This window comes from Mustela putorius, unplaced genomic scaffold (assembly GCF_011764305.1).
Source record: "Mustela putorius furo isolate JIRA1106 unplaced genomic scaffold, ASM1176430v1.1 tig00003987_pilon_pilon_pilon, whole genome shotgun sequence".
NCBI lineage: Eukaryota > Metazoa > Chordata > Mammalia > Carnivora > Mustelidae > Mustela > Mustela putorius.
In genome coordinates, this window is record NW_025422126.1 from 13469285 (window position 1) to 13541373 (window position 72089).

At 42.3% G+C, this 72089-nt stretch overlaps 1 long non-coding RNA gene across 1 annotated transcript; it reads left to right on the forward strand.

The window, feature by feature from the left end:
• Window positions 1-597: 597 nt before the first annotated feature.
• LOC101685922 lies at window positions 598-27389 on the forward strand. The gene is made up of 3 exons (XR_200273.2): window positions 598-730; window positions 6428-6545; window positions 26849-27389. It is a non-coding gene; the product is annotated as an uncharacterized LOC101685922 (long non-coding RNA).
• Window positions 27390-72089: the final 44700 nt, after the last annotated feature.

Below are 72089 nucleotides of genomic sequence, written 5' to 3' on the forward strand. Positions count from 1 at the left end.
CTGGAACTTGTTCTGATATGAAAGATGGAGGTGGCTCTTTCTATATAATTTGTGGGGCAGGAGAATAAATTTAGTAACTAGAATTCTAGTATTCTTCAAAGCCCCTGTGGAGAATTCACATTGCAGAAAGCATGAAAACTTGATGAAAATTTAGTAATTCCGAACTGAATGTAGCTGTTCAACAGCTGAAATGCTACAATTTGTGCTTCATTGGAGGAGATGAAAAAAACATATTTTGCAGGCCGCATGTGACCCTCTTGAGTTTTCCTGCACAAAACATTTTGCAAAAACCCTTATTTTATTTTATTTTTATTATTTTTTCACTTAATTAACCAGGGCAAAGAGAACTAGTAAGGAGATAGGGAAGCTTAAATATGAGAAATCTGATCTTGAGAAATCCACTTGCCATTGGTAAGTGTATCTTTATAGAAGGAAAATGAAGTTTTCAACTGATTATTCATGTCAGAGAGAAGCTCCTGTGCGATCTCTCATTAGGAGTGTTTGTGCTGAGAGCTTCCCAGGTCACAGTCATTGGGCATCATAATAGAGGACATGATTGTGAATGATGGTGACAAAGTGGGTGATGGTGGTCTTGGCAGCTGGTCGTCTCTGGAGACATGCCAAGTGCTAGGTAGGCCCTGTGCCAAGTGCTTCCCATGGATTATCTCATGGAATTCTCATCACTACCTGATGGTTCATTATCTTCACTTCACAGATGCAGAAACGGAAGGTGAGTGAGGATGAATTCCCTGCTCCACATCGCCTCTCTAGGGATTGAGCAAAGCCAGGCAGTCTCCACCCAAAACCAGCAACTAAACACACTGTTTCTTAATTTGAATAATTTCTAGCTTCTGCTGTAATCATTACCATAAGTTATGTGAATTAAATCGAAGCCATGTATGGAGATTTCCTTCATTTTAATGCTGCCAGATGGCTGAATTTTAAACCTCCTTGAAGAAAATCTCAGAACTTTAAAGTCAAGGCGTCTTATTGTTCATGACATACCTTACTGATCATTTTTGGAACAATCTCACGAGGTAGGTAGTATTATCACATTTAACAGATGAAGAAACTGAGGCTCAGAAAACTTAAGCCAATATTCTTCAAACTTCAATGTGTACATAAATCGTCTGGGGATCTTGTTAAAATCAGATTTAGGTTCAGTAGGTCTGGTGTGGGGCTTGAAAGTTTACATTTCCAACAACCTCCCACGTCTTGCTGAGGCTGCTTTTCTGGGGGTCACGCTTAGAGGAGCAAGGTAAGTCACCTGCTCAGGATGTCACAGCATGCAAGAAGGACATACTTAAAGCCTAGTGTCTTAACACTGTCTGTGCTTCTCAGGGGTAGTATTGGTGGCTTTGAAAATGCATGGTTGCCCTTTTTCTGGTGGGACGGGTGGCTAGATAGCAATCTAGACTTGAATGTGGCTCTAAGAGCTCTACTTCTGGCCATGCCCCACCCTCTCCCTGAACCTCAGTTTCTCTCTCTAAGCAAAGCTGGGGGTGAATTACATGGCTTCTAAGATCTCTGAATATCAGGATAAATCATGAGGTGGTCCCTCATGCTTAGAGTGGAAATGCTTAGAGTGGTTTCTGTTTTCCTGACCAGACCAGGACAGATACACAGATGGATGGATCTATATGTTTTCTGATTTGTTAGCTGAGAAATGTTGTAGATCCTTTTGTATAAAACTTCTATTCAACCTTCCTGTTATATATCCTCCTGATAAATAACACATGATTCAGTAAATTTTAGAAAGTACAGTTTTTCAGAAAGGCCACATAGTACCTGATCTGAGAAAAACAAAACAAAACAAAACAACAGTAGTAAGTAGGAACTTGGATTCTTTTCCCTTACTGCTCACCTTTGGAATCTGGGACATGCACTCCTTCTAGATAGCTCTATACTTTGTTGCATGTGATGAAAACCCAATTCAAATTAGACTAAGCAAAAAAGACACAATATATTGTCCATGCACTAGAAAATCTACGAGCAGAGCTGGCTTTAGGTACTGTTGGATTCTGAAGTTCAGACATATGAAGACAAAGTCCCTGTATGCCTGGGTTAGATTTCGTCTTTGGCTTAATTCTCAACCAGGGACTTTCTATGTGGTGGTAAAGATGGTTATAGAGTTTGTTCTTTGAGTATTATATCATTCTTAGAGCTTATGACTCCAAAGAAAAGTGAGACTTAATCTCCCATTATCCATTTTTAAACCTCATAAATACTGAGCTCATTTGTTATGGCTGGGCCACATGCCCATTTGTCAACTAATTACTGTGGCCAGAAGGAAAGGATGGGACAATTGGCTGGGTCTGGCTCTATGCCCATCTACCCCTAGGCTGGAGGACCAAGAAATACAGATGGAGAATGGGGTGAATGATGATGATAACAACTACTCTTGTTTATCTCATCTAATACACAAAAATACCCTGCTATGGTCTGAATGTTTGTGTCCACCTAAAATTTATATGTTGAAGCTAAAGGCCAATAGGATATTTGGAAGTGGGGCCTTTGGGAGGTGCTGAAGTCATAACAGTGGAGCCCTCATGAATGAGATGAATCCCTTATAAAAGAGACCCCGGAAATATCCCCAGTCCTTCTACCAGGTGAGGACACAGCAAGAAGGCACCATCTATGAGCCAGGAAGTGGGTTTTCACCAGACACTGAATCTGCTGGTACCTTTATCCTAGACTCTCCAGCCTTTAGAACAATAGGAAGTAAATGTCATAGTTTAAAAGGCACTCAGCTTATGGCATTTCATTGTAGGAGTCTGAACAGACTAAGACACTATCTATGGAGTGGCTATTATTAAATCTGTTTTAATCCATAGCCCCTGCTCTTTTCATTCTGATACACTGCTTATCCTATAAAACCACATTCAAGAGGGTCACATTGAAGAAGTCATATTTGTTTGTAGATCCTACAGGCTTGGCCTTGGACGTGGAAACAGAAGATACAGTCAGATGGAATAGAGAAGTGAGGCATCAAAGTGGGAATGAGATATGGAAGTCCAGATCGTGAGCTGTGCATGTGGCTAGGCTGCCCAGAAGTCTGATCAAAGACTCTTGATGTAAAGGGCTTATTACCTTCCAGGTGATGCTTGCCCAAGAGGTACCAGTGAGCCACTTGGTTTAGGGTGAGCTATTACTTATTGGTTCTAGATGAAGCCACAACTTCATGAAGCTCTGGCTTCATTTTAATCCCAGGATACACCGAACTCTCTTCTTCCACAGAGGCTTTCTTCCATCTGACTCTCCCTGCCCTCATCCTTCATCTGAGCATCAGGATGAACTATAATCCTCTTGGAGAGAATGGATGTGTGCCTTCCTGAGACGTGTACAGGTTAATCATAAGAGAGGTGAACTCCATCTCTCCTGGACAGAGTGGCCTACGTTGGATAGACTCACTTGACCTGATTTTCGACAGTTCACTATAAAGGATTCAGGGATAAGTTTTGATACAAGGAAGCTCTGACTCAGAGAAAGAAACACACAAGAGTAGGTGTAAAGCCTCTTCATCATTTAATCAGCAAGTATCAGTTGAGTCTCTAGCATGTGTCCAATATTGTACCTGCCCTAGGATGGGTGGGGGTAAAGAGAGGAAAGAGCTACCAAAGAAGTAGAAGGCCAGTTCCTGCCAACAAGAGCCTTTCTACCTAGCTGAAGACTTCAGTAGAAGAAAAATTGAGAGAATATTTGAGATTGAGATGATTAAATTTAACAGCAAAGGGGCCCACTCATTGAGCAACTCTTTATTAGCTCCTGTACATGGGGCATTATGCCAGGCATGAGGTAAACCAAACACGCAATTATTTTTTCTCATTTTTAAGGGGTTTAGTTCTAGAAGGAGATGATTACAAACAAAAAGGCCAATGCAAACATTTGTTAGGTATTTGCTAAGTGATGGGCACTGTCTTGGGCTTTGTCTTTTGAACTGAGTACAAAGATAAACAAAGATAAACATCTAATCTTTTAGTAGGATGGCATATTAATGGTGATGACAAGCACATGAAGATACACTGTGTGTATATGAAATGTGATCAATAAAAGTATAAACCAGGTACCATGGGAACTTGGGAGAATGTTACTATGCATAGTACGTGGTGTGGGTGGCAAAGGTGGGCATGATCAGGGAAGAAGGGAAATTTGGGATGTGATAATGGAGGAACAGGCATTTGCCAGATGAACAAGACATTGCTAGTACAGGGAGCAGCATGTGAACTGCCACCATAATATGAAAAATTCACGGAGAGTTTGGCACCTGCAAGTAGCTGTCCAGGTTTGGGGTAAGATTAAGAGGTGGGAGATGAAGCAGGAGAAGTAAACAGGGGCCAGATCATGAGGAGCCTGTAGGTCATGATTTAGGGAGCTTGGGTTTTATCTGGAAAACGATGAAGAATCATCGAAGCATTTTAAGATGGGAAATGAGTGTAGTGGTTTCAAAATGTAAGAGAAGGAAGCAAGAAGACCTATTGGGTAGCCATTTTAATAAATCAGGTAGGAGGCATTTGCTTGGTGGGAGGTACGGGGATGAGGAGGAAGGAGCTAAGTCTAGAAATCTTTGGGACAAAGATAGTGTCAGGTATACGGGGTGAGGGAAGAGAAAGGATCTCAAAGATTTCATGTTTCTTACTTGGCCAGTCATTTGTGAGGTCCTGCCATTTACCAAGATTTGGGAAATGGGAGATGTGATGGTTGATTCTATGTGTCCACTTGGCTGGGCAGTGGTATTCAGTTATTTTGTCAAACACCAGTCTGGATATTGCTGTGAGGGTTTTTTTTTTTTTTTTTTTAGATATGATTAACAGATAAATCAGTAGACTCTGAGTACAGAGGATTGCCCTATAATGAGATGGGCCTCATTCAATCCGTTTAAAGCCTTCAGAGAAAAGACAGGTCCTGTGAAGAAGGAGAAATTCTGCCTCCAGATGGCCTTCACACTCAAGACTGCAACACTATCTCTTCCTTCAGTCTCCAGCCTGCCAGCTTGTCCTGCAGATTTGGGAGTGCCAGCCCCCACAATCGCACCAGCCAATTCCTTAAAATAAATTTTGCTTTCTCTATATGTGCAGTCTATTGGTTCTGTTTCTCTCAAGAACCTTAACTGTTACAGGAGGACGTCTTTTTATTCAAGCTTCTGATTCAGAAATGTTTTGCTGAAGCGAGGGTTCAGAATTTTTAAAAGAGAAAGCCAAGGCTTATTTTTGTTGTTTATGCTGGAGGGTACTGTGGTTCCGTATCAATGCTGTTTATTTATTCCCTTGAGCTATAGGGCAATGTCCTTTCTAGGTTTCTGCTGTTATACCCTGGAGAAAGTGGGACCTATTTGTCAAAGTCTCACCAGTAATAAAATCCACTACACACAATAACTTCTAATTAAGTTATTGAAGCTGAGTTTTTGTCTGGTGGTTTCTTTGGAAGTTATTCAGATGGTTTGTACCTGTAAAGAAGTGTTGGAAATGCTTCTCAAAATGTGCTTCACTTGAGATAAGGGTCTAAAAGGATACAATTTTAAAACTATTATGTTACTCTGATTACATTTATGGGAGGAGAGGTGGGTCCTTCAGTGGGTCATGGGAGGTGACGGGTGGGTTAGATTCTCCTGTACAGCTACAAGGAGAGGGATCCCCAAGAGCGAGACCTTTGTAGGGCTTCTTAAAGCTTTACTATTTCTTAATTCATTTTTTCAGAAGCAAAGCTTTGATATCCAACAAAACAAGTCCCTCACTTATTATCTCTGTGACTTAGGGCAGGTGAACAATTGCTTTGAGCCTCAGCTGCAACATCTAGAAAGCACAGCACTTCACGTTTTTGCAAGGACTCATTGAAAGGTTATTTATCAAGTGTCCCATCTAGGGCCTGGTGCAGAGTGGGCACTCAAGTTCAGAGAAGCTATTTTTATTATTCTTCACATTTATTTGTTCCCAAAGAGGCTTTTAACTTCAAGATTGCCCAGGATACTTACATATACTTGGTCTGGTAGACCCTGAGGAAATTTCTCTCGTCCAAATGGAAATTACACCTTAACACCTAAATTACTCTTAACACCTAAAAATTTCTCAAGAATGAAAGGAATGGTCCAAGAATTCAAGCTGAAGAAAAAACTTTATTTCTTGAAGAACAAAACTGTTCCTTCATGCTTCTCTCCCCTTTTCCTTTCACACGACCAGTTGCTACTCATTGTTCAAAACTCAGGTCAATACCATCTTCTAATGGAGACTTTCTGTCCTTGCCCAGTACCTCCTTGTATTTTAGCAAAACCCTTGACACACTTCTCCGAGGAGCACAGTCAGTTTTATTCTGTGAATAAACAGCAGTCTATTTATTCTATAGAATTGTCCAGGGGGTGGCCCTTGTGTTTATAACAGTACTGATTATAATGCTTATAATAATCTATTCTCTTGTTTATATTCATTTCTAACAGGGAGCACTTTTAAGGGCATGGACCACATTCAACTTCTGAACCTGTGGTGTCTGGAGCAGTGCCTGGAACATTGTCTAAGGAAAGAATGAGTGGATAAACAGAAGAATGAAAATCTGCAGTGAGTTACCATGAGGATATGTGATAGTATTTTCCATCATCCTACTGTTCCTAATCACATCTACATCTTCCCTAAGCACTACTGTGGGCACTGCCATCTGACTGTCAAGTTTATGACATTTAAGAATTCTGCAATTTCATCCTCAGGCTCCACTCATCACAGTCAGATCCAGTGAGGCAGCTTCTGTGTGCAAAAGTAGAATGAGGTGGGGGACTGTGAGTAGAGATTGTGATGAGTTTTTAATGAGGCTAACTGTGCTGAATATCAAGTTGGTTTGCATTCTCATTAGCAATTCTCATAAATTGTTTGAAATGCTCATAACATCAGGAATGCAAACTTAGAGATGAATCAATTATACCTTGGCTTCCTGGTGAGAGGAGATGATTAACTGCATCCCTACTCATCAGAGCTCCCCAAACAACCGCAGCCTTTATTTTTAGCCCTTTCCCTATTGCCAGCTCCTGTCTGAAACAACTCCACTTTAGTCTAACCAGGGCATGTGAGGTTAAAACTAGGGCACCTGGGTGGCTCAGTGGGTTAAGCCTCTGCCTTCGGCTCAGGTCATGATTCCAGGGTCCTGGGATCGAGCCCCACATCGGGCTCTCTGCTCTGCAGGGAGCCTGCTTCCTCCTCTCTCTCTGCCTGCCTCTCTGCCTACTTGTGATCTCTGTCAGATAAATAAAGAAAAAATCTTTAAAAAAAAAAAAAGAAAACTAGGGCGAAGGGAAAGAAAAACTTAGAAAACCATGTCACCAGTTGAGTTAGACATGGGTTCAACACAACAGTTTTGCAAAGAAGCCATTGTAGGAGGACTATAGTAGTCCAGAACTCCATCTCCTACCCCAACTGGCTCTCTTCCTATGCTCTCTCTCACAGGCCCCAAGTGGGGATCCTGCCTGCAGTGACTTCCTCAAGCATTTTTAAAAATATATTATTTATTTATTTATTTATTTATTTATCTGACAGAGAGAGAGAGAGACAGTGAGAGAGACTGAGAGCACAAGCAGGGGGAGCAGCAGAAGGAGAAGGAGAAGCAAGCTCTCCACTGAGCAGGGAGCCTGATGCGGGGCTCCATTCCAGGATCCTGGGACTGTGACCCGAGCTGAAGGCAGACGCCTAACTGACTGAGCCATGCAGGTGCCCCTTCCTGAAACATTTGTGCCAGAATTCTGCCAATGCACCAACTATTCCACCACTTTTAAACTGTGGGTCCCTCCCCCTCACAGAGGAACCCCTATTCAGAATCTGTGTTTATGGCTTCTTTGTTTTTAGTTACAATTTTATTTACTGTTAAAACATGCATATTCCTAAGCCATACAGGGTTAAGTGTGTTAGGATTTGAACTTCAGGAAACACGTATCATACTGAATATTTTGTTCTGTGACTTGGTCCTTTCATTCAGTATGCCTTTGGGATTCAACTGTGTTGATACATAACTCATTCATTTTCATTGCTAGTAGAATCCCATTGTATGAGTATACAGGTCTCAGGCTTTAGTAAAAATCCCTGGGACCAGATATGTTTCTAAATAAATATAGCCTGGCTGCCTGCCTTTCTGCCTTTCCTCTTCTCTCTCACCCCACTCCCTCCTTCCCTCCATATCTTTCTTAAGCTCTACACCCAATGTGGGGCTTGAACTCACAACCCCAAGATCAAGACTTGCATGCTCTACTGACTGAGCCAGCCAGATGTGCCCCAAATAAAGCTTTTTTGGGTTGCTTTTAGAAAGGTAATAAGATATATATTGCATCAATTACATAACTTTCCAAAAAGAGTCTTGACAGACATTTGTAATCAAACACATGAATATTTCTGGTTAAAATGTAGAAAGTATTTACTCTAAGAGGAATGATACAGACACTAAATAGCTTCATGTTATTTCATGTCAGGCTCTGCTGCCAAATAAGTTATGAAGTCACTTTTAGTTTCCGAAGTTTAGGGATTATAGGCCTACTTCTTAATTATTTTTCTATTCTTTAATGCAGACATTTGGTTAGTTTCCAGTTTTTTGTTAACATACATAATGCCCCAAGCCATCTGTAGTTGGCTGCCTCCACCTACCAGGCTCTTTGAAGGCAAAAGCTGGTTCTTACTCATCTTCATGGCTTAACATAGGGCATCAATAAGTGTGTTTTGAATGAATGAATAAGCATTCACTTTGCTCTTCTTGAAAACTATGCAGCTACATTAAAACCACAAAAATGAGACCCAAAGTAGCACTCAATTCACTAATGGCATTAAACAAGGGGCTGGAATAAATAAATAAAATCCTTGAGCAACTTGAGGAGTATTTTCTTCTATTGCTGGCTGGATCCAATGCCCACATGTGGTCTCTATATTATGATATCATTCTGTTACTTTTAAGTATAATCTTGGTACAGTTTACAATGGCACTGCCAATCCACTGCCCTTCTCCCTCTGCATCCAGGGGACATAAAGGCTTAAGGAGTCAAACACAGACCAAAGGATGAGGAAGTGGGAATGTGGCTTCTCTGAATTTATTGGACAAAACTCCATCAATTACTGTGTCTTCTCGTGGTTCATGTGGCTTAAGAGTAACAGGAATGGCAGGAAAGGTGCAGACTGTACCCATGGATTAGTTTGAAGGTCCTTGCTAGATAAATTTCTATTGCCGCTCAGGGCTCTTAAAGAAGGACCAGCTGGAAGAGGATATATATCACCTGGTCTCTGTTTTAGGGATGGTCATGACATATCCTTTCTCATCTCTGGACAGAGGCTCATTTTTGTCTTAATGGGATTTATTCCTAACATTTTTGCCTACAGGTTCAGATTTTCTATCAGTTCCTGAATAGAATACTGCTACTTTATAGAGGGTATTTGCCTGGCTGGCTCTGTTGATTAAGTGTCTGCCTTCGTCTTCAGTCATAATCTCAGGATCCTAGGGTTGAGCACTAGCATGGGCTCCCTGCTCAACAGGAAGTCTGCTTCTCTCTCAAATAAATGAATGAATGAATAAATGAATGAATGAATGATTAAATAAATAAATAAAATCTTTATTTCAAAAAAGGGTATTTTGTAAGTCTACTGATAAGTCCAAAAGAAATGTCTCCGCCATACTACCCTGGATGTTTTAAGTCTCTGAGACAACGAAAATTCTATCGAGACTTTGTTGGCTCTTGAGGATGTCAAAGGCAGAAAAAAAAGTCCCTGAGATAGTTAATTTTCTGAATCAACTTGTCTGGGCCTGAGGCCCAGATATTTGGTTAAAAATTATTCTGGATGTTTCTGTGAGCGTGTTTTTGGATGAGATTTACATCAATCAACTTTGAGTAAAACAGATTGCCATCCCTAATATGGGTGGGCCTCATCCAATGAGTTGAATGCCTTGACTGAGGGAATGGCTGACCTCTTTCCCTGAGCCAGAGAACATCGCCTCTTCCTGGTTCGACGGCAGACTGCAGACTGCCTTTAGACTCAAACTGCAACTCTTTCCTGAGTGTCCAGCCTGTCAACTCCTACCGTACCCCCCATCAGATTTTCAACTTGCCAAGCCTCCACAATAACATAAGCCCATTTCTTCAAATAAATTACTTTCTCTCTATATATACACACATCCTGTTGGTTCTGTTTCTTTGGAGACCTTGACTAATACAGTTCCTGTTCTCCCACACCTCAGCATCTCTTGAAACACATACGCAAACGAGTGATTCTATTCCAGTATGAAGACTACCTTAAAAGTGGGCTGCAGGGATAAGGTATGATGAGAGCACAAAGGAGCATTTGTACTTTTGCGGGGATACTTAGGGAAGGCTTTCCAAGGGTGGTTTTCTAGGAGAGCAGTGTCTCAGGCAGAGAGATTAGTGTCTAAATGTCGAAAGGTGTGGGAAAACAATGTGTTCTGAGGACCATCTGTGCAGGGGGATGTGGTGTAAAATAGAAATTTGATGTGGAAAGTGAACAAGTTGCTCAAAAGTTCAGAAAAAGCAATAATATGCCAGTGCACCCCTCTGGACAGACAACTCTCCTTGGGGACAGAGACTGGAAAGGAGCTCAATATGCAGTCCAGTGCAGAGAATGAGGCAGGAAAACGCTGAGCTACTGCTTCTGTCAAACCCAGTGGAACTAGCCTGCCTTACAGAATCTGAGAGCTGGAGGGAGCTCGGAGTTCATGTAGCGGCCTGCTTGTGAGCACCTAGGCCAAGGATGGCCTCCTGGGTGGGACACCCCAGGGCGAATATTTGCTGAAAAGTACTGACATTTAATACACTTTGCTCATTGTCTCGAATCCACTGGTTCAGGATTTAGAGAAGAAAGGGCTCGTTCTTATAGCGAGGATTACATAATTTAAGTAAATAGGTTTAAAAACAAGAAAAGAGCAGGAGAAGCAGGAGTCCATTAAGATACCGAATCAGTTGAGAATTCTGCCCCATTTCCTGAGAGCAGTTGAAGAGAAAAAGCTAAAAATAGGAAGTGAGAAAGAAAGAAGAAACGTGAATCAAACAGTCCACACATCTATGCTAGAAATTGATTGGGATTGAGAATAGACACACTTAACCTAATTGTGATGAAGTGTCTAGAATTAGACTAAGGGAAACTTAGAGTGTGAACATTTCAAGGATACCTAGACCTTTATCAATTTTCCAAGTAAAGATGTTGAATACAGAGGGAGAACTGCCTTGAGAGTCTTAGTCATCATAAAGATATTTGGGAGCCCAGACTGGAGGCTGGGAGGGAAGTTCCGACTTAGTCTGGTCCCTGCTGAGCCCCTTATCCACCACTCCTGTGTCTGGGAGCCTCCCCACATGCCCTGTCCAAAGCCTCTCGCTGGGCTGCCCTCCCCGCCTTGCCTGGTTTCCCTCCATGGCCTAAAGCAATGATGGCCCATCAGCTGGAGCAACAATCCAACAGACCTTTCTCACTTGCAAGGCCTGTACTCTGATAGAAGCAATTCTTAATGGCATTTCCAAGTAAATTGAATGGGGCTTGTAACAGCAACATCACGTAATTGTACCTCGTGTAGTCATGTTTTCAGAGCCTGTGGCCTATGGAAAGGGATTTGCTTAGAAAACTACATCCTGTGGAAATGTCGGGGAGAAGATTCAGTATGCCTTCAACCATCAGCACCCACAGTATCTGCCATGCCCACAAAACAAAGAGGAAAGTCTAAGCTGAAGAGTCTGTGCTGACCTTAGACTAACTCTGTGCGTACACGTACGTGTGCATATGTGTGTGTGTGTGTGTGTGTGTGCGTCTGAAAATGACTCTGGGTATATGGATACCAACTTCTCACCAAGACATCGTGGGGGAAGATGAAAGTGCTGGCCGGTCATTTTGTCTGTGTGAAGACTGAGACTTGGTGACCAAAAGTTTTGCAACTAACCAACTCTCTGGTCTTAAGCCATTGAATGTCTTGGAGCCCCTGTGTCCTCGTCTGTAAAATGCAGATACAGGAATTGCCTACCTAATGGAGTTCCTGCAAGGATGAAAAGGCAATGCTTTTCACTGCGCCTAGTCTGGCTTTCAAAGTCTGTCGTGAGCTGGCCATCAGTGCCCTCTCTCACCTTGCCTCATGTTGCTCTTTCCAAATGGGGATGCACAGGAAGCTTTCCACACACCAGGCCACGGCTCACCTGCTCTTCCCCTCCTGCAGTGGCAGCTTCAGGTTTTTGTATTTGTCCAAAGAATAGAAAATTTTTAAGCCTGAAACCGAATGGCTTCCGGGAGCCTTCCTGGATTATCTTAACTTTGCTGATTGCTCCCTCCTTGAATTCCTCTGAACTTCAAGCACCTTATCAAGTGTTTCACACAACCTCCTTTGACAACTCACTGCTTTGTCTGTGTCAGAGAGAATATTTTCAAAGCAACTCCTGTTATATTTTTGCCTTTTAAAAATTCTGCTTATTTTCCCATCATGTTTTTTTTTTAATAGGGCAGACCGAAAGGCTGGAATGAGGAGTTGATGACATAAGGAATATCCTTTCCTCGAGGGAAGAGGCAATCAGAAGACCTTTCAGAAGGTGTTGGGTGAAAGAGGGGAGTCAGGAAGGGAGGCGAAGGGCAGATACAAATGACCTTCCCCCGTTTCTCTGGGATCAGATCGGATGGTGGTAGACCAGTAGATGGGATGACAGAAGCTTAAAGACAGAAAACATATGATCTGGCACCTGCTTTCCTCACACATGACCCGAAGACATTGTAAACCCCAGAGAAGTCCAGAATTTCGCATAGCCTCCTTGTCTACAAAGTACTCAGATGGGAGAGTAGAAATTGTTAAAACAAGTGCCCAAGAGTTTGGCCTTAGTTTTCTACGATCCTAGGGGATCAAGAAGTTCTTTGTGCATCTCAGGCAGTGGGATGTCTCAGTCCTTTGGAGATATTGGCTGATGAGCTCCAAAGGCCAAAGGGGTTGTCCGTAACAGAAGCGAAGAGACACCATAGCAAAGGTCAGAGCCAGTCCCCCACAGTCGTGACTTCAAAGCAGTTGTAGATGCCTGAGAGGACCAGTGGTTCCAGTGAGATCCATGGTAGGCCACGTTAGTGAGCAAGACGTCACTCTTTAACTTTAGTGAGAGAAAGGTCCACGGGATGCTAATCACACAACCAATGAACAGCAGGTTCTGGAAGCAGGAACTGGAAGGAGACAAGGGGAAGAAGCACATTTTCCCCGAAGTTTTAAGTTTTCCAACTCCCCCTCACATCCTTCCCCCATCACATGAGTGGGATGAGGGCTTGAGAAAAAGGTGAAAGAAGTTATAGGAAATGAGAGCTACAGGCTCCTTCTCTCTCTCTTCCCTTCCTCCTCTTTTCCTTTGTACATCTGATAAGTAGTGAGCAAGTTCTGGCCTCTGTCTATGTATCTTATCTACTCCAATAGATTAGGTCGCTGAGAGCTGGGATAGAGTTCGAGAGCTGGGCCTGATATTGTGTTCTGAACACCTGTCAACATCTGTTTTGTAGAGTTTGAACAAGGACCTTACACCGTCATCTGAAAATGCGGTGGTGGTGGTAATAATTGCTCCTCTTTTTTGCAAGGGAGATACATAAGGTAGATGAAAAGAAGGTTCTGGATCCAGACTATCTGGGTTTGAATCCTGGGCCTGCAACTGACTAGCTATGGGATCCTGGGGAGAAATTGCTCAACTTCTCTGTACTTAGTTTCTTTGGCTGTAAAATGATGAAAGTTCCTAGGATTGTCCTGAGGGTCAAACATGTTCGTACATATAAACTTAGACGGTGCTTGGATCACATGAAACCATCAGAGACATTTTAGTCTTATGTGCTGGGCAATTTCCGTGCTACTTGGTCTCTGTTTTAGAGATGAAGTACAGAAATATTAAGTGACTTGCACAAGAACACACGCTAGAAAGCCCAGATTACAAGGCAGGCAGACTGAGCTCATACACATGCATTACCGGTAGGATGGAAACCACTCATTTTCCTAGTAGTCCTCAAGGCCCCACTCTGTGAGCACTTTCTCTTCTACTGGCACCATTCTGTTAATGGTTCCTTCCCTTCCATGCTCTCTTAGATAGTAACAACTTACAGCCCTTAAGAACTATCCAACTTGCTGTTTTATGGTTAAGAAAAAGGGAAATACAAGGGCTTTTTTTTTTTTTTTTTTTTTTTTTTTACTGTGCTTATTCTCCTGTCCTTAGAGTTTCTTAAAATTAAAAATTTAGGTCCCTATAATGTTCTCAGGCTATTCATAGTTTTATTAGAGTAAAAATTTTATTTGGGGCCATTTAGGAAATTTAGATTCAAAAGATTAAGCTAAAAATATCAAAACATTAGATGCCATTTATTAGGCACATACTGGTGACAAACACTATATTGTGCCTAGTCTTCACAACAACCTTGAAAGTTTAGTAATTTAAAGGTGAGGAAATCAAGAATCTTTAAAATAGGGGGGTGCCTGATGGCTCAGTCGGTTAAGCATCTCACTCTTCATTTCAGCTCAGGTTACAATCTCAGGGTTGTGAGATCTGGCCCTCTGTCAGGCTCTGCACTCAGCATGGAGTCTGCTTGGGATTCTCTCTCGTTCTCCCTCTGCTTCTGCTCCTCCCCCTGCTCATGCTCTAAATACATATATACATACAATCTTAAAAAAAAAAAAAGAGTAGTGTCCACAAGTATGAATATATGATGACACACTACTAATTTAATATTCTGGAGGCCACATCAATATGCTAATTAAATCTGCATGGAGTTAGCCTGGTTATTTCCTGGAAGGATCATTTGCAGAAACTTGCTGTAAAAGTAAGACAATAAAATTTGGAAGAAAAATGAAATTACAGACCTTGAGCTTAGAAGGTTAGATATCCTAGGTAAGGATTTATTGAGAAAGCTCTATTTGAATTTCCTTTCCTAAAGCTTCATTATGGGCTTCAGTGTCAGATTTAAGCATCATTTCCACACTATTATGTTAAAGGTAGGAGCAGTTGACTTCAAGACTGCTTGGGGCTTCCTCACCTGGTCTAGAAAAGGGGCACAGTCTTGGGAAGATTATGATTTAAGACAGTGTTTCTCAAACTCTGCCTTGTATCAGAAAAACCTGGAGGGCTTGTAAAAACAGACTGCCAGGCTTATGCCCAGAGTTTCTAATATAGGTCTGCTGTGGGGCCCGAGAATTTGCATCTTCAGTAGGTTCCCAGGTGATGCTGGTGCTAATAATTGAGAGACCAGTCTCGGAGAACCAGTGATTTATGAGAAGCTGGAGTGCCTTTATCCATTTTTGGTAAATTTGCTTCCTCCTTCTCCTTATTCTCCTCCTCTTACTCTTTTTAGGGTCTCCTCCCTGTCAGGAATGGAACACCATCGCACTGCCCTCTCTGAAATTACTTGGGCTCTGGTTTTGGTGACATTGTCAAGGTATACTGGAGAGATTACAGATAGTGGAGAAGGAGAGGCGTCGGTATGAGTCTAAGACTTGTCATTTACTAACTGCATGACCCAGGACAAGTTACTGAACTTTTTTGAACTGTAATTTCCTTATTCATGAAACGAGGAAAATGATGAGTGCTCTTTATCTCCTTAATGAGATTGTTGTGAGAGTGAATCAAGGCACAAATATGAAAACATTTTGCAATTTAAAAATATTTATTTATTTATTTATTTGAGAGAGGGGGAGAGGGAAGGAGGAAGGGGGAAAAGGGTAAGGGAGAAGCAGACTTCCCACTGAGTAGGAAGCCCAACACAGGGCTTGAACCCAGAACCCCAAGATCATGGCTTGAGCTAAAGTCAGGCGCTTAACCAACTAAGCAACCCAAGTTGTGAATCATAAAGCTGTTTGCTATGGTATGGCCTCAGACAGACCTATGTCTGAATACTGGGTTAGTTCATTGTGATGTCTTAGACTAATTTATCTTCTCTGTACATAAAATAGTGGGATAAAATATGTATCTCATAAATTTATTGTGAGCATTAAATTAGATAATGTTAATAATAAAACATCTAGCATGAATCTGTCTTAAGAGGGCTCAATAAAGGCTAATTGCCACCCCCAACTCTATGAAACTATACCACTCTCTAGTCAGCTGCTTAAATTCCAAATGTAAGAATCAGTCTTAATTAATCCCTTTCTCTCATATTCCACTGGTTGTGTTTACAGTTATACCTCTAGCAAATAGTAGAATGTGGGCACATAGTGAGAACTTTTATTAGACAAAGAAATAAAATTCTGTTAGTTTTGGCTTGCAAAACATATTATGAATCAGTTAATTTTTCAACAATTCCCTTGAGACCAGTCTTGCCCAACCATCTTTTACCCAGACTACATCATGTTCCCTTAGCTTTTCCTAGTCTTCACTCCTGCCGATCAATTCTCATTTTCTTGCAGGTTTGAATATTTTACTTGAACTTTCATCTTCATAAATTGTACTGGATTATATCTAGTACTATGTTTTTAAAAAATCTTGCTTGGTACTTGAACTTTTAAAATATGAGAACACAGATTTATTGGATTTGCAAAAAATTTCAACCATAATCTTGAAGATTTTTCTCTCTCCATTTATTTTAATTTCTCCTCTTGTATATTCTTTTTTAAAAAAATATTTTATTTATTTGAGAGAGAGTGAGCATGAGCAGGGGGAGGGGCTGAGGCAGAGGGAAAAGCAGACTCCCCACTGAGCAGGGAGCCTGATGTGGATGCAGGGCTCTATGTGGGGCAATCCTAGAACCTTGAGACCATGACCCGAGCCAAAGGCAGTCACCCAACCAAGTGAGCCCCCCAGGCACCCCTCCTTTTGGACATTTTAAGAGATCTATGTTTGACTTTCTTTTGGTATGTATTCTCCATGTTTTCTTAATGTTTCTTTTCTATTACTCATCCTTTTGCTTCTCAGTGCCACATTCCAGGTAATTTTTTAAAAATCTGCCTTCTAATTCACAAAGTCTCTTTTCATCTGTGTCTAAACTACTATTTTTGGTTTTGCTGTTTCTGGTCTAAATTATCTTTTTTAGTTCAAAAAATTTCCATTGGATTTTTTCAAAGAAATTTTCTTCCCAAGATATATGAAATTTGCCATTTTTTTCTTCTTTTGAAGGATAGACTCCATCTTTGTGTTACTGAGTTGTCTAAATATACTGTTACTACATTTCTATCTCCTTGGGGATGAGGATAAATCTATTGATCGTTTTTATAGTCCACTTTAAAATTTTTGTTCAAAAGTTCAACTTGCTTGGGATGTTCTTCCCCTCATGCCCTTCTTTCAGATAGTTGCGTGACCTTCCAAGATGCATAGCTCTCAACTAAGGTTATGTCTGGGGTCAGAAGTTACCATGATGCACAATTTATGTCAAGTTCTTATTTTTCCAGAGCAGACTGGTAGAGGGAAAGGTCATGGATACTGGAACCAAACCAAACTGGTTTTGAATCTTGGCTCTGACCCCTCTTAATTGTGTGGACTTGGCTTCTAAGTTGCTCATCTGAAAAAGGCGGAAAATAGTAATACTTGTCTTCTATCATTCTTTTTGAAATCAAGTAGGAGAATACATTGAATGTCCTTAGATACGCAATAATAGACAAATATTTTTGGTGGAATGGTAATAGTGGCCAACATAAAATAAATCTCCATGGTTAGAATTTCACCTATCACAAATGTTGCATCTTTGGATGTGTGTGGTTTTACATAGTGTTCCTTAAATCATCTTCTCAGGCTCACCAGAGTATAAGATACCGGACAATATGGTAGGAACCCAGGAATCTATGTTTACAATTGAGAATATTTCTGCACACTCAGAAGAGTTTCTTTTCAACTGGCTACATTTACCTGAATACTGTACCTTACCACATAAGTAAGGGAGAGATAAAATTATGCTATAAAATTATGCTGTGAATAGCTCATTTATTCTGAATATAAGGAAGGTCCAGGATCAAGGACGCTTAAGGATTTCACATGGTGGCCGCAATGGTGGTGAAGTGATACAGAACTTGTTCTCATAAACATAAGAGGCAGAGCGGGATGGTGCTGAAGACTTGGGGAAGGAGTGGGGTGGGGGATGGGGGGAAGGAATGGAGGCCAATAAGAGGCTATTCCTGACACTTATGGGAGGGCAGATTCTGATTTTTTTTCTGATATGATTTTGTCCTTTTCTTCTGTTTCCGTATTTAGTTCAGTCAACTCTCATTTCATTTCTCCTATACCCCTTTTTTTATTCTTAAATTTTCTATGTCTGAGCCAAGGTGTTTTCCATAGCCTTAAATCCTTGTTGGAGACTATTTGATTCAACTTGGAGTTTTGTGTTACAGATTTCTTTAGTTTTATGGTTGGTTTTGGAGAAAATTTTCATCAGTGGAAATGCTTTGATTTGTATTTGTATTTGTATTTGTATTTTCTCATTTTCATTTTTATGTTAGTTTTATATGGGCAAAGTTTCTAGCTCAGGAGCACCCTATTGTATCAGTTTTAACCTCTTCTATGCACTTTCTTTTATGGAAAATATTGTCATCTAATGGTGCTCTGAATCAGAGAGATTGCCATATTTTATTTTCTTTTGTTTCTGCAGGAACTTACCCCTTAACTTACCTCTATTATTTCTCTCCTATAACTGATGACCTTGTCTCCAACTAGTGCCACCCCTTTCTTAGTATCTTATACTTCCCTGAAATTAATGCTTCCTGGGGCTGCCAGTTCTGGCCTCAGGCACTTTCAAGCTCCGTCCTTACAGATTTTTTAGGGGAGGCAGAGGGGTTGGGGGTAGTATGGGTAAGTTTCAAAATTAGGTAGTCACCATTGTTCTCCAGACCTGGAAGATCCTGGGAGACAGATTATTCTGATGGAATAATCTTCTGATAGAAAGGTAACCGAAGGAAATAAATTGTTATCTGTATCTATATAAAATATTTGCCCTATCCTCTGAGCTCTGTATTTCTGATTGACTCTCAGTTTATTCTGATGGTCATTGAACTCGGCTGTGTGAGGATGAAGTGTTGGGCTTATGTCTTCAAGTGCTATGTGTTCAACCATCCTGTGTTGCATTTCTACAAAGCAAAGAGTTCCCCACTTTTCATTTACTCATCTTTCTTTTTGTCCTTCTTGAGCTCTCTTCTGGTCCTTCCTGCTTCCCTCCTGATATAATGACACTGTCAAAAGCAGGCCATCCTGTTTGTGCTTTTGGTCACCTGACAGCAATCCTAAAGCTTGTCAATCTCACACCCTTACTGAGGACTGTTTCATGGCTAAAGTTTCTTAATTAACAAATTGTCAGATGGGTCTGGGGACTTAAAGTTAGGGGTCTGCTTTGTGTTTTACTAATATAGATGTATTTGTCTGTCTGACCTAGGAATGAGTTCTGGCCATTTTTGACATTTTCCCAAGGCCAAGGTAAAAATCCCAATTTAGAATGACTGACTTCAAAACACTGTAGACACAAATGGTGGCTCACGGCATTATTTACATTTCAATGCAACCATTGATGTAGGATGTTTAGCACAATTAAGCCTCTGGGGACACATCCAGCCAGTGCATCCTTTGATTTAAGTAAATTGAATCAAGATATGCTGAGTTTCTGTATTAACATGCAGCTTAGGAGGCATTTATGCTCAGCTACAAAATCTAATTAGTGGTTTCCTGTTTGGGGTATAGTGACTGTTTATTTCATTTCCAGTTCACCTGGGCCTGTAATAAGTTCTCATGCTTGATTTCTATTCAGATGGTGACACTTTGCCTTTCATTCCCAGCCTTTTCACAAAAGACCCAGGAACCTAGTGTACCAGAAACAAATGGCAGAGAGGATTAAAAATAAGGACTTTTGACTGAATTGTTTAGGTCCCCACATCATTAATGGAAAGGAACTAGTAAAGCTCATTGTATCAATCAGAAGAGGACTCCTGCTTGTATTCTCTCTCTCTGTCAAATAAATAAATAAATAAATAAATAAAAATAAAATCTTTAAAAATAAACAAAATAAATAAAATAAATAAAATCTTAAAAAAAAAAAAAATTGGCTCCTGACTCCTTTTGCCACAATCTCATTTCAGAGGAACATTCCCTCACCCCGAGCTGTATAGGATTTTAACAGCAAGGCCCGGCTGGAGATGAGCTAAAGATCACAAACTTTAAAATCCATAATGAAGCAATGACAAAAATCAACGAAACAAACAAAAATGAGAGCATTCCAAGAATTTCATAACACAGAATATGAGAGACTATAAGTGTTTTTAAAAGATAAAGAATTACAAAAAAGAAATTGAAATTCTAAGAAAAGAAAGGCACTGTGCAAAAAAACGGGCAGGTGGATTTGAAAAGTACTGGGCAGGATTTACAAAACTAAAACAAAAAGCAAACAGATCATGATTAATGCTCTAGAAAAAGGAGGGCTATGGTAATTTTTTTAAAAAAGCCAGTAGATGGGTGAAACAGATTCTTTAAACTACTTTTAGGAGTGCCTGGGTGGCTCAGTTGGTTAAGGGTCTGCCGTTGGCTCAGGCCATGATCTCAGGGTCCTGGAATGGAGCCTCGCATTGGGCTCCCTGCTCAGCCGGGAGCCTGCTTCTCCTTCTCGATCTCTGCCTCCCTGCTTATGCTCTCTGGCTCTCTCCCTCTGTCAAATAAATAAAATCTTTTTGAAAAAACAACCAACAAACTACTTTTAAAACCATGCATTCAATCTAATTTATGAGCACAGAGAAATGAGCACTGATAGGTAAAAATATTGAAAATACAGTGAAATATTATTAAATTAAATTATTAATAATTATTAAATATTATTAAATATAAATATTTATATTAAATATAAAATTAAACGGGGAGGATGGAAGTTTCATATGTTTAATAGGAGTTTAAGAGACACCTGGGTGGCTCACTTGGTTAAGTGCCTGACTCTTCATCTCAGGGTCTTGATCTCTGGGTCATGAGTTCAAGCTCTGCGTTGGGCTCCACGTTGGGCATGAAGCCCATTTAAAAAAACACTGGAGCTCAAAAAAAAAAAAAAAAGAGAGAGAGAGAGAATAGGTAGGGGCACCTGGGTGACTCAGTCAGTTAAGCATATGACTCTTGGTTCTGGCTCAGGCCATGTTCTCCGGGTCATGGGATTGAGCTCTGCCTTGAGTCCTGCATCAGGCCCTATGTGGAAGCCCATGTGGAGTCCTGCATCGGGATTCCCTCATTTTAAATGCTTAAAATCATAATCTGCTTCTTTCCCTCACTCTTAACCTCTCCCCCCTCCTCTAAAATAAATGAATACCTCTTAAAAAAAACAAAAAGAGAGAGAGAGAATAGGTAACCTTAAAAAATAATGACTGAGAATTTTCTGAAACTTATGTAAGACATCTTCAGATTTAAGAATCCCAATGAGTCCCAAGCAATATTAAAAATACTAAAAATTTAAAAATATATACTATAGCCACGTTATACTGAAAATGCAAAACACCAAAGATAAAGTTTTTAAACAAAAAATCTTAAGTACAGTCAGAAGGAAAAACAGAGAATCCACAGACTTCTCCATGTCAACAATAAAGGCCAGGAGATGGTGGAATAAGTATTTTCTAAATCTTGAGAGAAAAAGTACTTGCCAACTTCAAATTCTACACATAGTTAAATTTTCACTGGAGAGGGAGGGGAAAATTGAACAAGGTTCCCCCTGAACTCAGGGGGCAGGAATAGGGTGTAAGAAGCAATAACTAGAAAAGATAGTTGTACAGAAATTTTAACATTATTAAGTAATTTATGGATTAAATGACAAACCATAATGGAAATAAATATAACAGAATGACTATAAAATTTTTTTGAGGTTTGAATAAATCAGGGATTAGAGAGAAATTAATAATCTGAACTTTTATAACAAGGGAGAACTTAATGAACTAAACTCCTGATTCTTGACTCAAAAAGGAGCAACAGCGAAGAAATAATTGATGTGAAAGCACTTTGTAAAGGGCATGAGGGAGCACTTACTAGTAGCTTCCAGAACTTAAAATACTGTCAAGAAAGAATACTCTGTGAATATGAGTTAATGGAAACTCAGGGATATGGAATAAACGACATTTCAAGATCCCTACAATCCTTAAAGAGAAGCAAAGTCTTGCTTTCTTGACCAGAGTCCTTGTCAACATCCATGACTGAGAGCAGAAAACTGGGTAATCCAGAGGTTTCACCAAACTTGTCAGGACTTGGGGTGAGCAGAGCTTCGATAGAGAAGTTGACCAACTGCTGCTGCTTGTGTTGTACAGGGTCATGGCTGGTGGGTCTTGAAGAAAAGCTTCCACTCAAAAGCCATTCCGTGACTAGGAAAAGGACACCCAGAGAGCCGAGGAGCTGAGAGGTGACAAAGTGGTTCCTATAAAGTCAGTTTCAGCCACCTTCATCCAAGAAGTGTGAGCAGTGACAAATTTGTGGCCTAAGTGTTGGCAGATCTGTCATGAAAAAGAGCTGCTCTAGCGACCAGGAGTCACCTAGAGGTACAGCTTTCAGAATTCTGCTCGTGAGTTATTGCGGGAGCAAAATGGCTGATGGCCCTAGCTGGCAGCTCTTAAAACCCATTTTTGTCATTCTCGTCTCCCCAGTCAACCTACAGAATCTTGCCACTGGCTTCCGACAAGGGGATGGGAAGACAGGGAGAGCTGGTTTCATGGCAGGGAGGGGAGGAGAGGGGAGAGAGGGGCGTAAAGATACACCACGTTTTGTTGATCCATTCATCAGCTGATGGGCTGTTTCCACTCGTGGCTAGTATTAGTCATGCTATTGTGAACATTCATGTATAATTTTTTACAGGAACATGTGTTTTCACTTCTCCTGAGTATATATCTAGGAACAACGGTACATGCTGGGTCATTATGGTAACTTTATATTTACGCTTTTGAGGAAATGCCAGACTGTTTTCCAAAGAAGTTGTATGATTTTATATTCCGGCCAGCAGTGGATGAAAATTCCAGTTTCTCCACACCCTCCCTGACACCTGTCATTTATTCATGTTTTTAGTATAGCCAGCCTAGCGGACGTGAGGGGATGCCCCCTGGTTTTGGTTTGCCTTTCCCTAATGACTAGTGATGTGAGCATCTTCTCCTGCGCTTATCGGCCATTTGTATATCTTTTTCTGGAGATTAGTTTATTCAAGTCCTTTGCCCACTTTTCTTCTCTAAGTTTTTATTCTTTGCAAACACTTTATAGTAACAAACATATGGAAGAAAGTCACCCACAGCCTACCCCAATGTAGCAAATGTTTTTGTGTTTCCAAGTTTCTTGCCTATACACATACTTTCCTTAACCATGTTTTAAAAATACTGACTAAAATATACACAACATAAAACATACACTTTTAGCCAGTTTTAAGTGTATAGGTCAGTGTTGTTAAGTACATTCACATTATTGTACAACCATCCCTACCATCCATCTTCAGAACAACTTCTCCTTCCTAAACTGAAGCTTTATACCCATGAAACTCTCCAGCCTTTGTCTCTATCAATAAGGTCAGAAGGCTGGGAAGTTATGACCTTAGGGCCAAATCTAGCTTGCAGCCTGTTTTTTGTAAAGTTTAATTTGAATACAGTCATGCTCTTTCATTAAGCTATTGTCAATGGCTACTTTCATGTTACAAAGTTAAATACTTGTGATAGACCCATATGTGACCCACAAAGCTTGTCATTTACCAGATAATATTTACTATTATTATTTACACACACACACACACACACACAAAATCAATCATCTGGTCCCCTGAAGAGAAAGTGTGCCACTCCTGCATTAGATATAGCTTTTAGTCACCCATTTACCTCTTCCAGAAAGTTCACAATGGTTGGACATTTTGGTTCTTCTTGTACATTGGAGATGGAGTACAGAGGGGTGAGGAGGGGCAAATAGGAACAGATTATCAACAGGCCATTGCAAGGTGAGAATCAGAGATGTTTCCAAGGTTTAATAGCAAACTGTGTAGAGGATTTTATGACCGCAAGCACAAATGTGGGAATGTTATCTCGCAGAGCTTTGAACCACAGAATTGGAAGGCTCCTTTGACACTGCTGATAGACTTTTTCTTTGAAACGGGACTCTCAGTTCCTATTTCAACTTGCCTTTTTCTCTGGAATGCAGTATGGGGAAGGACACAATCTGAGCTCCAGGAGACAGTGTGAGATAGTTGGAGAGAACACACAGGGTTCCTTCAAACCTGAGCAGATCCAAGTCTGTATCTGGCTCCACTGCAGACCAGCTATAGGACCCTGAACAAGTTAATTTTAAGTTAATTTCTCCACGCCTTAATTTTCCTATCCATAACATGCAGGAATGATAATACTGTTAGGACTGGGCTATTATAAGACTTAGATGAGAAATGCAGAACACCTGGCATGTAGTGAGAACCATTGTTATGATTGTCCTGCAAACAGTCATCTGCTCTGTAGGACATTCAGTGATGAGAAACCACCGAAAAATGCCTCCTATGGCTCCTAGTATCAGGAAGTTAAATATATTCTGCTAAAAGATGCCTGGGTAATTATTTAGATAAGTTATCACTCGGACAATTATTTAGATAAACTGTTTCATCGCGAGGTGGGGAAGCTGGAGTCTTCTTCCAGGCTCTTGTCCCTCATTGGCTGAAGACTGTCCTTGGCTGGTACTTTTGGGCTGCCTTGCAGGTTGAACAAATTTTATGCTCTAGAGAAAGCCTGCAGGTGGAGGACCAGAGAGATGCAGGGTCAAAACTGCAGTGTCCTGGAAACTGTGTATTATCGATGGACTCAGAAGTAGACGAAGGATGTGTGGGCTGGGTCTCAGTGGTGGCTGTGGGAGGGCATGACCCATATGCAAGCCGCCATGCTGGCTATCTCCCTCTTACCCAAGTTACTCCTGGCCGCAGCAGTGGTCATGAGCATGGTTTTCCTGGTATTGGGATAAATATCTGTTAATGTGATACATGTGAGATGGTAGGAGGATAAACTTAATTGTCTCTTTCTTTCTTTTTCTTTCTTTCTTTCTTTCTTTCTTTGACAGAGAGAGATTTATTTATTTGATGGGCAGAGAGGGAGGCAGAGAGAGATGGGGAAGAAGGCTTCCTGCCCAGCAGAGCCTGATGCGGGGCTCGATCCCAGGACCCTGAGATCATGACCTGAGCCGAAGGCAGCGGCTTAACCCACTGAGCCACCCAGGCACCCCTCTCACTTTTTTTTTTTTAAATGAAGAAAAGTCTGCTGAGACTCCAGAGGAGAAAGCTCAATAGGGGAATCTGGTTCCTTTGGATTCAGTGTCTCCCTCAGCTGCCAGGACCAAAACAGGTCCGGCACAGCTGGGATGGTGGGCACCTGCCCCCCCACCCCAACCCACTTTTGACATGGTTGACAGCAATGTGGGCACCATGCTGTCTGTTCAGGCCTCTTATTGTCATTTCCTTGCCTGTCACTCCATCAGTACCAGCATCCAGATCAACTGGACTGATACCCAGATAGGCAGAGGGATGCGCTGTGTGTTCACAGGACAGTACATTGGGCTGGGAGCTGGGGCACCCGGGTTCAAGTCTCTATTTTGCCACTAGTTCTCAAGGCCTCCTGTCCCTGTCCCTGTCCACAAAGCCAGAGAGTTAGACCAGAGAGCTTTGTCTCCTCTCTCCCATCAGGAGGTGACACTGGCTCATTTCATTCTTCCCTGGGAACAGGGATGTGAAATTGAAGTTCCGCTCTGAGAGAAGGCTTTGCCACTTAACTCCAGAGGCTACTAGGGCCTCATGGAGTTTGCTTTCTCATCTATTAAATGGGGTCAATAAAGCCTGCTTTTCCAAACTCACAGAATTTTAGGGAGCAGAGCAAGTGAGATAGTGATTATAAAAATGTTCTAGGGAAGCCTAGGTGGTACAGCTGGTTAAGAATCTGCCTTTTGGGGCACCTGGGTGGCTCAGTGGGTTAAAACCTCTGCCTTTGGCTCAGGTCATGATCCCAGGGTCCTGGGATCGAACCCTACATTGGGCTCTCTGCTCAGCAGGCAGCCTGCTTCCTCCTCTCTCTCTCTGCCTGCCTCTCTGACTACTTATGATCTCGGTCTGTCAAATAAATAAATAAAAACCTTTAAAAAAAAAAGAATCTGCCTTTTGGTTTTGGCTCAGGTTGTGATCTCAGGGTTGGGAGATTGAGTCCCACTTTGGGCTCCACACACAGCATGGAGTCTGCTTGGGATTCGCTCTCACCCTCTCCTTCTGCTGCTCCCACTCATGCTCTCTCTCTCTAAACTAAATAAATGAATCTTTACCAAAAAATTCTATAAACTCTTTCATTTTTTCTTCCTTCCTTCATTCCTTCATCAAATGAGCATGAGCATTTATGTCTGTGTTGGTTTCCGAGATTCCATGAGATCCTGCTCCTGTGGGATTTTCAGTTGGATGCAGGTATCAAGAAGCAAGCACATAATTAAGTGACTGGGACACATCCTAACCCAGCAGTCTAGGTTACCATGCTGTGTGAACATGGAAGACTCAGAGGCTCCCAAGGGCAGGATGACACACACACCTAACAGGAGAGGAACATAGTTACCCAGTCACCACGCATTTGTAGAATTCTGGCTCACTACATGTGTTTCTCTCCTGGTTGCGGCATGAGCTTCCCTGACTTTCATGTCACTATTTATTTGCTCTGTCCTCTGTCACTTGACACGTCTGCTTTTGGCATGCCTCTCTTACCAGGCCACAGGGACAGACCAGGTCTGCTGTGCTTTCTTGGGAAAGCATCCCATAGAGGGAGTGGGGCCAGCTTCCCGGCAAGAGCAGGCTGTTCCTGTATGCACACGGCTTCAGGGACCAGGGATCACCAACCCTAACTCGCTTCCTTGTGTATATGTTCTTTCTGAAGGCCTGGTGCGCCATGAACAATGAGCACAGGGATCCCAACTCTCCCTCTTTCCCCATAAAATGCAAAGCTTCCTTCTGTCTTCCAGGTATACACAGAGCTGTGCCCTGGCCCAGCTCCACGGCCACCACCACCTCCTACCAGATGGCAGGAAGCGAGCCTGCAGGAGATGGTAGCCATTGTCTCTCTAAGAACCGCTGAGCTTCTGGGAGAGGCCAGATTGGTGGTGACAGGCAGCTGGACGACCCAGGAGTCCAAGGAGTCCAAGGAGTGCCCAGAAGAGAGGAGTTCCCTGGGCACTCGTGGCCAAACTGCTGTATCTAGCCTACATACATCTTTTTTCCCAAAGATGCCAAATGCCTCCCTTGTACCCTTGGTTTTTGTCGAGGTTCTCATAACTAACCTTCATATCACCATGTTCCCAAGTAAACTGAGGCTCTCTGTTTCCTCTGCAAGTGCTCCCAACTGACACCTGTGGAGGGCAGAGTTCTGCAGCTGGGCGGGGGCCCTCTCATTTGTGTGCAGACGTTCACTCCCACTAATGGAGGGCCTCGCCATCAGTTACTGTTTAATGAGAGGCGGTTCTGCAGGATCCTCCCCTGTTTATTCCTGCTGGGGTGGTTGTTACTGTATGACTCAATAACACACGATGGAAACTGATGAAATGTGAAACAGACTTATTTCCATAAAAGCTGAGTAGCATTTTTTTTTTTTTTTGAAAGCTTCAGTAGAAGTGAGGAGTTTATACAAAGCGCCGTCAAAGGTGTAGCACAGGTGACTGGACCTCGTGGAATGGAAGATGCACAGGCCATCTCTGCTTACATCTCCCCGCCCTGGTCCACCTTTGCCTCCTGCCTAGAACCCTTCCCCGTCTTGTCCTCCTCACCATCTTCCACTCACCTCGCCGGGCCTGCTCAGATGAGCCTTGCTCTGGGCATGTCCCCACTCTGCCCACAGGGCTCACCTACCTCCCTTACTTTCCAAGGGCTTTATAGATTCCTCTAGAATGCCACCTATTGCCACGATTGTTACAAAACCGTAATTCAAAGTGTTCACCACTCCGTGGCCACCTTCCTGGGGCAGGGGTTGCTGGGCTTTGGATTGTGACTTTGCAACTGACTGCACATGAGGGAGGCCAGTAGCTTTTGAGGTGACCTGGCTGGGATCTGTGACTTAGGCAAAGGGAGCCAGGAGGGAAAAGGCCCCGCTCTGCTGAGGAATTTGAATGCAGGGTGCGGTTGTTGAAGAGGGTCAAGGACAGGAGGAAAGTCAGTGACAGAAGCCAGGTGGCTGATGGAGGAGAGTGGGGAGCGAGAAGTTGCAGGAGGAATAGAGACAGATTCAGAAGTGAGGCGTGCTGTTGGATCTTAGGACAGTTGTGCTGTGAATGACTGTGCCTCAGATGGTTCCACCGGCTTCTGTGCTCCCACATGGCAGTTTAGATAATGTATGAGCTTGCTGCAATTTATTTAACAGACACTGTTCTGAGCATCTTATAATCCATATGATACAGGCACTGCCATTATCTCGACCCTACTGGCCGGGAGCAGAGAAGAGAAAATGATTCTGTCAAGGACACACTAGTAAATGGCAGAGACGGCATTCGATGCGAGGCCGCCTGGATCAGAGTCCAGGACTGAGCCCTCACACCACAAAGCTTCTTAGCAGCAGCAAGCGGTGTTTGAGCTGCTACCATATTCCAACCCCTGCTCCCCCACTAGGTACCATAGTATTAATTTCAGTTAATCCTATGTACGTGCTCTCATACAATTCCTGCAAACAACTCTGTGATGTTCATATCAATATACCTATTTTACAGATGAGAAAATAGAGGTGCAGAAAAGTTACATGTGTCGCCCAAGGTCAAACAGCTGGCAGGAGGCAGAGCTAACCATGCCTACCTGGAATCTCAAAGAAATTGCTCTCAGCGATTCCCCTCTGAATGATGGAGGCAGCTGAGCCCCCAGCTCTTGGGTCTGCCATTCACAGTGACAACCTGCACACAATCTGTCATTTCAGGAACTGTGAAATAGAAGACGAGTCGCAACATGTGAAGAATTCACACGCATTTCTAGAGGCTGCAGCTAAAGTGGGGTTTGGGGGAAGGGAAGAGACAGTGCAAAGAATATAGCTTGCTGTAGTTTGAAATGAGCTATTTTTTCCCTTTCTCATCTTTTGTGCTTTCTGCTTAATTGCCTTATGGAGATAAATAAAGCTGGGGAAAATTACATTTGGCAGCCTTTAATAGGGCTTGAATTCATGGCTCTTTTCTTTTGCTAATGGTAGATTTAACTGAGATTTTTCTTCTATACTTGTATTCTTTTTCTGGATTTTTTTTTTTTTTAAAGAAAATGATATGCAAGTCATTCTATAGCCCTAGGCAAACAAACAGATACATAAAAATATATGCATAAAATATGCAAATAGAAAATTAAACTCTGGGCGAACTAGCCTTCTTGTCAGAAACCATTTACTTAACCTGTCTAGGCTTCTGTTATATCATTCATAAATTGGGAGAGAAGAAATCCAGCCAAAAGCAACATGGTTGTTGGAAAGATCCAGTAAGGTAATAATACTTTGATTTTCTTTAGGCTGTTGGGTTTTCAGATTTACCTCTTAAGTCCTCTCACTGGGTCTGGGAGGTTAGATAGTTTTATACCCATTTTACACATAAAGAAATAAGGTTTGAGACATTAGATGGTGGCGGGCAGTCCTCACCAGCTAGTACGCGGCAACATCAGGACTCCAGGTAAGTCCCCGTCCAGGAACAAGTGTTTGTTAAAATTATTATAGAACAATCCTACACCCAGAGGAGGTCGCATTCTTGATCTTTTTCTCTCAGTTGGTTTTTCTGGTACAAAATTCATCATTTTAAATTCAAACATGTTAGAAACACAAATCTAAGAAGGTACCTTTTAATCTCAACTTATATGTATAAATACTGCTAATTTTTCCAGACTTCTTCCATAGCACCACTACTATTAGCAGTACAACAGTAAGCCACATTCTGATGGCATGTTATAGTTGCAAAATACTTTCACATAAATGATCTCAAGGCACTCATCTCTACCATAATTTCCTTTTCCAGTGATTAGCAGGGATGTTGAGCCTGTGCCTTTAAGGACCCTTAAGAGCCAGTGAATGAGATTTGTAACTGCCTGAGGTCAGAAGAGTAAGCTTTTTAACTGAACTGACTGCTCCCTTCAGACTGGGGAACTGGCAGCCCTCCCTTCAGTCAGCACTGATGAGCTGTTTGACAGAGCTCAACAGTTCTTTTGACACTTCGTAGACATAGCCTCAGCAGCCGCTCTAGATGGAGAGAAATCAGCCATCTACCTACAAAACTCACAACAGTTGGATCCACAGGTTTAGAATAAATTAACTTGCAAATATTTGACTGGCTTGAACTGAACCGAGAAACTGAATATTCTAGGAAAGTATGCAAGGCGGGCTCATAGACTGTTGGCAATAGCAGAGACCTCAGAAATTACCTGGTCTGGGCTATACCTTTTATTTTATAGTGGAGACAAACTGAGGTCCAAAGCTGAGAAAAGCCTTAACTTGGATAGATAGTTCCATCTGGTTAGAAAAAATGCTTTCTGAGTACCAATTATGTGCTCGATTCACTCAAAGTGCCTGGGATAGATCTGTTTCCAGCCTTCAAAGAACTTCAAAGAAGTCCATGATTCACTGTTCAAAATACCATAAAAGCATGAGGGGAAGTAGTCTAAACATTTTCACGAAAAGAGGTGAACCCAACCTCTTTATGTAGCTTTGAAGTATAAGCAGAATGAAAAAACCAGTTCAACTGCCTTCCAGATACTACTTTCTGCAACCTCCGTCCCTTGCAAGTCCTCTCTCCCTGGTGATCTCCCCAAGTCTTTCACCCAGACCTGGTCTGTAACATATAAATTCTCTGCCTCACATCATACTCTCTTCCCTCATTAGACTGTGGCTAATTCCAGAGCAAAGGTTGTGTCATTCTGGTATTTTTATTCCTGGTGCGTTTCATGCCTGTTGAATAAATGCTTGCCAAGTAATGAATGAAGTTCTGCGTCTTTAAGACAGACTGTACTTCTCATGGTGTTATACCTGTCTTGCTATATATGATAGGAAGACTATATATACCTGGAGTGTTAGGTCAGATAAGTGTATAAAGACTTGGGAATATAAATACAATATACAAGCCCCCTGACCTCCATATCACATTCTGCCTTCAGGGTACAGCCCGTACGCATGCTCATGCTCTGATTTTTGGCCATGTGCTTAGGGTCACCTCCCAAGATCACACCTGGCACTCTTCTTCCTTTGTGGAGTGACTATAGAAGCAATATTTGGTCTATAGTCTGTCAACCACTGCTACAATGTGTAGGTTAAGTCCCTATAGCACATATTTATGACACTGATGATGCCTCACATCTAAACACCTAGAGGGAAGCCATGAAAAGACATGGGGAAAAACCACCATCCATAAGCCAAGGAGAGCGGCCCCAGAAGGAACTAACTCTGTCTTGGGATTCTTCCATTCTTGCATGATTGTGAGACAATAAATTTCTGTTGCTTAAGTCACCTGGTCTGTGATACCTTGTTATGACAACCCCAGCAAATGAATGCAGGGAGAATAAGATTCATCTCATGGGGTTCTTGTGACTATTCAAAGAGATCATGTATGTAAAGCATTTGTCACATAATAGGTGCTCCCCAACTTGTTAGCTATTCTTTTTCTTTGCCTTTATTTTCCATATTTTTTCTTGTTAACAGCTTCCATTTCCTCCAACCCTGTTATAGTTCTATATTTTAAATTGGGGAGAATTCAAATTAAACAAATTTAAGAAATGTTTTTGCTTTCAGAGATCTGGATCTTTTCCCTAAGGAAAGGATAAAGAATATAAGATGAATACCTGATCTGTTTAAAAACATTAAAAGAAATATGAAATCTTAGAGGAATATCACCAGCATTCTGAATTTTTTGCTTTGTATCTAATGTCCTGCTGACTTCCCTCCATGTTTGTTGTCTATTTCTTTTTTCTTTTTTAAAAGATTTTATTTATTTTTTTGTCAGAGAGAGAAAGGGCGGGGAGAGAGAGCACAAACACGGGGAACAGTAGGCAGAGGGAGAAGCAGGCTCCCCACTGAGCAAGGAGTCTGATGCAGGGCTCAGTCCCAGGACCCTGGGATCATGGCCTGAGCCAAAGGCAGATGCTTCACTGATGGAGCCACTCAGGCATCCTATGTTGTCTATTTCTGAATGTGGAATGTTTTCCCCTGATATGGAGTTTCACTGCAGTGAGCAGCACCCACTAGAAATGATTATTTGATATCTCACACTTCCTCAAAGAGGGACCTTACTTATAGTAAAATGGGTTAAAATCATGCTCTTGAAACTTTTATTTTTTTGCTGTTAAAAGTATCTCTGTGTGATGGACTACACATTGATGAAAATCGTAAGATCAACAGAAAAATCTAAAGGTAAAATCCCTTGAAATATGTCTGACTAAAAGTGTCCAGGAAAAACCAATGAAAATAAAAGCATCTGGTCAGAAGCCAACCAAACCTCTTTGAATTACTTCTAGAAAAAGTCTTTGTGATTTTCCTTTATGAGATGGGCAAAAATTCAAGTTTGTTGACACGGAGTGCTGGTGAGGGTGGGTAAACACACACACACACACACACACACACTCTCTCTCTCTCTCTCTCTCACACATCTCTCCCAGGTACTTTCATATACTGACAATGGAACTGTAAATTGTTGCATTAATTTAAAAAAGAATTTATTAATACTCATATAAACTTCAAATGTACCTACTTAAAACCACAGTTTCACGGCAAAGAATCTACAGATTTACTGACGTGTTTAAGTCATTAGAGCACTACTTTTAAAAGTTTTGGAAAAGAAGGAAAACATCTAAAGGTCAAAAAGCAAGGAACTAGTTAAATTATGGTACAACCACACAACAGACTACAAAATAACCATGAAGGTAGATATGCATTAACTGGCAAATGAAGGTCTTCAGGGTGAATTGGGTAAAAAAAATTAACAGTATGAGTAGTTTATTTCCATTTGTATAGATGGGAAATCACCTATGTGGTATATGTGTGAGAAATTTACTTCCTAGAAAGATTGAAAATGTGTTAGGGGTGCCTGGTTGGCTCAGGTGGTTGACTGGCCTACTTGATTTTGGCTCAGGGCAGGATCTCAGGGTCCTAGGTTCAAGCCCCATGTTGGGCTCCATGTTCAGTGGGGAGTCTGCTTGAGTATTCTCTTCTCTCTCTCCCTCTGTCCCTCTCCCTGCTCATGTGCAAACTCTCTCTTTCTCTCTCTCAAATAAATCTTTAAAAAAAAAAATGTGTTACTAGTCATTATTGGATGCCTGGATGGCTCAGTAGTTAAGCATCTGACTTTGGCTCAGGTCATGATCCCAGGGTCCTGGGATTGAGTCCCTCAACAGTCTTCTTGCTCAGTGGGGAGCCTGCTTCTTACGCTCCCTCGGCTTGTGTTCCCTCTCTCACTGTCTCTCTCTCTTTGTCAAATAAATAAATAAAATCTTTAAAAAAATAGTCATCATTTCTGGGGCACCTGGGTGGCTCAGTTGATTGATGTTGGACTCTGGGTTTTACTTTTCTTTTTAAAGATTTTATTTATTTGACAGAGAGAGCGAGAGAGAGAGACAGCGAGAAAGGGAATACAAGCAGGGGGAGTGGGAGAGGGAGAAGCAGGTTTCCCACTGAGCAGGAAACCCAACACAGGGCTCAATCCCAGAACCCTTGGATCATGACCTGAGCTGAAGGCAGACGCTTGGCGACTGAGCCACCCAGGTGCCCTGAACTCTTGGTTTTAGCTCAGGTCATGATCTTATAGGTTATGGGACCAAGCCCCAAGGTGGGATCAAGCCCTGAGTTGGGCTCAGGGCTTAGCAGGGAATCCACTCGAGATTCTTTCCCTCTGCCCCTTCTCAAGCTCTCTCTCTCTCAAATAAATAAATCAACCTTTAAAAATAATAGTCATTATTTCTGAAAAATAATACTGGGATTAGTAGGAAAAATGTCTTTTGTCTTTATTTATTTATTTTTTTAATAAAGATTTTATTTATTTATTTTACAGAGAGAGATCACAAGTAGACAGAGAAGCAGGCAGAGAGAGAGAGGGAAGCAGGCTCTCCGCTGAGCAGAGAGCCCGATGTGGGACTCAATTCCAGGACCCTGAGATCATGACCTGAGCCGAAGGCAGTGGCTTAACCCACTGAGCTACCCAGGCACCCTGTCTTTTGTCTTTCTGTAATGTTGTCTCTATTTTTTAAACCATGTACTTCTGTCACTTTTATTTCAAAATATATATGTCCTATTTATAATGAAAGCTTCTCAGGCTCAAGATCTCTTTTGCATGAGAATCCACCATCTCTTTGAGCCACACAGATCACTATTTGGAGGATGAAAAAAGGGAAACAAGTGGAAATCAACATTTCAGATACCTGTTTTAATAAATTCGAAATGAGAATGAGACATTTGTTTGGCTTTTTTATATCCAAAATATGATTAAAATATGATTAAGGAAGAGAAGCTTATTGGTTACCTATGGCTGCATAATAAATTATCCCAAAACTTAGCATCTCAATACAACACTTATCTATGACTTCACCCCTGGCCCCAGTGGGTGGAGTGTTTCTAACTACATCCAGTTTGGTACTGCCCATATAGGATTGACTTTTGTGCAAATAAACAACTGAAATTTTCAGTATGTGAGGGGGTTCAGGGTAGGCAGCCCCCAAATATGACCCTTTGGCATACTGATCACTTTGAATTAAGTTTACTTAAGAAATAGCCAGTGCCAAAAAACATTCTGTCCCACTGCGAGCAGGAAATAAATTCCCCATGGGAAGGGCACCCTCCCTGGACCTGGGGCGCAGAGGCTTCCTTATTGCCAGAGAGAGATCTGGGGCATGGGAAGACTGTATAAACAAGCCTTCTGACTTCATTCATTTGCTGCTCCAAGCTCAAAGTTCTTTGTTTTGCTAATGCTTCACGTATTTATTGTTTCTTGGTCTAAAAGGTGTAAAAGCTGCCTGCTTTCGTGACTTGAGTCTCATTTTTATGAGATCACTTACTTATGAAATTAAATTTGTTTTTCTGCTGTATCTTATGTCAATTTGATTATTAGGTCAATGAAAGAATTTGATTATTAGGTCAATTTGATTATCAATTGATTATTAGGTCAATTTGATTATCAATCAAAACAATTTGATTATTAGGTCAATTAGGAAGGAAGAAGGGAAAAGTTTTCCTCCCCAACATATACCTCTGTTTATCTTTTAACAGTGCTAATGGCAAGCCAGGAAGTATACTAACATTTATGGAGAGCCTTTATGCAAGAGGTCCTACTATCATTACGGAGTCTCCTAATAACCCTGTGAGGCCCTATGGATGAAGACACAGAGCCTCACATTGAGCAATTAAATAACTCCTCAAAACTCAAAGCTACAAAGTTCTGAAGCCTGGATTTCCAGCCACATTAACGCCAAAGCTCGCTCTTACGGAGGTCTATACTGACCAACATTAGCTTCTCGACACCCCCCCCATCCTTTTTCTTGCTTTATTTTTCTCAACAGCTTTTGTTAGTATCTTATGTATTTTTTGTTTGTTTGTTTTGTTTCCTCTTCAGCTCCCCCTCTAGCGTTTAAGTTCCTCAAGAGTGAGAGTTTTGCCTATTCTGTTCACTGTTGTATTCTCAGTATGTACAACAGCGCCGGGGGCTTACGGAGCACTCGATATACATGTGCTAAATGAATACATTTTTTAAAAGATTTTTTTCAGGTATTTGAGATAGAGGGAGAGTGAGAGAGAGCGAGAGAGTACAGGCGGGGGGGGGCGGGGGGGCACAGCAGGGAGAGGGAGAAGCTGGCTCTCACGGAGCCTGACACAGGGCTCCATCCTGGGAATCCGAGATCATGACCTGAGAAGAAGGCAGATGCTCCACTGACTGAGCCATGCAGGTGCCGCCAAATAGTTTTTTGTTTTTTTTTTTTATTTTTAAACTTTTTATTTTTTATAAACATATATTTTTATCCCCAGGGGTACAGGTCTGTGAATCGCCAGGTTTACACACTTCACAGCACTCACCAAAGCACATACCCTCCCCAGTGTCCATAACCCCACCCCCCTTCTCCCAACCGAATAGTTTTTTAAAGACTTTAAACCATTTTGCAATTGTTAAGTGAACAGAGACACATTTCCAGACTCTGCTTACATATTATGGTAACTCAGTAAGTCTACTTTCATTTCCCCTGGAGAAGATGTAGCTGCATCAGTTGCAATGGTCTTTAAATAAACCTAGGATAATTTGCCTTTTCATTAAATTTCTCAGGCTCAGGTTTTCAGGCCACTGGGTTTTAGCAGACCTGAACCTCAAGTCAGCGAGCCCTGGGTTGAAGCACCAATTCTGTCCCTTACGAATTCTGTATCTCCTGAGTAGGTCACAAACCTTCGCTAAGCAACAATTCCTCATTTGCAAAAGGCTGATTATAATACATCTCAGAGTTCTTACAAGGACTAAAAATTCTAGTGCCTTAAAAACTGCAAAGTGACGTGTAAACTGTGAGATGGTTTTGAACTGTAAGGTATACAAAGCCCGTTTGGAGGCTTTGCAGAGACCAGACTGTTAATTCCACATCTGAATGATTTGCCTTTTTCTCCTTTTTATATTACCCACCAAGAATAGAAATCACCTAATAAAGGCTGCCTGCATGACTGACATTGAGAAATCACAGGAGTTGATAAAGGAACAATTGAGTATTCTCTGAGAAGATGGCGTCTCATTTGAAATTCTAAGTGAGGCTGAGCTGGGAACACATAATCCTTCAAGGGTTTATGAAGTTTAATTGGTTTGTCTGAGGTGACTAGAGCTATAAAGAGAAAAATCTAAGGAAAACCGAGAAAGGTTAGGTGTCATCACATGATTCAAACGATTCTGATGAAACGTATAATTTAATGATTTAACGGTTTCCTGCCTATTTTCCCTCTTCTCCAACTCTCACCCAACATTTTAAGAATCTGATCTTCAGGGACAGATAAGAGAGTTACAAAGAAGGTGCTGCCACATCTCCCTTTAAAGGATAAGTGTGTTCCTGGAACCCCAAGGACAAATTGAACTTTTATAGGCTGAACACCCTAAATTAAGTCATATTTAAATGAACTCAGAGCATTGACCTGTGGCAAATTAAAATGAAAACATTGGAATAATAGAGATATTATTTATTAAGTTAACTTTGGAACATAAGACCCTTTATATATGTTATCCTAATCTTACAATAACCCTGCAAGATAGGAAAATTGTCATTATACCGACGATGGAAGTGAGGCAGGGAGTATAAGAAATCTGTCCATTGCCACACACATAATAAGTGAGAAAGGCAACATTTAAACTCATTTCAAATTCTGCCTGGACATAGGAAGGTTTTTGAGAAGTGATTAATTTCTCACTAAATTTTATTTTATTTAATTTTTAAAGATTTTATTTATTTATTTGACAGAGATCGCAAATAGGCAGAGAGGCAGGCAGGGAGAGAAGAAGGGAAGCAGGCTTGATCCCAGGACCCTGGGATCACGACCCAAGCCAAAGGCAGAGAGGCCTTAGCCCACTGAGCCACCCCAGGTGCTCCAATTTCTCACTAAATTTTAAAGAAAAATAACTAATAGTTTTGCCCATTCAGGTGACTAGGAAATTTCCATGAATTTGCATCTGGTTAGTCTTCATCCTCTCTCCCTCCCTCCAAGGTCCATCTCTGAGTATCAGCTAGTAGGATCTCTCAGAGAGCAAGTCCATGGATTTCTTCCTCACTCACCCACACTGATTCTCACTACCTATATGATCCTGTCATTTCTGATTTCATCCAAAGCCTTTAGGATCTCCTCCTGACCACCTATCTTTCTGATCTTGTCTCTTCTGGTTCTCTATAAATCCCTAACTCTCTGTGGTTTCCTAAATGTTCTAGGTTTTACTTTGCCTCTGGCTGGGAGTATTTCTTGCCCTTATCAGTCCAGTAAACTCTTCTTAAGGCTTAAAGATTCAGCTCTAATATCATCTCCTCTGGGAAACCTTCCCACACAGAAGTATATTCCCTTCAGTGACATCTCTGAGTACTCTTCTCTTTCCTGGGATCATTGCTGTGCCCCCTCTAGACCATAAGCAGCCTGAAGAGGAGAAGCATTGATGTCTCTAGTACCCAGTGTAGTGTTGGAACAAACCAGTGACTTAAGAACCCACCGCCCCTGTGAACTCCATTACTTCAACAAGGTACAGAGGAAAGAAATCCTTGCTTTCAGGGTCTATTCTAATTCCCAAATTTCTTGCCACCCTCCCCCACCTCTAGAGACCTGACAGGTCGTTTTGTAAACAGTAATGCTTAGTTAATGTTCCTTGGCCGTTTTGTAAACAGTAATGCTTAGTTAATGTTCCTTGGATGCAAACATGAATCACTGGGCTGCCCAGGTGCTCCAGAATTCCTGAGCTCCCCAATATTGACTGACACTTTCCTCAGTCCTTCTCCACTTACTATATAAATGCATTCCTTATCTTTCAAACAAATATATGAGAAAACCAAAGGGTGCTTTTTGCAGGTTTGGTCAATCCTTAAATTTGGTCAATCCCTTACCTCCCTCTTATCTGACATTGCCCTGGGCAGCTCTTAACCTTACAAGAGTCTCCTCTCTCTCTAGCCTTCTAGAGTCCTCCAAAGATAAAGGGGGGAAAAGCAGCTATTAGGCTGCTAGGTGTTTTACATAAAAAACAAACAAACAAACAAAAAAACCCTTAGTTTATTGTTATCATCTTCCCCATATTGCAGATAAGGAAACTGGAAACTTCAGAAAAGTTGAGAAACTTTCCCAGGATCTCTTGACTTATAAAGGCTTGAGCTAGAATTTGTCCTCAGTCTCTTTGATTTTCAAATTCATGCTTTTTCCTACTGCATCAATAATACAGTTCTAGTCTCAGGGGCTAATGGTGAAAACCGACAGGGATAATGACAGCGAAATTGCTTTGGAGAGTGTAAAATGCTATAGAGATGTTAGATTAAAAAATATATATATATCCTTCCGCACGTCAACAATATGCAATACTCTATCCAGCATGTAAATCTTAAGTAAGATCACCCCTTTAAAGATGAAAAAAAAAAATCAAAGAAAAATGGTGTCTTAAAACAAACGAGTTCAGCAGGCAAAACAAATTATCAAGTGACCTGTGACATTTAATGTGCCTTACTTCTCTGAAACCGCCCAGAATTAATGCCAGTTTATCAAATATAGTTTCAGCTAGAAGAGACCCAAGTGGCCAGAGTGCAAATCTCTCATTTTATGGAGCCACAGTGGAAATGCAAAGAGAGAAAGTGGTTTGCATAGAAAGACACCTATTCACACAGTCTGGTCTGGAGCTAGAGTCCCTGGGGTTTTGAATAAGGACTCCACCTAGAGGACTGTAATGGGAATCTGGTCTGCTCCCCACCCCAATATTGCTCAGCACGAACCCGTAGGAGTGCCCTCCTGCTTCAGTTACAAGGGACTGAGCCTATCTTAATTTTTAGAAACGTGAAGGTGGGTGTACTGAATCTTCTCTTCCCAAGGGCAATTATGTCTCCAAATTGAGTTATTGCTTATGAAAATACCTTGAATATAAATTCAAGGTAAAATAGTGAGAAAGACACTCTAATGGTTCTGTACCTGGAGCCAATGAAGTATGCTGCTTGGAATGCTAAATTTTATCTCCAAGGGAGAGCAGCTCGATGTTTTACTTAGATGCATCTGCTTTTCCTCATTATTTCTCTGTTAGTCAAAAAGTCTGCCTTGAGCTCATTTCTTTCTAAATAAAATCTTTCTAATCAGATTTTCTGCCCTATATGGGTTTCATATGAAAATGATCTTTATCCTGGAAATTAAAAATATTTTTCCCTGTATTTCAATGTGCAGTGGAGCTAACAGCCCAGAAGGCCTTAAAGCAAAAGACAGAATGACAACTGACTTACTTGCATTTGTTACAGCAGATAGCAGATAATAGTAGAAAGCCCGTTATGTATTAGACATGCTAGCGGGGAAAGAGGCAGGAGATGGGGCTCTTGAACTAAGAGCTCAGGATCTGAGGTCAGGTTTGAGTCCAGGTTTCAGAAGTACCACCACTAGCAAGTCCTTTAACTTCTCTGAGCCTCAGTTTCCTCTTTTAAAAGATTGAGGATGGTCCATCTCATAGGGCCATTGTGAGGAATGAAAGAGAATAAAAGTGGCTAATATTTAATGAATACTTACTATGTGCTTGGCATAGTGTTAAGTCCTTTGCGTGCATTATCTTTGTAAGTCATTACAATTTTGTTGGGTAGGTCCAATTATGATCTTCATTTCATAGATTAGGAAACCGAGCCTTCATTAATGTGCAAATCTGCACTGAAATTATGGGTAAAGATAGTGTTTGAACTTGGATCTGTTTCACTCCAACGTCTATGCTTTTTCTAAACCACAGTGCTACCCATTGAAAGTTTGTATTTATATCTTTATTTACATCTATCTACATCTAACTGTATTCATAATCATACCTATGCCCACTTTCATGACCCAGACATATCTGTCGCACTATCATCCCTCTACCTTTTGCATCTGGCAAAAGAGCAGGTGCATAAAAAATACAGAAGCTAATACAGGGCTTGCTCAACACCACGTTGGGAAGCATGCTAAGCGTTCAGAGAAGGGTGAGATCACATGGGCTTTGGTGGTCAGAAGGTCTGCAGGAGGAGATGAAAATATCATTGAGTTCTTGTAGGCTGGTGTGACCAGCACTATTAGTCCATGTTTCCCTTCCTCCTTAGGAGCAATGCCCATTGGATGACATGACTGCCAGCCTCCCTAGCATTGGCGTGCCTACTTGGCATGACTTAGTTCGGCCAGGGATATGTAAATGCGTATGTTATCTAGTAATTCCAGAAAGTTTCTTAATGGAAGGGAGTACACTGTTCTCCATCCCTTCCTCCATCTCATTGTTTGGAACTCAGGCACAGTGGCTGGAATTCAGCAAATGCTTGGACCCTAAGGATGAAGGAATACACTTTAAGAATGGCAGAGGAGTGCGCTGGTTGGGACATGGGTTCCTGATTGTTCTGAAATTGCCAGGCCAGCCCTGGGCTCCCTATCTCTGGGTCGTTCTTATGTGAAAAAGTAACTAACGTCCGATCATTAAGCTGTTATTATTTTGGGTCCCAGGCAGCCAAACCACTGATACAGATGGGGGGACTTGCTAAACCAAGGAATCTATCAGTGTGAACAAGGTGGAGAGAAAGCAAATTTTTGCCAGTTCTTTACAGACCTGGGTTTCTTGTGGAGAAGATTATAATCAGATATACCCAAGCTGAAATCAGCAGTTACTTTCTACATGATCTTAGACAAATCCCTTCATAAAAGACTCTGAGCAGGGGCACCTGGGTGGCTCAGTGTGTTAAGCCTCTGCCTTTGGCTCAGGTCATGATCTCAGGGTCCTGGGATCAAGCCCCACATCGGGCTCTCCGTTCAGCAGGGAGCCTGCTTCCACCCCACCCCACCCCACCTCTCCGCCTGCCTCTCTGCCTACTTGTGATCTCTCTCTCTCTCTGTCAAATAAATCTTTAAAAAAAAAAAAAAAAAAAAGACTCTGAGCATCCATTCGTGTGTGTGTGTGTGTGTGTGTGTTTCTCATACCAACAAGCAATTCTCCAACACCTGCTGGGTGTTCTACAATTCCACTCAATTCTGATATTATCTTCTTGGAGATAGCATCAGAGTCCACAGGTTAAGGGCTCAGTCCCACAAACTACTCCCTCCACTTCAGATGCCAGTCACAAATCCAGGTCATTACCTTTGCTTCTGGCTATGAGTCATGACTTTTCACAGTCCCCTCTTTGGGTGGGATTAATTTGCTAGAGTGACTCACGGAACTCAGGAAATCTGTTCACTCACTGCTGATTTATTACAAAAGATATTAAAGGATACAAATCAATAGCCAAATGGAAGAGATGCGTAGGGCAACGTATAGGGCAAGGGCACAGAGCTTCCATGCCCTCTACGAGGGCACCATGCTCCTGCAAATTTCCACACGTTCACTAACCTGGAAGCTCTCTGGACCTTGTCATTTTGGGGTGTTTTGGAGTTTATATTACATAGGCATGACTGATTAAACCGGTGGCCATTGGTGACTGAACTTAAGCCTCTCTTCCCTCCCCAGAGGTCAGAGTGAGAGTTCCTACTCACTAATCACACGGTTGGTCCTCCTGGCAACCTGCCCCCAATCCTTAGATGTAGGTCCAAAAGTCACCTCATGAACATAACAAAAAACATCTTTATTGTTCTCATCACAGGAGATTTCAAGGGTTTTAGGAGCTTTGTGCCAGAAACAAAGACCAAATACATATTTCTTATTACAAATCTGTAATTACAAATCTTATACTTCATCTGTCCTCAGTTTCCCTATCTGTAGAGTGGTACAGTCATATCTACTCTATGGGATTGTTATGAGAATGGGAGAGAATATTTAACCTTAGGAGAGTCCTTAACTTTCCAGGCTCTTGGACACATTGTTCTCAAAAAATGTCGCTGTTGTCATTGTCATTATCCTCTATGCTGACCATGTCTTCTGTGACTAGGGATGTACAGGAGTGCTAACAACACCGACTGCATCTCTGGCCCTCCATCTTGTTCATGTCTGAGCAACAACCTCTTCCGGTCACATGTTCTGAACCCTGACTGGAACCCAGGAAGCCTTATTCTGATCTTCCCTCTGGCACACGGATTGGCACTCCTTTACAGGACTACTCTTAGACCTCACTGCAATGCCCTTGTCCTATAAAAGCTGTAGATTAAGGGCTGGACTTTGTGGAGAACGGCTGCATAGAGCCTGGACTGCCATCCCTTTGACCCCCCACTGTCAGTAAGTAAACCTGAATAAAACCCTGTGTGAATGGTATGTGGTCGCTTGCTTCTGTTTTTTAGTCTCAAAGTGCCTTCTCGGTTTGAAGGATATTTGACTGCCCCTCCTTCACTTTCCAACAGACTGAGTAACATTTTAGTTCTTGGGACGCTGGAATTATAATCAGAAGGTCTCAAATAACCTCTTTCATCTATTTCCTTGTTACTTAGCTTTAGGTAAGTCACCCTTTTGAGCTTCAGTGTCTCTATCTGTAAAATGGGTACAACAACCTGCCTCTCATGGGTCCTTGGGAGAACTGAATGAACTGAAGGTGAGAGGCAGGGCTTTGGGAGGCTGTGGTTGTCCTCACAGTCCTGTCACCTTGCTCCCTGGCAGGGCCTGGTATATCCTCAGGTTCTGCCTTAGGCAGCCAGTTGGACATTGACCACCAGCTCCGGACAGCCTTAAATTCTCTTTTAGAGCTGGGAGCTTGGACTGAGGCCCTGATACTTGGTTGGTTCCAGGAATCCCATTTTCTCCAGGCTTATAATGCTAAGTAAGATCCCACTGGCACATACTTGACTGGGAGGCAGTAACCCCCGGTGGTTAAGAGCACCCGCTTTCCAGTCAGTCTTGGCTTTGAATCATTCTTTTCATTCTAACTTTGTGACCTCAGAAAATCCTTCTAATTTCTTGAGTCAAGCTTCGGTTTCCTAATCTGTGAAATAGGGATGAGACCAATCACTTCCTCTCGTTGATGTGAGAATCACCACCCTACAAATGCTGAATGTCACACTGAATGTGACTTCTTGGTGTCCCCCTTTGAGTCAGCTTTGATTAGGACTCTGTCTCACCTGCACCAGGAGTTAACCTGCATATTGGGGAGCAGTGGGCACAGAGAGGGAAAATGGTGTCAGCACAGCAACTATCCGTTAAATCTCTGGGGGCCTCAGAAACAAACCTGGGATGGGAGAGTCGCCCAAGAGGTGAGGAAAGATCATATCACCTGCCTCTAGGGGGCCTCTGGGAGAAAGGTGGGTCTCTGGAATCTGCTAAGCACCTCCTGCCTGCAGGGCGAAATTCTGCAGATGGGGCTAATGGGACCTATGGTTGCCATAGGAACGGGTCTGCATTTGGTGGCTGTAGAAGCTACCCCTTTCTACACTGGGGAATAATGGTGTTCAAGGTCTGGAAGGAACATTAAAGATCAGGGAGCACAGATGGTGAAGCTGAGGCCAAAAGAGGGAATGTTTTGCCAATGACGTTCAGTTGCTCAGTTTCTATGATGCCAAGTCTAGTGCTTCTTCATGAATTTATTCTTTACAACAAATACTCACTGAGCACTTACTATGTGGAAAGCCCTGTCTAGATACGGAAGATGCAGAGATCTATGACATACTGTCCTTATTATATAAGTTAGGTCTAATGGAGAAAGACATAGGTCATGTGAAGGAAAAAAACCTCCCCCGCTCCTTCTACTGACCAGTTAATGGAAAACTTCTGTTTTTCATCTACTTCTTTCAACAATTTTACACCAGATGTATGGATTTTCCAGATCAATCTATTTTCCCATTCTCACTGGACACAGGGCATCCTACATTCCAAAGCGATCCATCTGCAGTGAGGGTCCCTTCCCACAGGTTCAGGGCTGGGTCTCACAAGGCTTCCCCACTCCCGCTCAATGCCAGTTACAAATCCCAAGCTTGTCACCTGTACTTCTGACTGACTGGTTATATACTGGAGGTTCCCACAAACCCTCCTTAGATTTGTTAATTTGCTAGAACAGCTTATAGAACTCAGGAAAGTTTACTTACTAGATCGCCAGTTTTGTTTTGTTTTGTTTTTTTAAACCAAAGCATACAACTCAGGAATAGCCAATGAAAAAGAGGCCTACTGCAAGGTGTATAAAGAAGAGGTGAGGAGACTCCATGCCCCTTCAGGGCACCCCACCCTTCCAGCTTCTCCACCTGTTTACCAACCCCAGAAGCTTTCAGAGCACTTTCCGGCAGGGTTTTGTATGGAGGCTTCGTTATGTAAGCGTGACTAAATCATCGGCCATTAGCGACAGATGCAATCTCCAGCGCCTTTGCCCACCACAGAGGTCAGGGCTGGAACTGAAATCTCCAACCCTCTAAACATCTGATTCATTCACCTGGCAACAAAGCCCTATCCTGAAGCTTTCTGGGAGCCACCCCTCCTCCCGCCCCCAGCCACCTCATTAGCATACAGACAAGTAATTACCATATTGGAGATTCCGAGGGTTTTAGGAGCTGCCTGCCAGGAAAGGGGGGGTGAGGTTAAGACACCAATTTTTTTTCTTTTTTGAATTAGGGCACACCATGTTTTAAGAGCTCTGAAAGAAGTACCAGGGAAACAATGGTAGAGGCTCTCAAGCAGCCTGGAGGTGTCAGGAATTCCTGGAGAAAGGGGAAGACCCCTGAGTCCATGAGAAAGTTCATACAAACCAAATGAAGGGTATGGGATGTAAACGGGACCAAGGAAGGTGAAAAGCATGTACAAAAGCCCAGAGGAAGGAGAGAGAAACCTAGGTACTGTTTCTAGAATTTAAAGCCATTCAGCCTGGCTGGAGAAGGGTAAGTAAGTGGAGGAGCAGCGATAGATACACCCAAAAAAGAAAAGTGAGTAGGATGCAGATCACGAAAGGCCTGGAGAACCTCTATCAGGGACCCAGCTGGTTTTCACTTCGGATAGGAATGAAAGACTTTTTTCCATTTTTTGTTTGTCTGTTTAAGATTTTATTTACTTATTGGGGGGTGCAAAAGAGGGGGCGGGGAGGGTAGAGGGAGAGGGAATCTCGAGCAGATTCCCCACTGAACTCAGAGTCCAAGGTACAGCTGAATCCCAGAATCCTGAGACCACAACCTGAGCCGAGATGCCTAACCAACCGAGCCCCCCAGGTGCCCCTGGAATGATCTTTTAATAACTTTGTTTTAGATGTTCCTTCTATAAAGACTGTCTTTTTATTTAACATGATAGCTATTTTAAAACATCTAGAATCTTTATTGATAGAAAGCAAATGGCTAGATATATCAACAACGGTCAACATTTTGTCATTTAGCTCTTATATATACAGATGTTCATTACACTACTTTTGAGGTTACTTTTATGTATGAATTTTTTATAATAAAAAAATTTAAGGGAAAAATGACTGTGGTTGCTTCGCTGTGCCCTTGAATGGGTTGGGCTGGTTAGCTAGTCCATGCACAGGTAATTTGTGCCTAATTTCTGCAAACAGTAGGACCAGCTCAGTTTTTTTTTTTTTTTTTAAGATTTTATTTAGTTGACAGACAAGAGATCACAAGTAAGCAGAGAGGCAGGCAGAGAGAGGAAGATGCAGGCTCCACACTGAGCAGAGAGCCCGATGCAGGACTCGATCCCAGTGATGAAGTCCCAGAACCTAAGTCAGGTTCGGTGGGGTGAGGAGGTTCGGAGCCGATGACTAAAGAAAGAATTCTTAAGACGTCGTTGGTGCAAAAGGTGATTTATTAGAGCACGAGGACAGGGCCCGTGGGCAGGCGGAGATGCGGCTGCCCCGGGTTGTGAGGGTCGGCATGTTATATACCTCACGGTTGGGGGGAGGTGGTGAAGGGATGGGAGGTTTCAACAGAGTTTTCACATGTTAGGGAGGGCCTACAAGGTGCCGGGGGGAGTCCTTGCCCTTATGGCTTGATCAATGTCGTCTTTAGGTCAGGCATTAACATCAAGATAGTTGGGAGACTCTTGGTGGGGTGTTATGATCCTGCTATCATTTACATTCCCTTCTACCTCAGTCTCCTCCAGTTTATGGTGGGAGGGGAACATTAGGGCTTCAGGAACCAAGAGTTATTTGCCTCTGGAAATTTGTGCTATTGATAAGGTAACCTCCCTGTTTAGGTCTCTAGGACATCTGTAGAGCAAGGGAGATTCCTGTTCTGCAGGATTGCGATCCCTGCAAGTTAACTATTTATCGTTTTATGGCAGTCAGGGGTGCCTGAGGAATGCTACACATATGGAGGGGAGCGGGTGAAGAGGGGGTGCAAGGCGCCAGCTTTTGCTTTGTCCTCAGCCAGCCTCCTGCTCCCTCATCACCAGGACTCTGGGATCATGACCTGAGCCGAAGGCAGAGGCTTTAACCCACTAAGCCACCCAGGCACCCCAAGTTCAGTTACTTTTAACTTGAGTTATGTCTGCCCCTCTTGGAACCCATGACTTTTAAATCCAGTGATTTCTTTGTTCCATGCCATAAATTATTGAGCACCTTCTCTCTTCTAGGCATAAAAACTGAAAAAAATAAGATATGGCTCTGCTCTCCCGGCTATTTCAGTCTAGGAGGAAAGCTAATTAAGTAAACAGCTCATTAGAATTCCAGTGGAGTCAAACACAGAAAAGCGTTCAAGCTGCTGTCAGAACATATGGAAAGAGTACCAGATGTGAAAAATTGACATGACTGGAACCATTTTAAAATGGAGTCTGAGTGGCCCTACCAGAATAGCTCCCTACTCACCTTTGTTTCAACTGGGCCAAAACTTGTGCACTGTGCAAAACAGTGACTTGCTTTAAGCCAAGGATTGAGAAGTCAGCAGAGAAGGACATCCTGACCACAGGACTGATAGTTATGGACTTTCTGAAGATTAAAATCAGCACTTAGCTACCTAGGATAGCTAACACCCATAGAAAAACTTTTTCTTTCCTTCAACTCATGTAATTGGCCCCATTCTTTTCCGCATAAGAAACCCTTGTTTTCCCCTTATAAATAGGAATGCTATTTGGGTATTTACCTGAATCTATGCTCCCTGAATTGCACTTCTTTGATCCTAAATTGTCTCTCACTGTGGCTCATTATTTGCAGGCTGACGTTCCCAAGGCTGTGTGGATTAAAACAAAAAAATCCTTTACTCCTTCTGTGATCTTTGATGTGGAGATACTGGGTTACTGGAGGAGGGACACACATCGAGTCATGTCAGTGGCTGAAGTCAAAAGTAGGTAAACAGCTCTGAAATTTCTAAGCCTACACGAGTTAGCGTGTAGCTCCATAAAATGAGATGGTATGTATTTAACTGATAACCCCACTCCTCCCACCCAGGAAAAAAAATCCCTAAAAACAAATAGTAAACTAGCAACTACTGCTGTCATTCACCTAATGATCCTGATTATTATGGGATATAAACAGTTATGCTGATGTAAGCAGGGTCTGGATTGAGAAGGGATTGTAGAAAATATTTTAGTACAGACAGGGCTCAATTATAAAATATATATCATGTTTTAATTCTCTTTAACTGGCTTCAAATGATACCCTGACTACTCCATTGTAGCTGTTAGCATTCTTAGGACAAAATGAAGTTTCCTAACTTGCCATCAGTAAATAGAGATGGGAGCAGAGGTATAGAAGTGGGTAGGAGAAATGAAATCTTAAAACATTTCTTTATCTCTCCTTGTGATTGGTTCTGGTGGCAATAAGTTTTTCAGGAAGTTTTCATCATTATTTAAAAGGGAAGGATAAAAAATACATTTTTTCTCATAGTTTAAGAAATCTATTTCCTTAATTGATGAAAGAAAAAGTAAAACTTTAAAAATTGCTCGAAGGCCATGCAGATGCAGTTAATTTTGTAGAAACCCTTTATTGAAAGGGGCCCAGAAGAAAACAAGAGGATGGAGAGAGGTAGTATGGTGGGTGTGCAGCTAGATGGTGGGGAACATGAATTATGCAGAGATAATACAAACCACATAAGCATGACAGCCCTTTGCAAGAGAGCCCTCTAAATCAACAGCTCCTATTTCTGTAAGTGTTAGCGTTTCGAAAAGAAGGCAGGAAAACTGGGAAGATGGGTTTCACAAAGTGAGAAGGGGTATCTAATGGAAAATGTCACACCTCAGGCTTTGGCTTAGCTTTTCAATGTATTGATTGCTGCTGATGCTTCTAGTTGGGTCAGAGACCTTCATTTGAAATCACAGTTGTATTGAAAGGACAGATTCACTGCTCAGGAGAGAAAATTGCCTTCATAGCCTTCCCAGCAGATCTTTCTCGTTTCATCCTTCTCCATCAACTGGCCCAAGGTCAACAAATAAATGGTTCATTGGGCTAATTGTGCCATGAGTGCACCAGGCCACAGGATGGTTGATTCTCCATTCTACCCTCCAGGAGGCTGTCCCTAACTCAGCCAGATGCTCACACAGAAGCTTTGGCTGTTCAGGACAAGAGTCCAAAACTTTGGAATGTTTCCTGATGGACCATGAGCATTTACTGAAGGTTGTCTACATGGAATGCGGGTCTTAGGCCACAGACTGGCCAAAAGTTTCAAGTTGGGGGGCGCCTGGGTGGCTCAGTGGGTTAAAGCCTCTGCCTTCGGCTCAGGTCATGATCTCAGGGTCCTGGGATAGAGCCCCGCATCAGGCTCTCTGGTCAGCAGGGAGCCTGCTTCCTCCTATCTCTGCCTACTTGTGATCTGTCAAATAAATAAAATCTTAAAAAAAAAAAGTTTCAAGTTGGATGGCTGTAATAATTACCATATTTTAACACCTCCTTTCTATTGGCTCTACCCACCCTTCTAGATACAGAGAAGAATGACATTATCTGCAGATTCTGTCATGCTCTATGCCTGGACAATGCCAGCCCAGGCTGGGATACATTAGCAATATCACCAAATGGAAGCAGGAGTGGTCCAGAAGTTGATCCTTTGGGTCAAGCTGGTATCTTTCCAGGTGGCTGGGGGAGGTAAGCCATAGGCACCTATGTTCCCACCAGGTAGCTCCACCTGAGTGGTAGGCAGGACCACACCCAAGGATCAAAGCATTTACTACAAAGGATTTAAACCAAATGTCATCTTGCTCAAAATCCACGTTTATCACACATTCTCGTTATGATTCAGTTCACATCAGGGGGTGTGGGAAGGGTGAGCTACTCTGATGATCTTGTCCTCTAAGTGGGCATCACTTTCTTTTTCATTCCTTTTTTTTTTTAAAGATTTTATTTATTTATTTGAGAGAGAGAGAGAGAGAGAGAGAGAGTTAGCATGAGCAGAGGGCAGGAGCAGAGATGAGAAGAAGAAGCAGACTCCCCACTAAGCAGGGGCTGGGCTCAATTCCAGGACCTGGGATCACAACCTGAGCCAAAGTCAGACATTTAACTGAACCACCTAGGCGCCCTATGCAGCCATCATTTCATCACCACTATCCAACTCCGTAACATTTCTACCAACCCACAGAGCAAGCCTGCACCTGTTACTGGTCACTTCCAATTTCTCCCTCCTCCCAGCCCCTGACAACCACGAATCTACTTTCTGTTTCTGAGAATCTGTCCATTCTGGACATTTCACATGAAGGGAATCATGTAGAAGATATGCTTAGCTTTCTGGATGAAATCTGGTTAGGTTTTGTTAATGTTATGTTGGACACCCAGGAGTGGATTGATGGGTCATGTGGTCATAACTCTATATTTAATGTTATTTTAATTTTCAGTCAATGAGTTGGCTTTCTCACCACCTATCAGTCTCTTATGAGCTTATTTGTTTGAGTTCATATGAGAGAGAGAGAAATATCTGGCCCTATACCTCCAAGCAAGAGTCCCCAAATTCTCCTGGCGGCCAGCCTTGTTTTCTGGAAGCTTTCATGGGCGTATTGAAGATGATCATGTTGCCCACAAAACGCCCTTCATTAAAAAGTGACTTAAAGACTGTATTTCTTTCCATGGAGATGTAGCAGCCAGATTTAGCTTTGCACAGAGATGCCCTTGAGTGCATGTGTGAAGAGTTTTTTCCAGATGCTGTGCTCTGCCTCCTTACAGAGGCAGGTGTGACCTAGAACATCCTGCTGTCATTTGTTACATAAAATGAGTGCAGTCACTTGCTTTCTCTCCCTATCCTTGCCTTGCCCTCTGAGTAGCTGCCGGGTGTTGCAACAACCCCCAATGTCGACTTCTTCCCTGGAAGTAAGAGTGTTGGGAGAGTTAGGCCTGTGGGAAGGAGTGCAGGGCAGAACAGAGGCGGGGGATGGGGTGAGCTGGTAAGGACCCGGTGGTGGAGTATCAGGAGCCTGGGGAGCAGTCGAGGGCACAGGTGAGTCTGAATGGTGAGGTCCTGGAGCACCCGAGGGCCATCGGACACCTGCTCACTCTCTAGGTTATGTTGTACTTATTTTTCTTAATTTTTAATCTTTTACTTAAAATAATAATATGTAAGGAAATGCAAGGAAGAAAAAAATAAATAAATCATCTGGCTTCAGAGATAAACATGCCTATTTTTTTTTCCAGATGCATACTTTTTTTTCTTTAAGCAAGTAGGATTGTGCTGTAACATTCTGCACACTTTGTATCCTGCTTATTTTGTTGTGAGTTTTTTCGATGCTGTTCAAAAACACCATTTTGAGTGGCAGTGTGTGCAATTTTGCATCCATCATTTGGAGGGCCACTATTCAAAAGATTTATTCTCCGTTCCCTGATTAGACCTGTTAGTTCTCCCTTATTATGGTTTCAGAAACAAAATTCGAACCTCTTTGTCCTCAGAGGGGGGAAAAGGAGACTAACGAGGTTGGACACAACAGACACACACACACACACACAGTAGGGGGCGAGTTACCACCAGCGTAGTAATCCCAGCAATTCCGCTTGGCTCTTGTTACCAGCCAGCCTCGCCTGACTTCAGCCTCCCTGACTCCGCACCCCTCTCTCCATCCTCCCGGAGACCGAGTCTCTCCTGAGGTGCTACATGAGTCTGTCATCTCTCAACAAGGCAACTTCAAGAGAAACATAAGCCTTCCTACTTAATGGTAGGGATCTACCATTGGTAGATACCAATGGTATCTGCTAAGCACTGTTATTCAACATACCTGTTGCCTTCAGCTATTGGCCAAACTGGACAAGAGCTCTGGTCACTCCACGGTACTTTCCGTGGTGAGATGCAGCTCTGGAAGTATGAAAGCTCCCAACTGGTCACCTCCCCCTTGAGCAGATTCTACTTGCCCCTTTTAATGGAGAATCTGGAGGAAAACAGGAGAGAGAGTCCTAAGAAGTGGCAAGGAGACTGTTTGGAACTGGAGGGAAGTGTTACAAGACGTGGAAGGATCAGCTGCTAGATGGGGGGCAGCGGGAAGGAGAGAAAGAAAGGAGATTTAAGAAAGGCTCTGACTTTGTGTTCCTTTCATGGCATTTGAGATTTACAAGGAAAGGAGTTATTTTGGAATTAATTTCAGTAGCATGGACTGGGTTTCTTCACAACATTTTGGTAGGAGCGAACCACGAAATTTTATAAATACCACAGAAGCAAATGAGTGGCAAAGGAGTCCATTACCAGTCAGACAATAGGAGGCCAGAAGTAGGTGAGGTTTGAGGCTGGCTACTCTGACACTGTCAGGTGCCCCACAAGAAAGGTAATAAAATCATTAACGTAACATGAATATGCAAGTTTGGCCCTATTCACAAACTTAAAAAGCTGGGACCAAATTCCTATCTCATCTCATTTTATCGTCTTGTTACTTGTTTTGTTCCATTGTTCAGACATCCATGAGAGGAAACTCCCCCACTGATAACCATCAGACCATGCATCAGCATGTATTAATAGGTGTTTATAATTCCCTTCAGCTACTCTCCTGTAGGTTTTGCAGTGGAAGGAGTGATGGTTTAAGAGTCAGAAGACCCAGGTTCTATTTGGTTCATTTCTGGCAGAATCTTAGAAAGAGTTAATTTCTCTTTCTGACTCTTAGTGCACAGGGGCTATGGGGTGGGGAGTCAGATAACCAGGGTTCAAATTTCGGTGCTGCCACTTACTAGCTGAATGGACTTGAGAATACTTAACTGTTCTAGATCTTAATGTCCTCATTTGCATATTAGAGATCTCCTGTATTTCACGGGGGTAGGGGGGATTATAAGGATTAAAGGAGATAATACACCTGAAATGTAACTAGGCCAGTTATATAATAACCACTAATATAAACTTTTTGTGATTTAACACAAGAAAAGTAAGGTTAGGTCATCTGAAATAATCATAACTTCCAGCTCTAACATCCCAGGATCAGAAAGCAAAGTAATTAATACAGAAGCAAGGAGCAATGGCTTTAGGATCAGAATTGTTTCAAATTCTGGTCTACCAATTATAAGTTGTCTGATTTGGGCTCTTATTTGAGTTTTCCATTGCTCACTTATAAAATGGGGATAAGTTATACCTCCTATAATCCTTAAATTGAGCAAACATGACATGTGGCATATAATCAGACATAATTTTGTTTTCTATCATTCCTTTAAAATTTATTCTGTAGAAGATATGCTTAGCTTTCTGGATGAAATCTGGTTAGGTTTTGTTAATGTTATGTTGAGTTTTAGGCCATAGAAAGTCTGAAGGTCACTTTAAGCCAGAAAACACAATCTCTGTTTGGTAATTAAAAATGACCAGTCCTAGATAATAAGCTACACCATGAACTTAAGTTAAATCTCCTCCCTTACCTGCAACTCAGTCTGAAGTTGAGGTAGCTATTTGGCTTTTTTCCTTTTTTTTTTTTAATTTTATTTATTTGAGAGGGAGGGAGCCAGAGCCCTCGTGCACCTGAAGAGGGAGGGGCATGGCAGAGGGACTTTCTGCTGAGCAGGGAGCCTTAAGACACGAGGCTCCATGCTAGGACCCCAAGATCATGTCCTGAAGGCAGATGCTTCATCAACTGAGGCACCCAGGCTCCCCACTGGCCTTTCTGTTTCTATTCACCATTTTCCTTTTTCTCTGGCACCTACTTCACTCCCCTCCTTGGTCCCATGCCACGGGGAGGGGATCAAAGGAAAAGGGAACATGGTGGGTGCTGCTGTTTCTTTGGCATCTCTGATTTGCTGGGGAGCAATTACTGATACTTTGTCTTGCGGGCCATTTCCATGGGTATCTGTGGGGGCTCTCTTGTTGCCCTCTCTCATGTACAGCTGTTTCTCAGACTCTGCATCCCCAGCTTCTGATTCTTTAGTGGTGCATGCCAACAGACTAGCTGGTGGTGGGGTTGGGGAGGGGGGGCTTTGTGCCCACTAGGTTGTTCTCTTTGTGTGAACCTATACATATGACTGTCTCTCCAGTGACATCTTCTGTATGGTTGCCATCTCGTACACAGGAACTCTAGACTCATCAAAAATGTCAGGGAATTGGGGGCGCCTGGGTGGCTCAGTGGGTTAAAGCCTCTGCCTTCGGCTCAGGTCACGATCCCAGGGTCCTGGGATCGAGCCCCGCATTGGGCTCTTTGCTCAGCAGGGAGCCTGCTTCCTCCCCTCTCTCTCTGTCTGCCTCTCTGCCTACTTGTAATCTCTGTCTGTCAAATAAAATAAATAAAATCTTAAAAAAAAAATGTCAGGGAATTGGATCTGATTTCAAAAGCTTCAGGTTCACGAGCTCTGCTGTCAAAGATGTCTATCAGCCCATTTCTCTGCGCTGCTAGATTCCCTGGGTAGGACTCAAATGCCAGATCCCTGTGGCCTGCAAACTCCAGAGGACGAAGCTGAAGACCTCTAGGTAGTCATACTTGAGGACTCCTTCTTAAGCTTAAGTTGGGAGAGCAAGAACATTCCCTCTGTCGCCATGGAAGGGGCTCCCAGCGCACCATGGACTTCAGACTCCTCACAAAATCAGGATTTAGAATCTTGTCTCTCCTTCAACAACCTGGTATTTGATGTGTGCGAGTTGTCTAAGCGTTACTTGGCTGCCAGTTTTGAAACTTCCTCCTCATGGTGGGTCTAGCACTGTTTTGTATCTGATATTTATCATCTTGGCTTCTCAGTCTAAACTTTGATTTTAACATCCTGTTTTACATTCTTTTATTTTGGTGATGAAATAATCTATGGGCAGTGCTCGCTACACAGTCACTCAGAAATTAGGAGCTCCCTTCCTGCTTTCTTCCTTTTTAAAGATTCTATAATAAACTGTAATGGGCATGTAAGGGAAATGAGAACACATCCATTCAACAAATACTTATTGATTATTCACCACAGTTTCTGCTCTGTGTGGTCTGTAATCTAGTGGGAGAGACAAACTATCTTCTCCCATTAATAACAATACATTGCACACTGATGTGCAAATTATTTATATCGCTCTCCACTGGACCCTGGACTCCTTGAGAGAAGGATATTTGGCAAAACACTTAATAAACTTTTGTTGAGTTGAACTAACAAAAATAAAGAATATTAACTGAGCCCCCGTTATGTACCAAAAAACAGCATGTTTTACCAGATATTCCCCATTTGTTTTTCCATTTGACTAGTCTCTCCTCTATCATACTCTGTTCCAGGAGACTAATCTATTTGGGCTCCTTTGCCCCCCGAGGTCTGGTTGGCCCTCACTGGACAGAGGTGGGAGAGTGACGTAGAAGGGAGGAAGAGAGTGAGGGATTGACGGCTCTGGCTCTCTTCTTTCAGTAGCATATTGGGTTGGCGGTATTCCCTGACCAAGGAAGCCATATTACCTGTTGAAGTGCACCTCTCTTCACAACTTCCTCTTTCCAAAATCTGGGTAACCGCTTTCTTTCATTGTCTTTTTGAATCTAGTGGTGATAGCAGCCACTGGGTACTATAAGACTCCTTCTGACTTCCCTACACATGCTCCTGCCAGTAAATATTTTAGCAGCCAGGTCTCTGAGGCAGGGGAGGTAAGGAAAGAAAGCCCTGATGTGTAGCATTTGCCAATTTCCATGGTGCAAATATCCTCACCGTGACTGATTACAGAGTACTGATGGGATGTCACTGGGCATGAAGTTGGGAAAAGATCCACCATCGCATATGTTATATAACATTCCTACCACACAGATATAATAGATGTTAACATATCTGCTAAAGAATTTATGATAACATATAATAAGATAATTAGGAGTTAATGGACTTGAAGTATTTCTTACATCTGTTCTAAATATAATTTATTTAAATGTATACAATGTTGTTAGTAACGGCCACATTTGACAACTGGTGTGCCAAACGTTCCTGAAAATGTAATTTTACTGCTCATGAGCTGGCACCAACATACTACTCCCTGCTCTGCCCTTGGATCTCCCAGAATTATCTTTTTTTTTTCTTTAAGGTTTATTTACTTATTTATTGTAGAGAGAGAAGGAGAGAGGCAGAGAGAGTTGGAAGCAGATGGCAGGCTGGGTGTGGAGCCTGACTCAGGGCCTTACTTCATGACCCTGAGATCATGACCCTGAGCCAAAACAAAGAGTTGGATGCTTAACCCACTGTTCCATCCAGGAGCCCCTCCCAGAATTATCTCAATATGCTAGTATGGTGTGGTCACTGCAGGGACCCTAATTCACTTCTGATCATTTTATTAAACTTATACAACAATTTTTGTGCGTCAGGTGCTATTACCTGTATTTCAGAAATGAGGAACTGAGGTTTAGAGAGATTAAGTAACTTGCCCTATGTTATACATGACATAAATTCTGGAACTGAAGGGTGCCTGGGTGACTCAGTTGGTTGAGTGTCTGACTCTTGATCTCGGCTCAGGTCTTCATCTCACTGTTCTGAATTTGAGCCCCGCATGGGGCTCCATACTGGGCATGGAAACTACTTAATAAAAAAAGAAAAAGAAAATTCTGGACCTGAAATACAAATGCAAGCTGATTCCAAAATTGGAGGTCTTCACCAGGATAGCAATACAAGGTGGAATGTTATATTTTTATTTATTTATTTTAAAGATTTTATTTTTTTGTCAGAGAGAGAGAGCGAGAGAGAGCGAGCAAGCGCACAAGTAGGCAGAGTGGCAGGCAAAGGCAGAGAGAGAAGCAGGCTCCCTGCAGAACAAGGAGCCCTATGCAAGACTAATCCCAGGACCCTGGGATCGTGACCTGAGCTGAAGGCAGCCTCTTAACTGACTGAGCACTCAGGCATCTCATAAGGTGGAATGTTTTAAAGTGATTTAAGAGTACTTGGAGTTGTAATGGAAGAAAAAAGGATCCACAGGGCTTGTACAAAGAGATATTGAAGGGAGGTAGAAAAGACCAAATACTGGAGGGTATGGCAAAGGCAGGGAAGTGGGAGTTCTCATGGATTTAAGCACAGTGGGTTGAAGCTATTTTATGGAGTAGGGTGATAGTAATTGGAAAGTTAATAACCAAGCACATGGAGGTTAGCGGGTTACTTTGAAATTGTAGAAAAAAAAACTATCAAGTTTAGTCAGAAAAACATCTCTCAAACAACAAAGGCAAATGACCCTGAAAATAAATACCAAACCACAAATGCCACTTCACTGTGGCATTTGAGTCCTAGAGGATGAAAAAAAATCTTATTACTTCCTAAAAAAATGTAGGTATTGGGATATTGATGGGGTAACTTTCATTTATAAAGGGTTTTTTTTTTTTTAAGATTTTACTTATTAATTTGCCAGAGAGAGAGTGTAAGCAGGGAAAATGGAAGAGGGAGAAGTAGGCTCCCTGATGAGCAGGGAGCCTGATGCGGGACTTGATTCCAGGACCCTGAGATCATGACCCAGGCCAAAGGCAGTTGCTTAACCAACTGAGCCACCCAGGTACTCTTAGAAAGGTTATTTTAAGAGACAGTGGTTGCTAATGAATTTTTTTTTTTTTAACCTTCTTTCTGGACCCTGGACAATCAGAAATTTTACTTACACCATGACCTTGAGATACTATCCTCCAAACCCCCTTTACTTGGAGAGTACTTACTTACCCTTAATTGTCAACTCTGGTATAAAGAGCATTGGACCCAAATGGAAGATTGATCTCATGCCTTTATACCTGGAAACTGGGCCAGTGACCTGCAGGCTGCCCTCCCACAATCCATGCACATCCATCCTGGGGTTACCTCACTGGGGAGAGTCCTGTGCAGCCCATGGAGGGATGGGAGCATCTTGGAAGCTGTGGCCCCTTTGGTAGGGAGTTTTGGGGGGAAGGAAGAGGCCTATGAAATTTTAGAACATCAAACCTGGAAAGGGTTTTTCTTTGGGCCAGTGCCTCCTTAGGGGACACTATAAATAATGATAGGCCAAATTTCTAGTATCTCTAAACTTGGCATACATCAACTATTTACCTGCCAATGTCCACTCAAGTGAACCAAGAGATCAATCTTCCTGTCTTTTAGCAAAAATGGTTTTAGCACACAGTGGTAACAGTGGTTATCTTGTAATGATCAGAAATCTTCACTGATAGTTTGACTCCGGGTAACAAAATATGAAAAAAATCACTAGGGATAAAATAATAGTGGGACAAAATAAGAGTACTAATAATTACATAATGGGCAGGCATTTTTATGTTCTCATTTTATTGATGAATAAGTTGAGACTCAGAAAGCTGAATGAACTTTTGTAAGCCAGTAAGTTGTCTAGACCCGCAAGTGGGGTTGAGACTTAAATTCTGAGTGATTAATATGGAAGGTGAGTTCTTTACTATTGTTCAAATGTTATCATGAGGAGGAGGGGGCTTCTACATAGACCATAGGAATAAGGAGAGACTTCTTAATGGGAAAAGTTAGAAAAGTAAATAAAACTGCAAGTATGAGTCTAGATTGAACTAGATTCAAGTTTCTAAGAGTCTCTAATGACTTAAAATCCCAATGTGTTGAACCATCCATGAGATCAATAAATTCTTTGACAGGCAGATCAGTAGTAGCATGTGTTGTAGACAGAGCACTGGACAGGGAACCAGGAGAGCTGGATCTTGCCCAAGGAGCTAGATCATAGTTGGGAAAGTCGTTCTCCAACTGGACACCTAGCTGGATCTCTCTCTCCAGTCACATAGATGGACTTCTTTCTATACCCAGTTTCCCAGGGAGCAAAATCTGTCAGGTCCCTCAAGGGCTAGCCCCAGAACTGACACAGCATCACTCTTGCCATATTCCATTCACCAAAGTAAATCACAAGGCCAGCTTAGATGCAAGGGGATAGCAGATAGACTATCTGTTGATGGGGGCCATGGGGAGGGTAGCATGAGCATACAGGAGTGGAGGAAGTGTGGCGGCCAAGTTTGGAGACCAGCAACTACCCATCATGAGCAAAGAGTTCCAAGGTCAAGTTTGGGAAATCTGGATTAAACACAATTTAGAAAGTTTTTTAAAACAGTGTGACTTAGAGTTGTTACATGGTAATTGAAGTGCTAAGTTATAAAATTTGTATCAAGTGTGAGAGGAAGTGAAGGGAGGTATATAACTATTGCTTTCTAGCTTAACTTTGCCCTTCCTGACCTTCTTACATAGATCAATAGGAAAGAAATGGATAAAAATGTAACAAGAAATATTTATGGTTAAACTGGTTACCACAGACAATCTCAGTCTTCATGAGATGTATAATGTCTTCAGGAAGTTGTGAAGGACCTCAGCCAGCTTCAGTATTTTCTCTATACTTCATTGGAAACAGCTACTTTTCTTGCTAATTAAAGTCTCCATCAACACAGATTGAGATTCTAGACTTGTTGCTGAGGAAAAGTCTATCTCCTTGCTAATTAAAATGATTTCTTCCTGCCTTCAGAATCAGGTTTTTTAATGAGTTCCAATTAGCTGTGGGAAGATAATGAATTCTGGGATGACTTTTCAATTCTTTGGCTCATATCAAGCAACAAGTGTTGTTTTCTTGTCTGGTCAACTTAAAGTGCAAAAATGACCCACTGGGATGACTGATGCTCTGGAGAGAAGTGGAAGCCATCTGGTGTGGAGGGACAGAAACAGGCCACTGTGAATTCCTGCCCTACTTACACAAGTTGCCTAAAGTCCCTGATCCTCAGTTTGCTCATCTCTAAAATGGGGATAAAAATATCTAAATTACGAGGTTTTGGGAGAAATGAAATGAGAGGTTGTGTGTCTACCTTTGGGTCTAACAATTCACTCCACCAACATTTAGTTACTGAGGACCTGACAAGGGGCAGGCAGTGGACAATGTATAGAAAAGCTCTTATAAAGGGACTGACCCAGGACATTCTCCCCCCGCCTTCTGCTTAGATGGCCAACAAGATGGAGGAAACTCCAGTGGCCGCATCACAACCATGAGAAAAAGCTGAGGACAGAAGCCCCTGTTAAGAAACTGTGACAGAGAGACTGGACAGGAGACTACGGCATCAAGAATATTTTTAAAATTGTTGAGTCACTATATTGTATAATTCTCCAGTTACAGAATGAAATTACTATACTGTACATCCGAAACTAGGGTAGCACTGTATGTTGACTAAACTGGAATTAAATTAAAAAACTTAATTGAAAAAAGGAATATTTTTAGAGATGAGAGATACCACTGCATCTGTGTATGGGTGTAAGCCAGCAAGAGGGAAAGAGAATGGGGAGGGGGAGCCGGGCTGTAATGACAACAGCCCATGAAAAGGCAAGTGTATCTGTTGATGAGCTTCCCTTTGACAGACCTGCGGAGGGTGTAGGACACTTGCCAAAAATACCTCCGACAGCTCTGATGTTCTCTTGCCCTTTTTGTCCTTTGTCCTTGGACTAAAGTCTCCCAGGTCTTCCTTCCCAAATTCATTCCCCATGACTGCCACAGGGCAAACATTCAAAAAACAAATCTGATCTTAAAAGACAAAGTAGCTCCCCATCGGCTTGGGGATGAAAGCCAAGCTCACCTACCTTGCACATAGGACAATCTCTTTCTGGCCTTTTTTTCCAGCTTCTTCAACATTTCATCAAGCATTCTGCGCAGCTGCCAAACCTGGCTCCCGGAATTTCCCTAACAGTGCCCTCTCTTTCCCACCTCTGCTTCTCTTCAGGCTTCTCCACCTTATCTGGTATTCTCCTTCCTTTCTCTCCCACAGGCATACTTCAGAGGCACAGTTCAAATGCTTTCCTGATGCCTCCAGTGAGAATCCATTGTTCTTTCCTCATTCTCACAGCAGTGGCTGTTCTGCTCCCAGCATGGTGCTCCGACCCGCAGGCAGGTGACACAGCTTTGCCCACTGGCCCTTCCCACTGGATTGTAAGCTCTTGAGGTCAGGACCCAAGACCAGTTCAGTTTGGGAGTCCTGTTGCTCTCCACCCAACTCGATAAATATTTGTTGAATGAATGAATGGTTGCTTTCTGGACTGGGCCTCCCACTTCCTAAGAGGAAAGCTGTGAACACCTGCTGCCTTTTTATCTCCCCTTCCTTTGGGGTCCCCATTCCCTGAAGTCCTGCCCCTCTCAATTCCCCCCAGCTGGACCTGGCTCTCCACCCCATCCCAGGCTCCTGCTGCATCTCCTCCTTCATTTCCCTGAGCAGACTTCCAGAACACTTCTTGATTAAGTTGGTTGGCGTTATTGGTCAGAGGTGAATGGGGGAGGGTCTGTGGCTCACTGAGTCTTCTTGGCAGTGGGAAGGAGAGGGTTATTTGGGTTTATGTGGTATGTTCTGACCTCTCTGGTTTCCATGATAGTGTCCATTTTTTTCATGATGATGTTCTTTGTCTACCATAGGGATGTATGCCCCGTGGGCGCGTGTGTCTGAAGTGAAAGCTGTCTGGTCTCTCTAGGCTTGGTGGAGGCTGCATTACTTCCTGGCTGCCAATCTCACCTTTAAAACCTCCACTGAGCCTCTGCGTATCCTCTGTTGGCTTCTGGCTGGGGTGGGATGGGGTGTGGGGCAGGGCCCATCCTTCTTTATTGAGTCACTCCTCACAACAGATCTCAAGGTGGGAAAGCTGGCTCTCAGACTCAGATAGGTCTGCTTTCCCTTCTCAGGGCCCAGTGGGAGCTCCTGGCTTCCTCCAATATATCCCATGAAAAGAGAGGACAGCTCAGGAGTGATGAGCCTTCTTTGACTCTTTCTGACCATGCTGTACCTTGAGCTTTACTTTGATGTGGCCAGTCCCCAAATTCTTATGGATATAATGGGGTGCCTGGCCCACCAAATGACTCCTCCCAGGATTCCAAATAGGTTGGCCAATTAGTGTCCAAATTGTTCCCTTCAACTTGGCAGAGTTTCAGCTGAGGGAGAGGAATAGAGTACAGTCTCATTGTCCAACCCTTCATCTCTGTTCCTTCTCTCTGCTTCTAGCTCACCTTCTGTTTTCAATAGCCTTGGATTAGATGGGGTGGGCTTTTCTTTGACTTTTATTTTGTATACTTTCCTTTCTGCCTCTAGTTTCTTTTTTTAATATGTTATTCTTCTGTGAAACAGGTTAGACTGTTTATTGAGAGAGAGAGAGCATGCAAGCAGGAGTGGGAATAGGAACAGAGAGAGGGAGAGAACTTAAGCAGGCTCACACTCAGCACAGAGGCTGACAAAGTGCTTGATCTCATGACCTTGAGATCATGACCTGGGCAGAAAATAAGAGTTGGAGATTTAACTGACTGAGCCACGCAGGCACCTGTCTGCCTCTAGTTTTTCTTTTTTTTTTTTTAATACAGTCTGTTTTTTAAAGATTTTTTTATTTATTTGGCAGAAAGAGAGAGAGAGAGAGAGAGAGAGAGAGAGAAAGAGCATAAGCAGTGGGGAGGGGCAGAGTCAGAGGGAGAAGCAAGCTCCCCACAGAGCAGAGAGCATGACTCAGGGCTCCATCCCAGGACTCTGAGATCATGATCCCAGCTGAAGGCAGACACTCAACTGACTGAGCCACCCAGGCATCGCTGCCTCTAGTTTTAAGGCCCTCTTATTTATACCATGGGAAAAATTCTGTATCAGGCTGGGATGTAAGATGAGAACAAAAGAAATGATGACTTTAAACCCATTTTGCCTTGTTTTAAAAGGTCAATTTTATGATTATGACCATAATAAAGGTCATAATTGTGACCTTTCTTTATATTCCTTCCTTAAGAATCCAATTTTCCTTCTGTCAACCTCATTCCCCACCTTCTGCCAAGAAAGGTGAGTAACTTGGCTAAGGAGAGGATCAACTTATGTGGATGTAAATCTATATCACGTTCTCCCAATATTTCCTCAAGTATGTTTGACTAAAGAACCCTAATTTATAAGCAGCACGATACACACTTCACAATTTGCTTGTGGATAATTTCACCTTTCCTTTTTGCCAAGGCATTTCCAAGAATTATCCAAAAGGGAGTTGAGCCAGAGAATAAAGAGAGACAGATGGGAACAGGAGATTTGGGTCAGGTTTGGTGAGCAGAAGCTAACTCCTCCTCGTGATGCCATCAAGTGAATTCAAGATGGCACCCAGGTGTCATCTGTGGAGATTTTGGAAAGTAGGGGCAAGAGATGTGACAACTCTAGATCATTGGATACATCACTGTTTTTGACCTCACCTAAACATGATTAGAATACAAGGTCATTTGAAGGTTCAGAAAGAATCCATTCAAATGGTAATAATGACTTTGAGCCCTCAGATTTCTCTCATATGAGGCTGGATTTCGGTTACTCTCTCTTTTCCCATGTTTTGGATGTGAGAAATCCTAGACATTTATCATCAAGTTTGGAAGGAAGTAGCAGGAACCTGAGATAATCAAGAGACCAATAAAAAGACACAATGTGGAGATTAGAAGGTTCTTCAGGATGTTCCTGAGCCTAGGGTCCCACCGTGGATCAGCTAGTCAGAATGAAATAAGGAAAGAAAATGCCTGCCATTAGGTTTCTCACTGTTGGAGAGGGAGTTTATAGACAAGCAAGGGGAGAAGGCTGGAATAATCCACGTGATAATGGGTAAGAATGGAGACATCAGTATGAACTCATGCTTAGCCTAATATAGATACAGATGGCTACATTTAGAAATATTGTAGGTATGTGTATATATACAATATATACACATTTATTCCCCTGTTCTGCCAGCCTGAGAAATGACACCTTAGTAGCTGTGAACACATTTAGCTCCAAGATCTGTTTCTAATATTATTCTCCAATAAAAGGAACCAGGGTGCCTTGCAAAAATGGCTCATTTTAGGATTCAGGCATAAAATATATAAAATGAGCCTGAGCCTCTTCAAGAGCCATAAAGTAAGGAAGAGCTCAAAACCAACAGCAACGAAAAAATCCACGGTAATGGGAGTATGAGAAAAGGAACACAGGAGACAAATGAAAGGGTTCTCCATGGCCAAAGCTGAAATTACAAAATAAAATAAAGTAGTATTGAATGATAACCCAAATTATAAAATATTCCTAAATCCTTGCCGATATAAACAAATAATTGAATAAATACGATGGAAAAGAAGAGACAAATCTCCCATATTGCTTTGCCAACAAGGACTCGGAAGCTACCTCCTACTCATTAAGGGTGGGCTAGGCTCAGGGACGCCTTTCCAAAGAATCCAGTGTGAACAGGAGCGTAAAGATAGAATTTTACAGAGAAAAACTGGAAGAGGAGTTACCTCAGCCAGATGGACATGGTTCACATCCACCGTGATTAAGTGATGTTGCCTTGATATGACGTGATGGGAATAGCATTTAAAGCTCTGTGGTCTCCCTTCCTCAAACAAACTTCATCCAAGTAAGGGAAAACAGATCCTACGTGAGGAACATTCTATAAAATATCTGACCCGTACTTCCTTAAACTGTCAAGGTCATCAAAAACAAGGAAGTCTGAGAAACTGTCACAGCCAAGAGGACTGAGGACACATGATGACTAAGAATAATATGGTGTCCTCAGTGGAATCCAGGAGGAGAAATAGGTAAAAACGACGGAAATCTGAAGAGACTATGGACTTTGGTTAATAACCTATTATAAACATTGCTTCAATTAATCAGGACTAGTTAGCAATAGAAGAAACTGGTTGGGGATATATGGAAATCCTCTGTAATATTTTGTACTTTTCCTATAAATCTATTCTTTTGTTTTATTTTTTTTAATTTTTTAAAGATTTTATTTATTTATTTGATAGAGAAAGATCACAAGTAGGCAAAGAGGCAGGCAGAGAGAGAGGAGGAAGCAGGCTCCCTGAGCAGAAAGCCCGATGTGGGACTCGATCCCAGGACCCTGAGATCATGACCCGAGCCGAAGGCAGAGGCTTTAACCCACTGAGCCACCCAGGCGCCCTCTTTTGTTTTGTTTTAAATATTTATTTATTTATTTGAGAGAGAGAGAGAGGAAGATTGGAGGGGCAGAGGGAAAGAATCTCAAGCAGATGCCCCACAGATCATGGAGCCTGATGCAGGGCTTGATCCCACGTCTCTGAGATCATGACCTGACTGGAATTCAAGAGTCAGATGCCCAACTGACTAAGCCACCCCGGAGCACCCCTAAAACTGTTCTAAAATAGCTTATTGGGACACCTGGGTGGCTTAGTTAAGTGTCTTCTCAGGTCATGATCCCCGGGTCCTGTGATTGAGCTCCTGATTGAGCTCCCTGCTCAGTGGGGAGTCTGCTTCTCCTTGTGTCTGCTGCTCCCCCTGCTTGTGTTCTCTAACTAATAAATAAATAAAATCTTTTTAAAAATTAAAAAATAAATAGTTTATTTAAAAGTGACGGCTTTGCAACACATGGCATGGTAGGAATAACATTTCTGATAAACAGGCATCATTTTTTGTCTCTCATGTCATAAAAAATTTCATTTAACTATTTAAATAGTTAAAATAAAAAAGTTTACTATTTATGCATTTATTTGAGAGACAGAGAGCACGTGTGCAGGAGAGCATGGGGTGGGAGGTAGTGGGGGCAGAAGGAGAGGGAGAAGCAAGCTCCCTGCTGAGCGAGGGGCCTGACACAGGGCTGATCCCAGACCCCTGGTATCCCAAAGGCAGCCTTAACTGAGCCACCCAAATGCTTCTAGTTCATCCACTCTTAAATGACTTCCTTTTTTTGTTTTTTTGTCCCCCAGTTCTGGTCATGTTCTTTGATAAGCTAATTCCTGCATTTATCTTAGCTGGGAGGTTCTTTGCTGATACTGATGAAGTCCCAGAACCTAAGTCAGGTTCGGTGGGGTGAGGTTTGGAGCTGATGACTAAAGAAAGAATTCTTAAGACATCTTTGGTGCAAAATGGTGGTTTATTAAAGCACGGGGACAGGACCCACGGGCAGGAAGAGCTGCTGCTGCCCCGGGTTGTTAGGAGTGGTTGGTTATATACACAGGAGTTGGGTAGGTGAGGACAAAGGGGTGTTCAGAAGGGCTATTGGGGCAAAGAATACTATCAGGATATTGAAGGCTTAGTTGCTATCAAGTAAAGACAATTGGAAGCCTGGTGGAATGTTACATTCCTGCTATCAAGCATCCTTGTTAATGAGATTTAGGTTTAGAAGAAATTTAACTTTATTTACTTTTCCTTCTACTTCCACCTCCTTTGGTTTTTTATGGAGGGGAGGGTGACATTAGGCTTGAGAAACTGAGTTCTGTGTCTTTGGAAATTGGGCTATTGATAAGGTAACTTCTTTGTTGTAATCTCAAGGACATTTGTAAACCAAGGGAGACTCCTGTCTTGCAGGATTGTGATCTCAGCAAGTTAACTATTTATCATTTTATGGCAGTCAGGGGTGCCTGAGGAATGCTACACCTATGGAGGGGAGCGGATGGAAGGGGGGGGGTGCAAGGCGCCAGCTCTTGCTTTGTCCTCAGCCAGCCTCCTGCTCCCTCATCAATACTATCTTTGCTTTTTGACAAAGCGACTCATTCCTAATATGGGGCAGGGAGTCAGTTTACCCAGTTAGGAGGCAGATGGCTATCTGCTCGTCCATCTGGCTGGCCTTCTGGCCCTTTCCTGGTAATCACTGCTCCAAATCAGATCCTTAATTAACAGTCACAGAGCCTGTGTGGAGTAGTCATAATGGACACTGAACAAGAGAAGCTGAAGCCTGAACTTGAGACCCAGCTCTGCCCAGCATGTGAACTTGGGGGACACTCCCCTTTTCCCTAAATTCTAATTTATTCAACTCTAAAGTTCTTAGAGGTGCATGCTAAGGATTCTCTCCTCAGCTGGTTCAGTGGAGAAAATCAGTCTGGGATTTAAACACGGATCAAGTATTTTGTACAGAGGACTTTTCAGATGCTCCCTCCCCCCCAACTCTGGAGTACTAACGGGCTGCGGCCACCAAGCTATTTGCTGATTCAGAGAGCTATTTCTAGTCTCCTTTTCCGCTATTTGCTTTTTTGTTTTTACCACTGTAGTTAGTAACTCACTTTCTTGATTTTAATGAATTTTTTTCACAACGCTCCTTTCTTCACAGTTGATTCAGTTTTGCAGACTAGCGCACCTTCCACTTTAACCTGTGTGGGATCACTGGGGAATTTTGTCAAAATACAGATTGATTCAGTAGGTCTAGGATATTTCCAACAAGCTCCTCACCCAGCTCACAGAGAGCCTCCTCGGACATTTCCCTTTCCAAATCAGTGTTGGGGTGCACTAACTCTTGTAGTTCTTATTAGGATTGTAAGGTGCCTTCGACAAAATCTACCAGGAAACTTCGAAAAAACAAGGTTTAATAATCACCTATCCTGGAGGGTGCAGCGCGAGGGTGGTGGGAGGCACCCCGGGGACGGCGGGGAGGGAGGGAGGTAGGGTGGAGTGCCTAGAGTTTTGCGGGCTCACTCTTGACTGGTCCATTCAAAAGGCTGGAGCAGAAATAAAAGCTCCGGAAGGGAAAAACATTCCGTGGAAAGGTCGGAGTCTTTCAAACAAAGGAAGTTGGGGGGCGGGGCCTGGTCTTCATCTGGTCACGGTACCTGGTAATGTGTTTACTGGAGACAGCTGTCTGTGAAGTGGCTGCCTTGGCAGTTTAAACCTTAAAGCCAGACACTTGGACGCAGCAATGCCAGAGAAGACACTCAGTATTGCCATCGAGGTTCTTCCCAGGGTGTGAGAAAAGGGGCAAATGCTGAGCAGGTGTATGTCTGACTCCTAGATGTCAAGGTCACTCTTTATGCATTCACTGATTGGTCTCTTTGAATTAGCTTTTTTCCTTTTTTTTTTTTTAATTTCTCAGCTACTAGGTTTATATGCCTTTAGAAGACAGACTATGCCCTGTAATTTATGTTTTTATTCCAACATCTAAATAGAGCCTGGCTCCAAGCAGGAATTTATTGTTGGCTGACAATAAGGAATGGCAACTAGATAAATAATACAAAATACTAGCTTCTTTACAAATGTTTTCCTCATAGGGCACTTAAAATTAAGCAACTGTTAGCCTTTCTTTGCATGAAATGTTGGCTTTCCATGTATTTACTCCAATTTTTAATGGGTTTATTGACCCAAGTTTAAAACAGCACATACATTCCTTTAACTTTATACTCTGAAGAATTTAAAATAGTCAAAATCAAATCACCAGTTGTTAAGGAGAAGGACTATGGACTCGAAGCCAGATTTAGTGACTGTAGTTAATTAAGATGAGTAACACGGTAAAAAGAAACTGGTCTGGAAGGACCCTGGGGAGAGATTTATTTCTTGGGGGTGGGGAAGGCACAGGCAGGTTATTCATACCAGAACTGCCAGCTGAAAAGACATAGGGGCACACAGAATTTTTACAGAGAGGTTACTAAGACTATCGATGAAACAGGTGGGACCCACGAAAAAACCAAACAATTCACTCTTTAATTTGCTGATGTTACATTTTTGTTGAATTGAAATCAACTCTTCTTTCTGAGGGACCCTAATCTCATTTCAAAGAAAAAGTTAATTGTAATTTGTTATCTAGAGCTATAAGAAATTTGACAATTTTAATGTACCCTTGAAAATAAAATACTTTTGTTCCCTTCTCCTTGCAGATGAAAGTAGAGTTGATTGCTTTTTGCTAAAATGAAGTCTGTTCTCTGTTTCTCTCCTTGTTTGGACGTCAGCTTTCTGCTGTGCGGTGTTCACACAGGTTCTCCGTTTGAAGCCTGAAGAGCAGATTTACCTGAGACAATTGTCGGGATAAAATGGGGAACCAGAACCAAGCAGACAGACCTTAGACCTGAGAGTGAGAGAGAACTCGTGTCTCTCTCAGTCCTGGCTTTTTTGGCTTTGAGTAGTTGAGACCAGTGCTGTTGTACTGATGTATCAGTGTTGTGAAGCACATTGCAAATCAGTTATCCTTTAAGTCTTTTTTCCTCATCTGAAAGAATACCTCACAATTTTAATGCCATTTGTGGGAATTATTTTAGGCCAAAAAGAAATTATTTTGGTATAGAAAAAAGACCAAGCATCATACCTTATATAAGCCATGGATCATTAGGGTTTGCTAAGTTTATATAGAATCTTAAGATATTCAAATACAAGACTAACACATTAAATTCAAGATTTAGATTTCTCCTTCTGAAGATGTGGGCCAGACTTTGGAACCTGAAAAGGTCTGTGTTCACTTTGGGGAAGAGCTGTTTGCTCTTTGGTTGCTTTACTCTAATTGAGAGCCTTGGCTTACATACTGGTCTTTAGAGGTTGGAGGTGCCGGTTTCAAATTTTGCTACCTGTCTCAGTGGGCTGAGGAGGGTCTGTGCATTGGTTCACGTGACTCTGAAACTAGGACTTGGGAGGAGAAGCTAGGAGATGGCCTAGAGAAGGAATTACTACTTTGTAGTTCTCATCAGCGGCACGCCATCTTCAGGAGAGAAGGTTCCCAGGAGCTGGCTGAATGCAGGTCAGGCACTGTTTCTCAAGCTTTGACCATGAGAAGGAGGAGGGGAGCAGTTTTATGATGGCAGTCGTGCCTTCTGAGATGTCCCTAAGGCAAAGGTGGGTCACAGAGAGCAACTAGTGGGGTAATGAGAGCTGGCAGTCCAGACCCATGGACGACATTGTGCCCTGAGCACTTCAGAGCTTCTGAGTCTGGTTGTGCTGGGAAAGCTGGTGGTCCCTCTGCAGGGGTTCCTTAGCTTTGTCCTACACTGAGGCATTGGCATTCTGTCAATGGATATTTTAGTCTCAGAATATATGCAAAGATCATACATAGACCATAGCAAGATCCTCTGAGTTTCAGAGACGTGTGGTCCACTTCTAGTTTTGAGACTTCTAGACCTCATGTTTTAGAATAGTTACAGAAGGAAACAAAAAGTCAAAACCTCCTCTAGCTTCCCTCACCCTGAGTAAACATACTCATTGCTGGGGCGAATCTGGCTTTTGTGTAGTGCTACCATTAGTATGAAGACTGGTGAGACCGTGTCAGTATTAAAAATTGAGTAATTGTTGAAAGTTCAGGCCGGCATTGGGCTTGTAGCCTCAGTCAATGCCTTTCATTCTTTTTCTTAAAAAAAATTTGAAGACTTTATTTATTTGACAGAGAGAGAGAGAGAGTGGGAGAGCACAAGCAAGGGGAGCAGCAAAGGGAAAAGGAGAAGCTGCCACTGAGTGGGGAGCCCTCTGCAGGACTCGATCCCAGGGCTCTGAGATCCTGAACGCTTAAACCACTGAGCCACCCAGCTACCTCCAGTCAATGCCTTCTTATGCTGTCTCTGCTCACTGCTGCCAAGCCCCAGGGACAGTGACAGGACACCTGGTGGAGGCTCCCATGGGCCCCCAGTGATGGCCAGGCTTCTATGACCAAGCTTCGTTTCCCAATTGACTGACCTGATTATGTGACAGTTAATGGTGAAGCAAAACATACTCTGCAGCGATTGCTTTAACAGCGAAATTCACTCTTTCCAAAGGAGGAATTTGTTTTGGTCCTTCAGCTGTCAGACCTATGCCGTCTAAATGTCAGTATGACACGGCATATGTTTAACCTCGTGGGAAGAATTTAGAATATTATCTGGCAGATTCAGGTTCCTAAACCTGACATTTCTGGCATGTTCAGATCTCCGGAGCTGGTATATTTTGTGGCCCAGGGTACATGAATAATGACATCTCCTCTCCAATTGTGCCCTTTTTGGGTACTGTTAAGTATTAGATAAGAAAAAATTTTTTTCTGTAATTTTAGTATCTCCTGGAATCTCACAATTTTGAAACTGGGGAATAGATTTTTTTCCACATAGATGTGAAGGTCTTAAAAAACCCATCTTTTTTCTTTTTAAAAAAATTTTATATATTTACTTGATGGAGAGAGAGAGCGTACAGGCAGGGGGAGCAGGAGAAGGAGAAGCAGGCTCCCCACAGAGCAGGGAGCCCAACATAGGGCTCGATCCCAGAACTCTGGATCATGCCCTGAGCCAGAGGCAGATGCTCAACCAACTGAGCCACCCAGGCATCCCTAAAAAACCTAGATTTTATTTTTAAATTTAATTTTTTATTTAAATTTTTAAATTAACATATAATGGATTATTAGCCCCAGGGGTACAGGACTGTGAATTGCCAGGTTTACATTTCACAGCACTCACCATAGCACATACCCTCCCCAATGTCCACAACCCAACCACCCTCCACCCTCTCCCTAACCCTCCCCCCCATCCCTCAGTTTGTTTTGTGAGATTAAGAGTCTCTTATAAAAAACCCTATCTTTTCATATATTGTTCACTCTTGGCCAAATCCTGATGAAAAGCAGGCAAGATAGTAACCGAAGTTAAAAATATGAAAAGGCACCACTTTGGGCTCCTCTCAGCACTGCCTGGGCTTCTCAGAGCAAACCTCCTCTAACTACACTTTAGCCCTGAAATCAGACAAATTTGATAAAAATAAAAATGGATGATTCTATTCTTTATGAAGCAAGACAAATTATGCTTTGGGAGAAAATAATTTGCTATAAAGTAGAAAATGTTTTAATATTTATATCTCATAATAAAACCATGACACGTTTATAAACACTCTATCAGGCATTCTTACAACGGGGCCACCGCTGACAACCAGAAACGCAATAAATATGCACAGACACACTGAGTATGAAATATACATCTTGATTTTATAATTGTGTGTGCTTTATTTTTTACACAAATGGAATGGAAGTGTCGAATATTTACACTTAACAGGAGTGTAAGCTGTGCAGTGTCTCTGTAAACTCCAGCCCAGGCAAGGAGAATTTCCCCCTCCCTCCCCTCCTGCACTACAGCTCGATGGAGAAACATCCTGTCAGAGAGAAGCACGAAACTGTCATATCGAAAGGATCTAACGGGTACAGCCTGGTGCACTCAGAATTTAAGACACACTTAGGAAACACAAATTCCGAAAGGAGAGAAGAAAAGTTTGCCATCCCATTGGGAGTCAACCTTGCCATTTGGTTGTCTGTCCTCACGAGTTGCTAGGGAGATTCCGTATTCCATCTTTTAGGTGATCTTTGTCTAACTCATCCACCTGTCTTAGCTTGTCCTCAGCTGCTACAAGAAACTGCACAGCTGTACAAGAAATGATTTCCAAAGCACAGTTTTCAGTGAGGAAGGATATTTACAGACTGGAGTGTGTGTGTGGGTTTCCATCCACATTCATTCATACCCAATGCAGTATGTGTATACAGGATATACATACCACATAGACCATACATACACACAGAAGTAAAATGCATATCCACAGAATTCTGTAGGGAGATCTCTGGCAAATCAGTTTGTCGGCATGTCACTCCAGATGCTTTCAGAGAAATGTCCCCGTTTCCCCCTGGGAGTGACGAATGACCACGATAAGCTTAGGAACTAGCTCGAGTCCTTGCCTTAAATACTTTTGTAGGAATTTAGGCAGGACCAAGACAGGAAAAAAAGAGATGTTATTTTACCAGCGAGTCTGTTCAATCTCACCAGAGCAATCACCAGCTGAAAAGCAGAGGGGGCTTCACATGAAAATGGGCGGGGCGGGG